The 70,020-nt window shown below is 46.1% G+C and overlaps 5 protein-coding genes across 8 annotated transcripts in view; 2 read left to right on the top strand and 3 right to left on the bottom strand.

The window, feature by feature from the left end:
• Window positions 1–1,739, bottom strand: part of arl4d (ADP-ribosylation factor-like 4D) — a 2,555-nt gene extending 816 nt beyond the window's left edge. The window contains exons 1-2 of the mRNA XM_018741840.1: window positions 1,582–1,739; window positions 1–787 (exon numbers count right to left, since the gene is read on the bottom strand). The exon at window positions 1–787 is cut by the window's left edge and continues 816 nt beyond it. Of these exons, the coding sequence (XP_018597356.1) occupies window positions 80–766 (687 nt within the window). The 5' untranslated portion in view covers window positions 767–787; window positions 1,582–1,739 and the 3' untranslated portion in view covers window positions 1–79. The remainder of the gene's footprint in view (window positions 788–1,581) is intronic.
• Window positions 1,740–15,564: 13,825 nt separating this feature from the next.
• Window positions 15,565–22,799, bottom strand: tmem106a (transmembrane protein 106A). Of its 2 annotated transcripts, none has more exons than XM_018741795.2 (8): window positions 22,639–22,799; window positions 21,608–21,741; window positions 21,373–21,436; window positions 20,389–20,542; window positions 20,132–20,272; window positions 19,705–19,748; window positions 16,885–16,938; window positions 15,565–16,244 (listed from the first exon to the last, which is right to left on the bottom strand). In XM_018741795.2, the coding sequence occupies exons 2-8, from the start codon at window positions 21,660–21,662 to the stop codon at window positions 16,067–16,069; spliced, it is 690 nt and encodes a 229-aa protein (XP_018597311.1). In that variant the 5' UTR covers window positions 21,663–21,741; window positions 22,639–22,799; the 3' UTR covers window positions 15,565–16,066. The 2 variants fall into 2 exon arrangements, with proteins under 2 accessions (XP_018597311.1, XP_018597310.1); XM_018741794.2 differs by having other exon boundaries at window positions 21,608–21,814; window positions 22,639–22,797.
• Window positions 22,800–32,010: 9,211 nt separating this feature from the next.
• LOC108928230 (next to BRCA1 gene 1 protein-like) lies at window positions 32,011–51,211 on the bottom strand. Of its 2 annotated transcripts, XM_018742076.2 has the most exons (22): window positions 50,968–51,211; window positions 49,586–49,648; window positions 49,192–49,210; window positions 49,071–49,093; window positions 48,592–48,783; window positions 46,816–46,893; window positions 45,872–46,053; window positions 45,022–45,144; window positions 44,417–44,620; window positions 41,591–41,750; window positions 40,874–41,101; window positions 40,690–40,779; window positions 40,539–40,614; window positions 40,292–40,402; window positions 40,005–40,175; window positions 39,352–39,453; window positions 38,424–38,805; window positions 38,188–38,252; window positions 37,124–37,205; window positions 36,075–36,174; window positions 35,485–35,642; window positions 32,011–32,249 (listed from the first exon to the last, which is right to left on the bottom strand). In XM_018742076.2, exons 1-22 carry the CDS (start codon window positions 51,067–51,069, stop codon window positions 32,204–32,206), a joined length of 2,757 nt encoding a protein of 918 aa, XP_018597592.1. In that variant the 5' UTR covers window positions 51,070–51,211; the 3' UTR covers window positions 32,011–32,203. The 2 variants fall into 2 exon arrangements, with proteins under 2 accessions (XP_018597592.1, XP_029105021.1); XM_029249188.1 differs by lacking the exon at window positions 32,011–32,249 and having other exon boundaries at window positions 34,020–35,642.
• Window positions 51,212–52,073: 862 nt separating this feature from the next.
• psme3 (proteasome activator subunit 3) lies at window positions 52,074–58,069 on the top strand. Of its 2 annotated transcripts, XM_018741796.2 has the most exons (12): window positions 52,078–52,205; window positions 53,463–53,703; window positions 54,077–54,109; window positions 54,211–54,273; window positions 54,375–54,479; window positions 54,683–54,737; window positions 55,322–55,440; window positions 55,669–55,737; window positions 56,025–56,092; window positions 56,190–56,244; window positions 56,737–56,823; window positions 57,050–58,069. In XM_018741796.2, the coding sequence occupies exons 1-12, from the start codon at window positions 52,189–52,191 to the stop codon at window positions 57,128–57,130; spliced, it is 993 nt and encodes a 330-aa protein (XP_018597312.1). In that variant the 5' UTR covers window positions 52,078–52,188; the 3' UTR covers window positions 57,131–58,069. The 2 variants fall into 2 exon arrangements, with proteins under 2 accessions (XP_018597313.1, XP_018597312.1); XM_018741797.2 differs by lacking the exon at window positions 53,463–53,703 and having other exon boundaries at window positions 52,074–52,205.
• Window positions 58,070–61,002: 2,933 nt separating this feature from the next.
• Window positions 61,003–66,114, top strand: aoc2 (amine oxidase copper containing 2). The gene is made up of 4 exons (XM_018741827.2): window positions 61,003–62,636; window positions 63,319–63,604; window positions 64,069–64,201; window positions 64,732–66,114. The coding sequence occupies exons 1-4, from the start codon at window positions 61,079–61,081 to the stop codon at window positions 65,011–65,013; spliced, it is 2,259 nt and encodes a 752-aa protein (XP_018597343.1). The 5' UTR covers window positions 61,003–61,078; the 3' UTR covers window positions 65,014–66,114.
• The last annotated feature ends 3,906 nt before the right edge of the window (window positions 66,115–70,020 follow it).

The following is a 70,020-nucleotide window of genomic DNA, read 5'->3' as shown; positions in this document are numbered from 1 at the left end:
CCTCCATCCACCTGAAAGTTCAGGCCTCAACCCTGGCTGAGGCTCCTTGTGACGAGGCTCGCATCCGGACACACGTGGTTCATCTTTTTTTTCGGGTCTGTCTCACCGTCTTCTTCCTCTTCAGAATCATTTCGTACAGTTTCTCGAGGCCAGGCTGAAGGCCCTGACCGTCAACCGCGCTACAGCCCTGTGCGTGATGCAGAGTAGAGGCAGAAAGCTCATGAAGGGCAAGAACCTTCTCCACCTCGGCAACAGACATCGCCCCCGCCAAGTCCTGCTTGTTGGCAAGGATGAGCACGGGCACGCCCTGGTTCTCCGAGGTGCGCGAGATCTTGTGGAGCTCCACCTTGGCCTCCTCCATACGCTCGGCCTCAGAGGAGTCCACCACGAAGACTATGCCATCGGTTCGACGCGTGTAGGACTTCCACAGGGGCCGCAGCTTCTCCTGGCCACCCACATCCCACACCTGGAACCATATGGCACGTGAACCCCCCACCAACACCTTGATCTTCTCTGTGTTGAAGCCCTTCGTGGGGATGGTTTCAACAAACTCTCGTAGCTTCAGTCTGTACAGCAGGGAGGTCTTCCCGGCAGCGTCGAGGCCAACCACCACCACATGCAGGGACTGAAAGTTTGGCAGAAATGGCGCACTGGGGGCCATTTCTGTCAGCTGGTTTCCCATGGTGACGGGATTTGCTTCCCTTGCTGGTGAAAAAGCAGTATATTCTTCAAAGGAGGGAACTCTTTTTTTATGGGCACATGGCATTCACCCCCACTTCAAAGGTACCTGCAGAGTGGAGACAGCCAACGGCGACAGAAAGGGCAAGAGCGGTTAGAGCAGCCCGTCTCTCTCATCCTTAAAATGTTCGCATTAACGGCAGGCGGAGAGACGGACGGACACTTCGCCGCCTCCTCGACACAGACACGTAGCGTTTGTGCAAAAGGGATTCCTCGCTAACAAGGAGGCTCGCTATTAAAACGTTCTCACCGCCTTCCTTCGAAGTGTAAATGAGTCAAAATGCATGGAACCAACGGCAGCTCCGCTCACACACTAGTGTGTGTGCGCGCTCCCAATGTACTGCTGCCAGGTCCCCTGCATGTCCTCTCCTCTACTGCTCTACTACTGTATTATTCAGCCCATCCATCGCAGCCCTCAGACTGAGGCTCAATATCTCCGTGGTAAAGGGACAACGAAGCGGCTCGCGGGCTACGCACCATTACCATATCCTGCGTCTGTTTCAGCCGCGCACGTAAGTCAAGTGTAGAGCAGAGGTTTCTGGAATAGGAACCTACGACTCGACTGTATCAGGTGAGAGGGCCAAAATAAACAAAAGCTCGCGTTCATTTGTAAAACACTTGTTCGCTGAGCGAGGAAATGCGTAACTAACTGCAAAGGACGCTTCTCATCGCATGTTACTGTTATGTCATATCGTTCTCTCTCACACACAGAGACACACGCGCATGAGCCGCGAACGTTTACAAAGCGAAATGTTAGTGACGAACTCGCGGACGGGCTCGGAGCGCAATCGTTCACATCACAGCTCGCGCGTCCGCTCCCCACACGACACGAACCGAACGTACCTTCCGCTTCAGGTGCGTGGATGAGAAGGACACATGTCATGTGCACTGTGGTCACTGTAACCGTGCGCCGGATTGCGTCACTCCTACGTCTCGAGCTCGCGCTCCTCATGGCCACGTACTCGCACAGAAATCAACCCTAGAGCGAAGCATTCGGTGCACAAAGGTCCGGGAGGGGTTGGGGAGTGAGCGGGGGTCCTTAAAGGGGACGCGCTTCGTGAGCACGAGCACAGCCTCGGCCCTCGATACACCCGTGCGTTTCTATACAGTTTATATTAAAGAAGAAGAAAACCCACAGTTTATATTTTTGGGAATCCTAAACGAATATACAGGTGCACGAGTCGTATTTTTTTCTAATAATAATAATAATAATAATAATAATGTGCTCTTCAGGTACACGGAACGTCCCCACAAAAGGCGCGCAGAAACAAAGGCCCCGCTGCACGAGGCCCCAACCCACACACACACACACACACATTTTCAGAACCGCTTGTCCCATACGGGGTCACAGGAAACCGGAGCCTACCCGGTAACACAGGGCATAAGGCCGGAGGGGGAGGGGACACACCCAGGACGGGACGCCAGTCCATCACAAGGCACCCCAAGCAGGACTCGAACCGCAGACCCACTGAAGAGCAGGACCCGGTCCAACCCACTGCGCCACCGCGCCCCCTCGAGGCCCCAACCGTATGTTACAAACACGACATCTTTCACCTCTTCACGTTTTCACAAGACGGGGAAAAAAAAGACCCCGTTCGGCTACGTTCCCGTAAACCTCGCATGTGTTTTTGTGCGTGCAGCAGTAGCGCCACCCAGCGCTCTGCCACGGAACCACTCTTTTTGTACCGACACAATCCCTTCTGTGTCCACATACTGAACATCGATGCTCTGCGTTGTTCTGCATTTGCACTAGCAGCTGCTCCATTTGTCCTTACCATAAGGTCCCTGCCACTGTTTTGGTCCCCCCACTACTTCACACGTTGCTACACCACTGGCCAAGGAGATATACATACATATCTTTGTTGTTGTTATAATTACTCTGATTGAAGAGGAACAATGTGGATTCCGTCCTGACCATGGAACAATGGACCAGCTTTTTACCCTCTCACAGATAATTGAGGGGGCATGGGAGTTTGTTAATCTAGTCTACATGTGTTTTTTGGACTTGGAGAAGGCCTATGACCATTTTCCCTGAGAAAATCTGTGGGAGTATGGGGTGCTGGGGAAATTACTGCGAACCATTTGGTCTCTGTACACACAAACCGAGAGCTGTGTCTTCATACTTGGCATTAAGTCAAGCCTGTTCATTGTGGGTGTTGGACTCCGCCAAGATTGTGCCTTGTCTTCACTCCTGTTTGTGGTCTTCATGGACAGGATATCAAGGCGCAGTCAAGGTCAGGAATCGGAAGGTGACGTCTCTGTTTTTTGCTGATGATGTTGTCCTTTTGGCACCGTCACATGGTTGCCTCCAACTCGCACTGGAACGGTTTGCAGCTGAGTGTGAAGCGGTTGGGATGAGGATCAGCACCTCAAAGTCTGAGTCCATGGTTCTCTCACGGAAAAGGATGGCATGCCCCCTCCAGGTAAGGGGAGAGAATTACCCCAGGTGGAGGAGTTTAAGTATCTTGGGGTCTTGTTCATGGGTGAGGGGAGAAGGGAGCGTGAGATCGGCCGCAGACTGGGAGCAGCGGCAGCAGTAATGTGGTCACTGTACCGGACTGTAGTGGTGAAGGGGGAGCTGAGCCATAAGGCAAAGTTCTCCATTTACCAGTCGTTCTACATCCCTACTCTCGCCTATGGTCACGAACTCTCGGTAATGACCGAAAGAATAAGATCGCGGATACAAGCGGCTGAAATGAGTTTTCTCCGCAGGGTGTTAGGACTCGCTCTCCGTGACAGGGTGAGGAGTTCGGACATCCGGGACGAGCTCAGAGTAGAGCTTCTACTTCTTCACATTTAGAGGAGCCAGCTGAGGTGGTTCAGGCATCTGATAAGGATGCCCCCTGGGCGCCTCTCTTTGGAGGTATACCCGGCATGACCAACTAGGACAAGGCCCCGAGGTCGGTCCAGAACCCACTGGAGGGATTATATCTCACAGCTGGCCTGGGAACGGCTGGGGATCCCCTGGGCTGAGCTGGAGGAAGTTTGGGGGGACAGGGACAGCTGGGATGTCTGCTCTCCCTGTTGCCACCGCGACCCTAGTAGGACAAGCAGGAGAGAAAATGGATGGATGGATGGATGGATGGATGGACAGATGAATAGATGGTAGCCAAATTTTCAACTTGGCAATTAAAATTAATAGGTTCTTCTAAAAATAAGAGCTTTTCTGCTAATGCATTGCACTACTATATACTTAGCTAGTATAATTAACTCAAAGCTGTGACACACTTTGAGAAGGTAACTAGAAATTAGCTTTTTGAGAATGTTATCCTTTGTACAGGACTTGTGCTCATTTTTCTTTATTTTTTGAATGTCCTGTTAATTGTTTTTCACCTTTGAAATTGTCAGATCTCCAGGAGAAGTGGTACACTGTCCTCTTATCAATCCAAGTGAAGAAAAGCCTCATATAAAATCCTGCTTGTCAGGTAACTCTGACCAGGCAGTTTCACGTGACTCTTTCTCTGCCCTTCAACCTCTCCCATCAGGTGTTCTACAGGGCTCAGTACATGGTCCTTTACTGTTCTCTATTTAGACTGCTTCCCTTGGCTTGATCATCTCGTGACATAAAGGATGGCAACATGGCGCCAGCCGAGTGGCAGCTTGTTGCAGCAGCTCGTTAGATTTTTTTTTTTTTTTAAAAACTTGTTACTTGTCAAATTGATCGTTGACTTTTTATTACTTTTTATTACTTTTATTACTTTTAATGACCATATCGCTGGTTTTCCTCACTTTTGTAATGGGGGGCCGTGCTGAGCGGAGTGGCGTTGTGTCTATGTACACACGCGATCAGCTGCTAGCGCTCTCGTATACAGGATACCTGCCCGGATCTAGGCCTGTTATCCCGGAGGAGCTCAGGAGGAGACGCCGCGGGTGCAGAGCCGGTGCAAAGAGAAGAGCAAAGAGGAGGAGGTTTAAACCATCTGTCCTGTCGATCATCACCGGGAACGTAAGGTCTTTGGGAAATAAGATGGACGAGTTGTGGGCACTGATTCGGACCCAGAGGGAGTACCGGGACAGCAGCATTTTGTGCTTTACGGAGACATGGCTGCAACCGGACTTCCCAGAACACAGTGCCTCCATACCCGGCTTCAGGACAGTTCGGACGGACAGAGACGTCAGGCTGAGCGGTAAGAAGAAGGGCGGTGGGATTGCAGTGTTTGTGAATGAACGGTGGTGCAATCCCGGACATATTACTGTGAAGGAACGTTTCTGCTCGCCGGACACTGAACTCCTAGCTTTGAGTATGCGTCCATATTATTTACCACGGGAGTTCTCCTCCGTCATACTGGTCGGGGTTTACATTCCACCATCAGCTGATGAGGCATCGGCATGTGACGCGGTACACACCACCATTGCTAGGCTACAGTCTCAGCACCCCGATGCTTTTGTGGCTGTTACTGGAGATTTTAATCATGTTAGATTGGACTCAATTCTTTCAACTTTTCATCAGTTCATTGATTGCACTACGCGGGAGAACAAAACATTGGATCTGTTGTATGCAAATGTTGAGGATGCATATACCGCCACTGCCCTGCCCCCACTTGGTAGATCAGACCACAATCTTATCCTTTTAACACCTCAGTATGTCCCTGCAGTTCAAAGGCAGCTTATTTCCACAAGGAATGTGAGGAGGTGGACTCAGGAGGCCAGTGAGGTCTTGCAGGACTGCTTTGAAACAACAGATTGGGATGTGCTTTGCAGACCACATGGGGACAACATCAATAACATCACGGACTGCATCACGGACTATATTAATTTCTGTGAGGACACTATCATTCCAACCCGGACAGTACGCTGTTTTCCTAATAACAAGCCTTGGATTACCAGTGACCTGAAGGGTTTGCTGAACCAAAAGAAGAGAGCCTTCAGGTCTGGTGACAAGGACGAGATGAGAAAGATACAGCGCCAACTGAAGGTGGCACTGAGGAAGTGTAAAGACTCTTATAGACAAAAGCTGGAGAATAAACTCCAGCTGAACAACATGAGGGATGTGTGGAGGGGCATGAAGCAGATCACAGGATATAACGTCAAAGATCGCCAGCATTACGGCAGCCTGGACAGAGCCAATGAGCTGAATTTGTTCTTTAACAGGTTCAGCACTGGACCCCCTGTTGGCCCTCCCCACATCGGACCAGTCTTCACACCCTCTTTGTCACCCTCTTATGCCTTGCATCGTACCCACTCCCACCCCCCACAGTGTACGTCTGACCACAATCCCCCAACTCCAACCCCCATGAACGTGACCATTGGCCAGGTGAGAAGACAGCTGGAGAGACTCCATCAAGGCAAGGCTGCAGGCCCGGATCACATCAGCCCCCAGGTCCTGAGGTCCTGTGCAACCCAGCTGTCTGGCATCCTGCAACACATCTTCAACCTGAGTCTGTTGCAGGAAAGGATTCCGGTGCTATGGAAGACATCTTGCTTAGTACCGGTGCCAAAGATAGCCATCCCATCTGGCCCCAGTGACTTCAGACCAGTTGCCCTAACGTCACATGTTATGAAGGTACTAGAGAGACTGGTGCTGATGCAGCTGAGACCACAGGTAAAATCTAGTCTGGACCCTCTTCAGTTTGCCTATCGGCCTCATGTGGGTGTGGATGATGCCCTCGCCTATCTGCTGCACCGAGCTCATTCTCATTTGGATGGTAGTGGCAGCACTGTGAGGATCATGTTTTTTGACTTCTCCAGTGCCTTTAATACCATTCAACCTCTTTTGTTGAGAGAGAAGCTGCTGGGGATGGGTGTCAGTGCATCTACGGTCTCCTGGATCTCTGACTATCTGTCAGACAGGCCTCAGTTTGTTCGGCTGGGGAGCTTCCTGTCTGATGTTTTGGTTAGCAACACAGGAGCACCACAGGGAACTGTTCTGTCACCATCCCTGTTCACTCTGTACACCTCTGATTTTCAGTATGATACTGAATCATGCCATTTGCAGAAGTTCTCTGATGACTCTGCAGTGGTGGGGTGTATCAGAGATGGACAGGAGTTGGAGTATAGGCACCTGGTGGATAACTTTGTGGAGTGGTGCAGCAGGAATCATCTACTCCTAAATGTCAGGAAGACCAAGGAGATGGTCGTCGACTTTAGGAAGACAAGAACTGCAGTCAGACCCATAAAGATTCTGGGGGAGGAGGTTGAGACTGTTCAGAAATGCAAGTACTTAGGTGTCCACTTGAACAGCAGTCTGGACTGGAAGGACCACACTGATGCTGTGTACAAGAAGGGAATGAGCAGCCTCTATTTTCTGAGAAAGCTCAGATCTTTCAATGTGTGCAGCAAGATGCTGGAGATCTTCTATCAGTCTGTTGTTGCGAGTGCCATCTACTTTGCCGTGGTCTGCTGGGGGAGCAGCATCAATGCCAGAGATGCAGGCAGGGTGAACAAGCTCATCCGTAAGGCCGGTAATCATCATTGGACAGAACATGGAGACGTTTGAGTCAGTGAGGAATAGGAGGTCACTGAACAAACTGCTTTCCATCATGGACACTCCATCCCACCCACTTCACAGCACACTGCAGAGACAGCGAAGCTCATTTTCTAAAAGACTCATTCAGCTCCGCTGCCGTAAAGAACGGTTCAGGAAATCATTCCTACCATTTGCAATAACTTTGTACAATAGCTCGCCTCTGTGTGACAGATGAACTATTCAGCACTATTGTTAGTTCATTTTGTTAATACTTCATAATGACTATATTACCGTTTTGTACAACTTGCACTTTACTGTTGCACTACATACTGTTTTAATTTATTTATTTAATATACTTTTTATTCTTTTATTCTTCCAACTGTATACATAATTGTACATATTTTTATTTTTATTTTTATCTTGTATTTTTAACTTGAATTTTTCCACGTTTTATATGTTTTTTAATATTGCAAGTATTTATCTGACTTGTGTTCTGCTGCTGTAACATAATAATTTCCCTTGTGGGATCAATAATGTATATCTATCTATCTATCTATCTATCTATCTATCTATCTATCTATCTATCTATCTATCTATCACCTCCCACAGCTTCTCTTATCACTGCTGTTTAGACGGTGCACAGCTCTTCATATCTTTCCCCCAAAGCAACACAGATATATTGTCACACATTGCATCACATCCACCAGGGCAACCGATGACCACCTGCAACTTAACTTCTCCAAGACTGAAATCGCCCACTGGTTCCTCCTGGTCTTCCTCCCCGACAGACTTCTCTGTTTCACTGGACAGCTTGCTCATTGACCTCACTGTTAGTCAAAAACCTGGGATTAACACCTGACTCTGGTTTGGCGTCTCCCAACACATTTCAGCCAAAAGCCACTTTTCGGACATGTCATGTTCAACATGGTCAAACCCACCAGCACCACCAGCACCTCACTTCACACCATACTCCACTGGTCTGCTGACCTGCCACAAGACTTGACAACACTAAGTGGAATTCATCCTCCCTCATGGCACGGAGTATATCCTGCACCAGCGGCTGCCACACAATACCAGACTATAATAGATCCACCCTCATGATAAACAGCAAAATGCTCTTTTCCTGAAATGCTTCTTTTTTCCTCCAAATGTACCTTTGCTGAATGTAGCCAGAGAGTTTTTTTTTTTGTTTGTTTTTAAATTAAAATAGTGGGGAGGTACAGGCAAGTAGCTCTGCTGTCTCACAGTGCCTGGGTGGTGCAAGAGGACATGGGTTTGATCCCCACTGAGTCTGTGTGGAGTTTGCATGTTCTCCCCGTGTTTGCTTGAGTGTCCTCTGGGTGCTCTGCTTTCCTCCCACAGTCCAAAGACATGCTGTTAAGGCTCACCCATAGTGTGTGAGTGACAGAAAGAGAGTGTGTTCCACTGATGTATGGATGAGTGATCCATTGTATGTAGTGTATCTAGCAGTGTAAGTCACCTTGGTGAGTAAGGTGTGTGGGCTGGTAACACTACACAGGGTTCACTGGAAGTCACTTTGGAGAAGATACACACACACTGTCTGAAACTGCTTGTCCCAGGCGGGGTTTCGGCGAGCTGGAGCCTAACCCGGCAACAAAGGACGCAAGGCTGGAGGGGGAGGGGACACACCCAGGATGGGACCAGTCCGTCACAAGGCACCCCAAGCGGGACTCAAACCCCAGATGCGCCACATAGCAGGACCCGGCCAAACCCACTGCACCACCACACCCCCCTTCTGCTAAATAAATAAATGTAAATTAGATCGGCTGCAGGAAGTCTCTGACTTTTCTAAGCATTTTGTTGCATATTTCAGATGTTGAGTTTTGTGATGAGACCAAAAGTAAGGTTTTCTTCCGATGACTCTTCCATGGAGATCATGCACTATGGATTTGTGCACCACTACTCCCATTCCAGCGAATCCTTCCTCCAGTTTGTTTTCTGGTTGAAATATCCTTCTTTCTCTAGTACCATTAATCAAGATACTTAACCTGGACTACTCTAGTAAGAATACTGTGCTGTATAAAAGAATAAATCATTGTAATAGAGTATTGTACAGTGTAAAGTCAGACAAACAGTACTGCTGTCATGAGCAGCACCTCCTTGATGCAGCCTATATAGCTTCTTACATGTGCCTGGTCCCCTGCAGACCTGGTTGCTAGGCAATGCACAAAGCCACAGCAGTACAGCTAAACCGGTTGCTCGATCACTTGTGGCTCTGCAGCGTAGCAAGAGGGGAGAAACTTGCAGTGTTCGGGATCTGGAGTGAGTTGCTTGCAATATTAGAATTACGAATGCAGACCTGTCGGTAGTCAGAGCGCTAGCATCCAAGAGATAATAGGTAGGTTGGGAGACCTTTGGCTACTCTGAATCCTAGTAGCTACCTGAGAGCTGCTAAGAAGGTTGCTTATGTTTTATATCATATTTCCATTTTTCTGCATGTTTCCTACTTTACACAAAAATATTCTAAGTACCCAGTAAATGTAAATATGTGTATCAACCAGAACTGCTGGATCTATTTTGTAATGTCACCCGAAAAGCAATAACACTGATAATATCACTAAAATTAAATATGGTCATCAGACTTTCCAAACTGAGGTTTGTATACACTATCTACCAAGATATTGTTTTCCCTTTAAAAAAAATATATTCTCCCTAGATTAAGCAGTGTTGTCAACAGCACACAATAATTGCTATGTATGCTATTTCATGATAGTTGCTAAGAAATAGTTACAAAGCAACACTGGTTCCACTGTGAGAAGAAATCAGGGCTTCAATGTAGCCAACTGATATGGTGACAAAGAAGGTGCCCTTTGTGGTAATTAATGGGACTGCTGGAAACTGGCACTGGCTCACATTGTTATATCTGCTGAGTGACTCTGGGGGTAATGACAAATTGTACTGCCTGCAGATGGTAGGTTACGATGTCAGCAATGCACTGGGAAGCACGGCGCCGGCAGGCTTTACTGGATCGCAGGCTGTATGCGGCAAAGCAGGTAGAGTCTGTTCCATTATTTATCACTCTGGTGAAAAAGAAGCAGAGCACCTGACACCGGAAAGCACTGGAAACATCAGCTGCCTTCTTACACCTTCATTGCTTTAGACTGCAAAAGGTTCACTGTAATTTTATAGCTGCCATGATTACAGATACCTGGTGCAATAGGGTAACCAAGCTGACCTTTCTTTCAAGACAACTTCTCTTTTAACATGTTCTGCCCTGGCAATATAGTATAGACCTTTAAAATGGACTTTGATTAGTAAATGGATGAGCTGCACTTGTTTCTCCTAGGTTACTGATTTGAATCCAGTCTTTTTGTGTAGACTGCACATGTTCAGTGTATTGACATTGCTTTCCTGTAGGTACTTCCATCTCCCCCCAACATCCAGAACGCAATGTGCAGTATGCCCTTTGGGCATGTTTACATTTACATTTATTCATTGGGCAGATGCTATTCTCCAAAGCGACTTCCAGTGGACACAACGTAGTAGTATCAGCACACACCTTATTCACCCAAGGTCACTTAAAATGAGTCACTGATCCATATATCAGTGAAACACACTTTCTCTCTGTCAGGACAGGTGATTTTAAAGTCGCCAATCCACCTGAAAAGCATGTCTTTGGACTGTGGGAGGGAACCAGAGCACCTGCTAGAAACCCACAGAGACATAAGCGGAACATGCAAATTCCACACAGACTGAGTGGGGATGGAATCCACATTCCCTCACACCACCCAGGTGTTGTGGGGACAGCAATGCTCCTCACTGTGCCATCATGTTTAATGGAGAGTAATGTTTAATGCAGTACCATCCAATCCATGGTGCACCCCACCTTATGGCAGATGTTTCCCGAGGCCCTGAAATGAAAAGTTTGAGAAATTCTGTAATTTCTAATAGGCTGGAGTATGTATGTACTATTACCAAATTTTATTTACCACATTTACCGTAACTGGTAAAGGGGAAAACAACCTGTCCTTCTCAAAAGTCTTCAGGTCAGCTGCTTTTATCATCTTCCCTTTTGACCCTGAAGTGTGTGCAGCTGGCCTTCATCATTCATTTAGGACCAGGGCAGATCCCTTGTTCCAGCTCCTGCCTCCTGCCCTGGGCTGGACCACCTACCAGCTCACAATATAATTTAAATGACTGGGGGGGATGGGGGGGCGCGGTGGCACAGTGGGTTGGACCGGATCCTGCTCTCTGGTGGGTCTGGGGTTCAAGTCCCACTTGGGATACCTTGCGGGGCGGGCTGGCATCCCATCCTGGGTGTGTCCCCTCCCCCTCCGGCCTTATGACCTGAGCTGCCGGGTAGGCTCCAGTTCCCCGTGTGTGTGTGTGTGTGTGTGTGTGTGTGTGTGTGTGTGTGTGTGTGTGTGTGTGTGTGTGTGTGTGTGTGTGTGTGTGTGACTGGGGGGACTGTGGAAAGAGGAGATGCTGCTGATCCTAAACTGAAAATAGGCAGAATATTAGGGTTACATACATGAATTCAATACAAAAAGAAAATCACTTCACTAAACCAAAAATAGAGTATATAATAAATTTGATGTGTTGCGTAGTGGCGTGGCAGGTTCAGCTGGTGCCTGCTGTGTGGCGGGTCTGGGGTTCGAGCCCTGCTTGGAGTCCCTTGCAATGGACTGGGGTCCCATCCAGGGTGTGTCCCCTCCCCCTTTGGCCTTGCATCCTATGTTGCCGGGTGAGGCTCCAGCTCACTGTGATCCTGCTTGGGATAGGTTGTTGACAATGGATGAATAGATGTGAATGCTTTACACAGTAACTGGTAACTAAATAAGGGAATCCTTTCTGAAAACACTTCAAGACAGGTGACAGTAAAAAAACTTAGCAAAGTGTTACCTTGAAATACAGAATTCAAATACAGTACATTAAAGGTGTTTGGAAGGTAATGTGTCTGCTAGGCTGATATCTTTCACTGTCCTTCTTTCAGATGCAGAAAGAGCCACCAAAACAGTCCACAGGAGAACAGAAGCAGCCCAACTTGCCTGAGAAAGCACAAGGTATAAGCAGTGTGCTCAGCGACCATCAGAAGTTCAGCATTTGGTACAAGACATGATAAATACAATGTCTTGTGACTATTTTTGTATATTGGGTGTTTTATATTTTTATATATTTTTTATCCTTCATTCACATATTCTATCTTCTCATCTGTCTTGTCACTGTCATTCTGTCTGTGCTGTGGAAGTTTCTGTCACCAAGTCAAATTCCTTGTATGTGTGAACATACTTGGCAATAAAGCTCGTTCTGATTCTGATTCTGATTCTGAAAACCAGTCAGTGACCATGGAGAGTGTTTGGGTTCTGTATGCCTCCTGACACCAGCAAGTCTTTCACATTTATTTGTTCACTGGGCAGATATACAGCAAATAATTACTGTATCTGGCACCTTTATCCAGTGTGACTTCCCGTGGTGCTCAAAAGTTTGTGAACCCTTTACAATTTTCTCAATTTCTGCATAAATATTTCATAAAACATGATCAGATTTTCGACACTGGTCCTAAAACTACATAAAGAGAACCAAATTAAACAAATGAGGCAAAAACATTTCACTCGTTCATTTATTTGAGGAAAATTATCCAATGTTACACATCTGTGTGTGGCAAAAGTATGTGAACCTTTGCTTTTGAATAACTGCACCCTCCCCCCCCTTTGTGCAGCAATAACTGCAACTAAGTGTTTCCAGAATCTGTTGATCAGTCCTGCACATCGGCTTGGAGGAATTTCAGCCCATTCCTCCTTACAGAGCAACTTCAACTTGGGAATGTTGGTGGGCTTCCTCGCAGGAAGTGCCCACTTCAGGTCCTTCGAAAACATTTGTACAGGATTATGGTCTGGACTTTGACTTGGCCGTTCCAAAAGTTTAACTTTCTTCTGCTTTAACCATTCTTCGGTAGAACAACTTATGTGTTCAGGGTCGTTGTCTTGCTGCATGACCCAGTTTCTCTTGAGTTTTAGTTTATGAATGAATACCCTGACATTTTCCTGTATAATTTGTTGATACAATTCATAATTCATAGTTCCATCAATGATGACGAGCTGTCATGGTCCAGAGGTAACACAGCAGGCCCAAACAATGATACTGCCACCACGTTTCACACATGACATAACATTCTTATTCTGGAATGCAGCGTTTGAATTTTGCCAAACCTAACTGTCACACTGTGTGGGGATCAGGAGAGCAGACTCAAGTGCTGATGTGTCCTCGGAATCTCCTTTGTTTGAGCCCTGACACGCTTCCACAAACCTGTGTTGTGAAGAACAGACTTTGGATAATGAAGCCCCACACTTTTTTTTTTTTTTTTTTTTTTAAAATAAGGCAGAGCCTCTCCCTCTCCCAGCCCATCGTCATTTTATTGATTTAAACACCTGACTCTAATTTCCCCTTTAAATGAACTGATAATCCTAGAGGTTCACATACTTTTGCCACACACAGATATGTAACATTGGATCATTTTCCTCATCAGGAGATGATGCATTGCGTGCTTTCCCTGACACATCCTAATGTCTGCAATTCAGCAGATATGTTTTTCATGCTGTGGTGTCAAACCTTGGAGTAAACCACATGGGAGGTTCCTCATCTAGTCACATCAACCTCCGAATTTGCACCTTTGCTCTTGCTGACCATTTCCTCTTTCTCTCCTACAGCAGTGACTCACTGTGCTCAGTGCAACTGTGAGCTTCACATCACTGGGACTCCAAAGAGATACACTGTGAGTGTGAGTTCAGCACAAAACTACCTGGAATACTCTTTGCATCTTATTTAACCAAGACATGAGACAAGAATTCTGCATCAAAAGGGATTTTGTGCAGTAACTGTATGCATTTATACATATTCATAATCCTTTACATTTGCATTCAGTTGCTGTTCAGGTGTTGATTGTGTGCTAAGTTTAATATTCTGAAACCTGTGAACTGGAAGCTCTGGATAATTTCTCATGAACCCCAAAGATAGATACATCTACTGTAAATAATGACGTGAGGCCATGCCTAAGCAACAGCAGTGCAGCCACAAATGTATAAATGTAACGTAATCCTAACCCTTTTCAGTCCACACAGTACAGGCAGCAGTGGTGAGACATTGAGACCAGAAATCTCCATGACACTCCAGACATCTGGCTGTCCAGGCATCCCAGCAGTGACCTGTGCACCTCCTCACTAGGTACTAAAATGTGTATTAATTTCCAACATCTTTCCATTAAAAGTAACAAAATGGACCCTGGGTGTTTTCTTTACATCATGAAAAACATGTCTGTTCTCTGAAGGACAGCAAGACAATGCGCTATCATTTACCTCACTTTAGTTTTCGTTTCCTTCCTAAGACAGTTTTTGTGTCGTCATATTGCAGCTTGTACACACAGCCAAGTGTGCAGAAAGGGACTGTATTATCAGTGAGGAGAGAGCCTTTAGCTCAGAGGTTGCACTCCTTAGCAGCCACCATGCAAACCAGTACACCTGTTTAGGTAGACAGCCCTCTGTGTGCCCAGTACGTGTCCCTGTCCCCATGCTCAAGAGAAGGACTGAGCACCCGCAGCAGGGTCGATATGATTCAGCATTTACATGGGTTATGCAGTGCTCTTCCAAGCTGCCCTAGGGAGCGGTGCCAAGTGTGTACCGCTTGCAGCGGTGTGACTAGCGGGAATGTCGTGTCATGGTATGGACAGTCTTCTCTCCAGGTGCCAGCAAAAAAGTAACTGTCAGTGGAAAAGTAGTCACAGAACTATGTTCTCAGTTCTGGCTCCACTGTGCTGGAATGAGTTCCCCCTCTCTCTCTCTCAGAACTGCTGAATCTCTCTCAGCATCCAAGAAGGGTCTCACTTCTCCCCTCATCTCAGATGTATTCCATAAGCATACACCATGTTATCTGTTTAATACAAATTCTGAAAGTTTTATGCAGCTACACGTGATGAACATTGGTGCATATGGTGGAAAGAAAAACTACTTAAGAATCACACCTGTAACTATGTCTCTGTACTAATGTAATGCACACATATGTTCTATGAAATGTATGTCACTTTAAAGAAAATCATCTGCTAAATTAATAAATGTAAATGTAATAATGGGGGTTGGGGGGGACTACTCATGTGATCTATACTGGTTCATACTGTGGTATGTGACAAATTGACAATAGCCAAGAATCACATCTGCATCCAGATCGCTTCTGTTGATTTAATGCACTTCATTGTTCTACCCGTGTCACTTTGGCCAAAAGCATCAGATAAATGAATGCATGTGATTATAAAACTGATTTCACAAAAGAGATTTCTATTTTCAAAAAATGCGTATGTAAAAATTGAGCCCATTTTATTTAATTTTACTGTGAGTATGTGCACACCAGCAGATATGGATATAAACCTCCATTCATTGAAAAAGAAAGCTTGCCAGAAAAGTCACTGTGTGTCTGACACAGGAAAACAAGGTATCAGCTTCGTGACAGTTGTTGTGAGGATTCAACAAAATATCCCATGAAGACAGTGAAATTGTGACAGAGGACATACACTATTATATACTTATGAACATACATCATCTAGGTGGATAGCAAAATTCCATGCTAAATTATATATATATGCGCGCGCGCACACACACACACACTGTATATACAGTATATACATACATATACACACAACATGATTTTTAGATCTGTGAATACTAGTGTATTAATCAACATTCATATAGTATCTGTAAGTATTACTGGCAATACGGTGCTAACAGATAACGGCACAGTTATAATGTCAGAATCATTTCACAGTTCACTTTAGGTTATATCCTTTCCAAGAGCCATGCTAAAAAATGGCACAGAAAATACGGGGGGGTGGGACTGAAATGTTTGAGTGGAAATGAAATTCCCTTTTAAACAGCATGTTCAATAGAGAAATGAGCAAAGCAGAAAGCAGGAACATGTCTAAAGAGGTGTCTTACACAGTAGTGACAGTGCTGACCCTTTCTTAGAGCCCCAGCTACAAAGTGAAGTGTCCTGCATGATGTGTGACACAGTGGTGTTGGTCCCACAGTCCACATACTCAAAAGCGTCCATGGACAACTGCTCCGAGTGAGCGAGATAGAACACCCTCATCATGATCCTGTGGGAGACAAGGGGCAGGGGGGATCACATGGATCCAGTCAATGTTCACAGAGGTCTGCTTTCAAAGACTGAACATTCCAATTCATATTTCATAAAAGGAGAATATAGTTGTTCAGAGCTTTTCTAAAGCAGCCAGTCCACATGACAGCCATAACGTGCAATAAAAACAAAGACATGGAGGCAATACAACAGTCCTAAAAGCTGAGGCATGATCATGACTGCACTCTGCTCTCTATAAACTGAAGTTTCTGCACTGGGAGCTTGCTAAATGGCATTTTCAAACATTACTGTCCCTGTTAAAATGCCATTTCACTGTACACCACACTGGCCATTTGGAAGATTTAATATTAACCATAACTTTTACAATGTAAACAGAAAAGGGCTAGGAAGTCCATCATGTGTCCCAATGATCAATAGGCACTGCAGGTCCTCAGAGGAATGTCTGTGGCCCACCAGCAGCCAGTGAACACACGCACGCACACACACACGTGGAGATGGTCACTGATCCATATTAAACTGACACTTTGTTGAGAGGATATTAAAGGGAAAAAAGGAGTACAAAGTAGACAGCAGTAGGGTGGCTCATTTTCCTCCATACAAGTCATCTTACGTATATTTAAAGAAAGTGGAATACTCACTGCAAATGGAAAAACAAGGTTCGAATCTTTATGGAGGTTGATTTGCAGTAAGAGCTGTAAAAGGAGAAGAAAAAAAAAAAATCATTTGAGGAAGTTACTGCCACTAAAACACACAATGACATGACTTCAAAAAAAGCAAAGAAACATTGATTACATTAATACATAAGGCTAAACTGTTAGCTGTTTGAAAACATTCTGCAGAAAAATATTCAACCAAAGTATGTGTACCAATACTAAAATGGCCAGACTTGCCAAATAACCAAGTTCATGTTATTACAATGCATAGTGCTAAAATGTCATCATAAAAGAAAATAGATCACCAAAATTTAGGGTAAACAGTAAATGTTTACATAATTCAAGTCAGTTTGGAAACCATGAAAGACATGTCATGAAGGGCAAATAACTGCTTAACTGCAATACAACTCGCCACTGTTCTGACCAAAGACACTGTCTGTCTGTGTGAGAGAGAGAGCGAAAGGGAGACATACAGCCCGTACACATGAAGAACAGTGTGTCTCACAGCTTCCCTAGTCGTCTGCTGTCAGAGAGCAGTCCTGATCACTTCATGCCGTTTCAGAAGCTTATGTGAAACATACAGAAAGCGGTCCCATGCAGGAGGATTGGTGTTACGAGAAGTGTTTCGCACCAGACTGCAATCGCAGAAACCAAAATCCACCAAGAGCATTGTGCATTCATTTTAAGGCTCTAGCCACAGCACGACAGCTAGTTCTCTTTGTAAAAGTCACTGAAGACACACTGCTGCTTGAAAGTATATGAACACTAGGGATACTCATTATTGTCTGACATATGGAAATTCCCCTATAAATCTTGTACAAAATGAATAAATTACTATTATTCACACACCTGATTCTACTTACCTACTCAAGCTTTACTTTTGCACCTGCACTACTTCATTATTTCTACTACACACAGGCAAACTCGAAAACAACATATGGAATTTGTAATTACCCATTATGTCAGCTGAGAAAGACTGCTTCTCATTAACTATTTTGGGGTAAAACTAAGACACAAGAGCTTCATATACTTTCAAGCAGCACTGTATATGTGAAGTGAAGGTCTACAATGAAAGGAATACACTGAATTACATCAGGATTTACTGCAAAAATCCTCAGTGAGACATAAGCTAATTAAAGCCATGTGCAGGTTCAAGCCCCGTTCTTTCCACTTAGTGGGGTGGCAATAAGCAGCAGGCTACACTGTACGACAGAAACACCGATTCATGGGAAACCTGTTCTAAATCACTTGCAAGGGAAGGAAGGCCCTCTCTGGAGTACATGTCCCAGATGAACATCTGTACAACTTGAAGAACATAATTTACAGAGGCAATAAATTCCACAAAGTACCTACATACATCCTGTACAAATGCAGAGAGCGTTTCCTCTTGATAATGAATTAGTGTTTAAAAAAAAAAAAAAAAAACAAAATTGGAAACCTTAGACCAGATTCACTGCTTAATGTGCATTTAGAAGAACTTCTCTATGCTTTGGAAATTGTACTTGCAACTGCTTGTAACATTTGAGTTCACTTGAAACTATGTTCAAGAAATGCAATGTCTTACACAAGCAGATAAAATTAGTACTTCCATGACTTAAGATGACATGGACTATGGTAAAAGGCTAGTCTGTCACCTGATCAACCTGCAGAATACTACGACCACGCAGGAGCCCACCGACTCTCTCCATAGAAGATATCTCAAGGACAACGTGTAGACCAATGTTTATATCCTCAAAATTATGATGGAAATACTGTATTGTCCTTTCATGCTTATGCTGCTTCATTTGTCAGAAACTTTTCTCCAACGCAACTTTAGACGAACTCTATGCAGTGTTATCAGCCCACACACTTTATTGACCAAGGTGACTTACACTACTAGTAGCAGTGTATCTAACAGTGTAAGTCACCTTGGTGAGTAAGGTGTGTGGACTAGTAACACTACATATCTGTTGTAAGTCGCTTTGGAGAAAAGCGTCTGCTAAGTGAATAAATGTAAATGTAATGTAAATGCTACTACTGTACACTACTTACAAAGGGTCAGTCATCCATACATCAGTGGAACACACTCTGCCACACAGAGTCACCAATCCACCTGAACAGCATGTCTTTGGACTGTAAACCAGAGCACCTGATAGAAACCCATGCAGACATGGGGGGAACATGCAAACTCCACACAAAGTGAGCAGGGACTGAACTCACGTCCTCTTGCACCACCGCTGTCAGACTGTAGCGCTACTTGCTGTGGCACCATGCTTTTACAGTGTTACTTATGGTATTGTACTGTTGTTAGCAAGTCAGCTTCCAAAGAACCCAAAAAAATTTTATTTGTTGTACAAGAGAAAACCCTCAGCACTCACTCAGACACCTCGAAAGTGACAGCATAGTGACCCACACCACATGTGAGACACCTGTGAGCAGCTTAAGCAGTAGGTGATACAGCAGCTCCGAAATGTTGGTAGAGCTTTTCACACCATAAGGCAGGAGAATGTATCCCAAGGTGAGCAAAAACATGAACGACTTTCTCTGACAGCTGGCGGGCCTCTTACAGCTTTCTCAGCATCTGTTTATGGTTTGGTTTACTTTCACCATCTATACTTCTTCATTTTAGACTGTGCCTTCAATATTTGTGCTTGGTACTAACAGAAGGACCATAAGAGGGGTCTGCACGCTTCCTTCTGCTTCCAACACAAGGAAACACGTCACATTCATTCCCAAACCTGTGTCTGGTGTGCCATCTTCCTACCCTCGGTCACTGGGTATGTGACCCACACGCATCTACAGGCGAAAAAACACTTGCGTACTTACCTGAGCCCAGCATCCTCTATGGAAACAGGAATGTCGAAAGTATACTGCAAAAGAAAAAAGGAGAACGGCAGCTCTTTATTGGGGCCTCTACATGGTGTATTGGACTACAACTCAACATTTACAGTCAACCTGTTGTCAGCTCTGCAGTGGCTCCTGAACTTCACTGGACAGCTGCTGCAGTGTCCTACTCCGTGACTCCAGTGTTAACCGTTCACCCACGTTCAGGCTCAGCAGAGCTCAGTTGCTGCTCTGCTAATACAACCATCTACTGAGCTGAGCCACAGTAAGAATGGGTTTCACATCAAAGTTGTATGTGCACTGCTGAGGGGGGTTGAGCACAAACAGAGTGTGCAGTGCCATGTGTTGAGAACCCACAGTGCAGCTCTGGTGTGGAAAGCAGCTACGCGAAGGAGAAACTGGGGCTCACCTCTGTCCGAGACCGTGGCTTCACAATGGTAACGTTGCCAATGCTGGCCTTGCCAACGACGGTGTCAACGATCAGAGCTTGCACGTCAAGATTACGGACCTCCACAGTCACAAAGTTCTCGTTGGAGATGTTCAGGACACTCTGAGAAGCATCACATGCACACAACTGTTTACTCCAGCAGCTCCCAAGCAGTCGCACCGCATTTGCAGCTGAGCCTCTGGGCCATGAATCGCACTCTCGGGACAGTTGGGACTCACCATGATGGTCATGGTGACCGCGTCCGGCGTGAAGAACACCAGGACGGATTTGATGGCAATGGGGGACAGCGACATGCTCCGTGGAAAGAGGAAGAAAAGGACAAGAAAGCAGACCACGAGGCAGAGCACCACAGACAAGCACACGTATTGCTTCCTGAGGAAGTAAAGGCTCAAATTAGATACTGTGAACTCAAACATTGAGCGGAACAAGATGTCTCATGCAGCACAAACACAAAAGAGCATGTCAAGCATGAAACCTACTGAGAATGTTGCGGGAAACACCATTCCCTGTGTGCACTGCTTTAAAGTCAGCTTTGTGGGATACTACTCTACAACTGCTCAATGTCAGTTCTCTCAGAGCACCCACTCAATCATACAAGACTTATTAAAGTTGCATAACAATAGCTAAGGAAGACTTCACGTCCTCCAGGCTGCTAGCGTAGCGGTTACAGCTGCTGCCTTTGGACCTGAAGGTCACAAGGTTGAATCCCACTTCTAGCTATAGTACCCTTAAGCAAGGTTCCTACCCTAAAATGCTCCAGTAAAAATTACGCAGATGTATAAATGGGTAAATAATTGTAAGAAGCTTAACAATTTAAGTCCCTCTGGAGAAAAGTTTTTTTTTTTTTTTTTTTTACAAATGAACAGAAGTAGATTTCACAGATTATTCCTGTACTTTTGACAGCAAAAATCTAGTATGCTCTACAAACATTAAGACTGTTTCAACAAACTAAGCAGCGGGTGGTGTAGCGTTTGGGGGACGCAAGTTGCAATTTGTAGCACCTGTGATCAAGTGATGTACCCAGAACTGACATGGTAATAACAGCTAGCTGTCTAAATGTGACACTGCAAGTTACTTTAAACAAAGGTGTCTGCAAAATAAAGGGAAAGAGAAATGTCACAGCACAGCCCACACTTTCCTACACCCTTTTCGTCCATATGGGAGACAGAAGGATGAAAGGGGGGTCTGCATAGGGCTCTTACGTGTGTCGCGGTTTCAGTCTCTGGTCCGTGCAAGGAATGACTGCCACCAGCTGGTTCTCCTGACCTGCAGGAAGTGGGGAGGAAGGAGAGCAGCGAATAAAATACTGTAGAGCAACCATATGGATGAGGCACGCACTTTCGTTGGTTCCCGAAATTGCTTATTTTGCCTGGTCGTTCACATAAAGGCACGCAGCACTGGCAGTCAATCAGTAAACCGGTAAACCAGTACACCCACCTCGGGGGATGCGCCCGGTCCCTCGACAGGTAGGGCAGTCTAAGGTTTCTGCCATGAACTCCCAGCCAATAGTGCCGTAGTCCTTGTGCGAGTGCTTCCACTCTTCTCCCTCCTTGCCCCTGTGGGGGGTGCTGCTGTGCCCCAGAGAGACCCCCATCAACATGTCGTTCTTGTACACAAAAGTGTCCAGGCAGACAGCCCGCTGGCCTTAGAGAGGAGAGACATTAGGTTCTCTTAGGGGACTGGGGATGAACCACCTTATGTTGCCAAGTGTGTGTTTTGCTTACAGGCACAGTGCAGGAAACACCACACACACAGGAGAGCAACGCACACAAAGAGTCACCTGTGGAGGCAAAGAAGGGGAACTGAACACACACACACAGTCATACATAGAGTCACTGAACCATACCGAAACGGTCTGAACAAACACCATCTGCTCCTTTTACTAAAACCTTTCACAGTAAAATTACCCTGCTGTATAAAAGGGTAAATAAGTGTAAGCAGCTCAACGGTGTAAGTGTCAGGTGCTGCCATGTGATGCTCACAGAGCAACACATGCACAGCTGAGGCTGTTTACAACTTTTACCATGAAGGACAGTTCTGCTCTTACACTTCTGTCATGATCTAGGATTCCTACACATTTCAGTTTCACATTCTCACATCTGGGCTGCAACCACAAGCTCATGGGGCTTATAAAAACTTCACACAAACTGCATACAAAACTGCACACAGATCACATACAAATTGCACATACTGCAAGCAAAGTGTGCACTGCATACAGAGCACATAAAGACTGCATACACTGACTGTGTATTACACACTACACACACACCTGCCTTTTCACAGGAGCACACAGACAGACACAGATTTGCAACAATCCTCGCGATGGCAAGAAGAGAGTTTTCAGACGCGCGGTATGGCGCGCAGGGAAGAGAAAACAACAAGTCGTGGAGCGGTACGAAACTGCGGCCAGTTTTCCCGGAACGCGGTGAATCCAACGGCTGCTGGGCGGCTCACTGACTCCGTCTTACCCGCATCCGTCACACGAGCTCCATGGGCCGCGTCGCTCCCTCGTTCTTCGCCATTTTGCCACTTCGCACTAGCTCGAGCTCCTCTTCAGCACTGCGCGCACTCCCCCTCCCCACACGGTGCTCAGCTGACCGGCACGCGGGCTTGAGACTTTTAGCGCCGCCTCTCGCGGCAGTCTCGTGTGCGGAACGAGCTCCTGGCCCCGTGCGGTTCCGTAGAATGCGCAAAACATGTAGGAATGTGGCGCCCTCTTGCTTGCACCACCGAGTCGCCCATTACTGTACTTTTTCACCAGTGTTAAGTGTACTACTACAGTTCTGTAGTTCAAAGCATTCTTTCTGAAACATAACGAGAAAACTACTCTCCTTTCTTCGACTTCTTTATCGTTGTAATAAGTTTTTATGTTTGTCTATTTTCCGTAGAGTATCATTTATGTTTTTATTATTATTTCTCCTTGTTTATTCACTTTTTATTTTCTCTTTGTTAAGATTTTCCCTCTGCTCTGGCGTTGCTTGCCGGCATATTTACATGACATGTATTCATTAACAGACGTTTTCTCCAAGCGACGTACATCTCGCAGAAAATACAATGTGAGCATTACATTGAGGGGTGCGGTGGCGCAGTGGGTTGGACCACAGTCCTGCTCTCCGGTGGGTCTGGGGTTCGAGTCCCGCTTGGGGTGCCTTGCGACGGACTGGCGTCCCGTCCTGGGTGTGTCCCCTCCCCCTCCGGCCTTACGCCCTGTGTTGCCAGGTAGGCTCCGGTTCCCCGCGACCCCGTATGGGACAAGCGGTTCTGGAAATGTGTGTGTGTGCATTACATTGACAGAGAAAGAGACAAAGCTGCAGATAGTGACTCTTAAGTTAGTTTCCTTCACCATGCAGCAACGTTCATAACACAAGTAGCTGCATAAAACTTTACCAAAAGATCGCCGATTTCTAAGTTGTCCAGTCATATCTAGACCTGGTTCCTTGTTTGATGTGGGATCGAATACATTCCTTCCGCTCACTGGTGTTTCGGTGTCGGTGGTCAGCGCTGCCAGTCTCTGGGATGAATCCGTGGATACCTGGAAAAATGGATTCTTCACAGGTGTTCAGTTACCGTTTAAGTTTTAATGTAGAGCCAAACAGTGAAGATAATTAAATGTACAAGGTGAAGGTAAATAATAGACATTGATTGTGGGGCATATGGGGCAAAAAAGGACACTGTCAGGGACTAACACTAGAGACAGGTAAATGGAGGACCCAAGTACAGGTGAGCTTTATTCAAGCAACCAGGTTCCAGGGACAAGGTGAAATCAAGGTCAGGGACAGGCAAAGGTCTGAGAGGCACAAACATCATAAACCAGGTAATCCAAGTCATGGTTGAGGAGAACAAGCAAGGCACTAATGGCAAGACCACTGAGACTGCAAAACACAAGGCAATTGGAAGAATCCATGCCCAAGTGTGGACGCGGAGCCCTTTTATGCCTGGTCTTCCTGAGTGGACACAGGTGCAGCTGCCTGGCTCGTTCCCTGGGGCGTGACAGACGCAAAGGCAGCGAACTTGATTGGAACACTGACACTCGGAAATAATGCTCAAGGTGGAGGACCCCTTTTCCTTAAGGACCTATACACTTAATTATATTTTTCCCATAATTCAGCTATTTATAATAAACACCTTTTCCCACTCAAACTCACAGTAATGCATGTTACAATATTAATGTTAACATATTTACATGTATTCGTTTAGCAGAGACTTTTGTCCAAAGCAAAGTACCTCTCTCATAGTGTACATTACATTACATACACAGCAAGCGGTAGTGGACCAAGGTATCACAGGTGGATTTTACGGCTTTTGATCTCAGAACGATTATGGCTACGAGCAGCGAGTTGTGTATGGGGGGAACCAGTTTGGATGGTGATGGAAGGCAGTTGCAGATTTGTGTCTGTGGGTGGAGGAAGGTAAGATTGGTGAGAGGCCTGAGGATTAACCAGGGAAGGAGGAGGTGCCTGGATGTAGGAGGGCAGGGGCCCCGCATTGATCACTACTTCTTGAGAAGTAGCTCAAGTCAGTCGGTTGAAGTCCAGCGGCAGGTTTCACACTAAAGTCCGCAGGATATCAGTACCCTTGCCACTGAGGAAGGAGTACTGGGCACTGGGTTGCAGGTTAGTGAAAGGCAGGCAAGTGAGATTGTGCAGACAGGAGGTGTTAAACTGGGGAAAGAAAAGTCACAGGGGCAACAACCAAAGGTTAAGAGGCCAGCAGGTAGAGAAGCTGGGGTATGTGATAATGTAGATAATGATTTGGTTGGTATTTTGAGTAAGTTGAAGGGGTCAGCAGACGAAGAAGTAGGATTAATGGTCAGGAGCCTATGCTACAATAAGGCTCCTGGTCCTGATGGCCTGCTTAATAGAGCGGTAAGAGCCATAAACATTCATAGCCTGTGCCTACTATTTAACGGCGTACTAATGTCAGGGGTAGTTCCAGAAAATTTTAAACTCAGTAGGACAACACTGATTCCGAAAACCTTGACACCAAAAGACGCAACAGAGTTCAGACCCATCTCTGTAGGAAATGGACTGTGCCGACTGTACCATAAAATCCTTGCTAGGCGTATGTCTACATACATACAGCCCAACATGGCACAGAAAGGCTTTCGCAGCATTGATGGCTGCAGTGTGAATATTATGCTCCTCAGCACTATAATAGATGACGCCAAAAAGACATATCAAGATCTGTTTTGTCAACTTGCAAAAAGCATTCGACTCTGTAGCCCATGAGTCGATAATTAGAGGAGCCATAGGTGCAGGAGTACTGGAATACATCTGCTGGTACACACATTTCCAGAACCGCTTGTCCCATACGGGGTCACGGGGAACCGGAGCCTACCCGGCAACACAGGGCGTAAGGCCGGAGGGGGAGGGGACACACCCAGGACGGGATACCAGTCCGTCGCAAGGCACCCCAAGCGGGACTCGAACCCCAGACCCACCAGAGAGCAGGACCCGGTCCAAACCACTGCGCCACCGCACCCCCTATCTGCTGGTACCTACAAGAATATTACTCATCTGAGACAACAGAACTCCTTAGCCAAAGAGTCCGGATGACGACTGAAGTTAGACGAGGCAACCCACTAAGTCCGCTTCTGTTTAACTGCATTCTAGACGAAGCAATTGAGGAGGTCCACCGGCTACAGGTTAAGGGACTATAAGTACAAGTCACTGGCCTTTGCGGAGAACTTGGTGCTCATAGCAAGCACTGAGATGGGACTATGGAGACAGCTGAAGATGCTGCTAGACTGTTTGACACAATCTGGTCTAACACAGAATGCAAAGAAATGCGCTACGCTGAGGATCATCAGAGATCCTAGGAACAAAACTTGGTACTGCAGCCCTATACCATTGCGCTCATAGGACAGGATTGGGTGCCAGCTATAGACACCATAGGCACATACAAATACTTGGGGGTGCACTTTGGCAGACAAACTTCAGATCAAGAGGCCCTGAACAACATGCTTGCAACAACTGAAGAAAGCTCCGTTAAAACCACAACAGAGAATGTTCCTGCTGAGGAATTACGTCATACCAAGAGTCCAGTATCAACTGGTGCTCGGGCGAGTGACTGCAAAGTCACTAAATAAATTGGATAACATCATTCAAGGCTTCACAGGAATGGCACTGAGGCTACCCCATGACACCGCAAAAGGAGTCTTTCGCAGCAACATTATGAATGGGGGATCTTATTCTTTCGGTCATCACCCAGAGTTCATGACCATAGGTGAGGGTAGGGATGTAGATCGACCGGTAAATGGAGAGCTTCGCCTTATGGCTCAGCTCCCCCTTCACCACTACAGACCGGTACAGCGACCGCATTACTGCTGCCGCTGCTTCCAGTCTATGGCCAGTCTCACTCTCCCTTCTTCCCTCACTCGTGAACAAGACCCCAAGATACTTGAACTCCTCCACCTGGGGCAAAAACTCTCCCCTTACCTGGAGGGGGCATACCATCCTTTTCTGTGACAGAACCATGGACTCAGACTTTGAGGTGCTGATCCTCATCCCTACCGCTTCACACTTGGGTGCAAACCATTCCAGTGCGTGCTGGAGGCAGCCATCTGACGGTGCCAAAAGGACAACATCATCTGCAAAAAGCAGAGACGTCACCTTCTGACTCCCACACAGAATGCCCTCCTGACCTTGACTGCGCCTTGATATCCTTTCCATGAAAACCACAAACAGGAGTGGAGACAAGGCACAACCTTGGCGGAGTCCAACACCCACACTGAACAGGCCTGGCTTAATGCCGAGTATGCGGACACAGCTTTTGCTCCGTATGTACAAGGACCGAATGGCCTGCAGTAGTGGCCCCGGTACCCCATACTCCCAAAGCACCTCCCACAGAATTTCCCAGGGAACGCGGTCATGGGCCTTCTCCAAGTCCACAAAACACATGTAGACTGGATTAGCAAATTCCCATGCCCCTTCAATGATCTGTGAGAGGGTAAAAAGCTGGTCCACTGTTCCACGGCCAGGGCGGAATCTGCATTGTTCCTCTTCAATCTGAGGTTCAACTATCGGCCGGAGCCTCCTCTCCAGCACCCCGGCATAGACTTTCCCAGGGAGGTTGAGAAGTGTGATGCCCCGATAATTAGCACACACTCTCCGGTCCCCTTTCTTAAAGATAGGGACCACCACCCCAGTTTGCCCATCCAAGGGCACTGTCCCTGAGGTCCATGCAACATTGCAGAGGTGTGTCAACCATGACAGCCCTGCAACATCCAGGGCCTTAAGCATTTCTGGGCGGATCTCATCCACCCCCGGTGCTTTGCCGCTGTGGAGCTTACAAACTTCCTCAGTGACTTCCATCAGAGAAATGGACTCTGAAAGCCTCTGGCCCTGACTCCTGTAAGGGAGGCATATCACTTGGGTTTAATCCATCCATCCATCCATCTTCCTCCGCTATCCGGGGCCAGGTCGTGGGGGCAGCAGTCCGAGCAGAGTCCTCCAGACTTCCCTCTCCCCGCACACCTCCTCCAGTTCCCCTGGGGAAACCCCAAGGCGTTCCCAGGCCAGCCGGGAGACACAGTCTCTCCAATGTGTCCTGGGTCTGCCCCGAGGTCTCCTCCCAGTGGGATATGCACGGAACACCTCACCAGGGAGACGTCCAGGAGGCATCCGAAACAGGTGCCTGAGCCACCTCAACTGGTTCCTCTCGATGCGGAGGAGCAGCGGCTCTACTCCGAGTTCCTCCCGGGTGACTGAGCTCCTCACCCTATCCCCAAGGGTGCGCCCAGCCACTCTGTGGAGGAAACTCATTTCTGCCGCTTGTATCCGCGATCTCATTCTTTCGGTCATGATCCATAGCTCATGACCATAGGAGAGGGTAGGAACGTAGATCGACCGGTAAATTGAGAGCTTCGCCTTACGACTCAGCTCCTTCTTCACCACAACAGACTGGTACAATGACCGCATTACTGCGGACGCCGCACCGATCCGTCTGTCAACCTGCTGCTCCATTTTTCCCTCACTCGTGAACAAGACCCCGAGATACTTAAACTCCTCCACTTGGAGCCTGAGCTAGTGCAGGAGGTTGAGAGATACCGTCTAGATATAGTCGGGCTCACTTCCGCTCACAGCTTGGGTTCTGGAACCACTCTTCTTGATCAAGGGTGGACTTTCCACTATTCTGGCATTGCTCAGTGTGAGAGGCAGCGGGCGGGTGTGGGCTTATTAATAGCCCCCCAGTTCAGCCGCCATGTGTTGGAGTCTACTCCGGTGAATGAGAGGGTCGTCTCCCTGAGCCTTTGGGTCAGGGAACGGTCTCTCACTGCCGTTTGTGCTTATGCGCCTAGTGGCAGTGCAGAGTACCCAGCCTTTTTAGAGTCCCTGGGGGGGCGTGCTGGAAAGCGCTCCCACTGGGGACTCTGTCGTTCTACTGGGGGACTTTAACGCCCACGTGGGCAGCGACAGTGATACCTGGAGGGGTGTGATTGGGAGGAACAGCCTCCCTGATCTGAACCTGAGTGGTGAGTTGTTATTGGATTTCTGTGCTAGTCACGGTTTGTCCATAACGAACACCATGTTCATGCATAAGGGTGTCCATCAGTGCACTTGGCACCAGGACACCCTAGGTCGGAGGTTGATGATCGACTTTGTAGTCGTTTCTTCTGATATTCGGCCATATGTCTTGGACACTCGGGTGAAGAGAGGGGCTGAGCTGTCAACTGATCACCACCTGGTGGTGAATTGGATTCGATGGCGGGGGAAAAAGCTGGACAGACCTGGCAGGCCCAAACGCATAGTGAGGGTCTGTTGGGAACGTTTGGCGGAGGCCCCTGTCAGAGAGGTCTTCAACTCCCACCTCCGACAGAGCTTCAACTCGGGTTTAAGAGTTCTTCTAAGAGTGCTCCTTCCGCCTCCTGACAATGTCCTCATCAGAAGTCAGAGTTTCTCCACTCCTGTTAAACACAGCCTGAGCAAAACTCCTCTGACCCCTTCTGAGCTGCCGGATGGTTCTCCAGAACCTCTTTGAAGCTGACCGATAGTCATTTTCCATAGCCTCTCCAAACTCCTCCCATGCCCGGGATTTTGCTTCTGTAACCGCAGCCGCTGCTGCCTTTTATGCCTGCCAGTACCTGTCTGCTGAGTCAGAAGTCCCCAGAGCCAACCAGGCCCTAAAGGCTTCCTTCTTCAGCTTGACGGCTTCCCTCACCACCGGTGTCCACCAGCGGGTTCTTGGGTTGCCGCCCTGGCTGGCACCAACAAGCTTTTGGCCATAGCTGTGCCTGGCTGCTTCCACAATGGAGGTTTTGAACAGGGTCCATTCAAACTCCATGTCCCCTACCTCCTCCGGGACATGGGAGAAGCTCTCCCGGAGGTGTGAGTTAAAATCATTCCAGACAAGGTCCTTCGACAGTCGTTCCCAGCACACCCTCATTAAACGCCTGGGCCTACTGGGTCTGTCCATCAGTTTTCCCCGCCATCTGATCCAACTCACCACCAGATGGTGATCAGTTGACATTTCAGCACCTCTCTTCACTTGAGTGTCCAGAACATGTGGCCTCAAGTCAGAGGAAACGACTACAAAGTTGATCATTGACCTTTGGCCCAAGGAACTCTGGTACCAAGTACACTTATCCTTCTGTTCAAATATGGTGTTTGTTATGGACAAACCATGGGTATCACAGAAGTCCAATAACATTTCACCATTCGGGTTCAGATCGGGCAGGCCGTTCTTCCCAATCACCCCCTGCCAGATTTCCCAGTCATTGCCAACGTGAGCAATGAAGTCCTCCAGCAGGACTATGGAGTCTGTAGGTGGGGCCCTGTCCAGAACCCCTCCCACCTTCTCTAAGAAGGCCGAATACTCCAAACTGCTGTTTGGTGCATAAGCACACACAACAGTCAAAGTTTTCCTCTCTGCGACCCTAAGTCGCATTGAGGCGACTCTCTCGTCCACCGGGGCAAACTCCAACTGTATGGCAGCCAGCTGGGATTTGGCAGTATCCCCACACCCGCCCGGCGGCTCTCACCTCATGCAACTCCTGAGTAGGAGAGGGACCACCCCTTATCGAGGAGTTTGGTTCCAGAGCCAACACTGTGAGTGGAGGTGAGCCCAACTGTATCTAGTTGGTATTTCTCAACCTCCCGCACCAGTTCCGGCTCCTTCCCCCAAAGTGAGGTGACATTCCACGTACCAAGAGCCAGTTTTCGTCGAGAGGGGCAGTGACGCCATGCGCCACCCCGCCCCCTCCCGCCGCCAGGTATACATAGCACCGGACTCCCATGCTGGACCTTGCAGGTGGTGGGCCCACATGGCCCCCCCACGATGCCTTTTTGGGCTTCCCGGCCACCAGGCGCTTGCCCAGGAACACTACCCCCAGGCCTGGCTCCAGGGGTAGGTCCTGGTGACCGTATTCCGGGCAGGGTAAACGTTTTTGTGTTTCCATTTTTCATGGAGGTTTTTGGATCGTGTTAGTCTGGATCTTCACTCCAGACCTGTTCGCCTTGGGAGACCCTACCAGGAGCATAATGCTCCCGGCGACATAGCTCTGGAGATCCCAAGATCACGCAAGCCCTTCTGCCACGCCAAGGCCCCAATCCAGGAAGAGAATATGGCTTTAGAAACAGCTGAGTGTGGTTGTGATGTGACAAATAAAACTTGAACATTAGGAGAAAGAGAGACATAGTTGCAGATGTGTGATTCTTAATTACTTTGTTACATTCCACCATATGAACCAATGTTCATCACAGAAGTAGCTACATAAAACTTTATTACAATATCGATGATTCTGATCACCTTCCTACTAATTTTTTTGAGATACATATACACATTTCTGGGGTGCGAAATGGCATAGTGTGGCAGGTCTGGGGTTCGAGTCCTGCTTGTGGTGCCTTGCGACGGACTGGTGTCCCATGCTGGGTGTGTCCCCTTCCCCTTCGGCCTTGCACCCCGTGTTTCCAGGATAGGCTCTGGCTCACCGTGACCCCGCTCGGGACAAGTGGTTGTTGACGATGACTGGATATGGATAAACATTTATGTAGTGCAGGAATAGCAGTGTAAAGGACTGATCCAGACATGATTTTAAAGTTATGGTGCATGAACATTTATTTATACCTTACGTGAACTTAAGAGATCATGGGCAAAGTGAGCATCGAAGATGTGAGTTGAATTGAACTGGAGACTTTATTGTCATTGTATTGTTGTGCAAGACAACAAAATTATGGTTTTACAGAATTTTCAGACCGTTTTTAAATGTGGACACAGCTGAAAGTGACTTTATAAACAAATCAATTGACGAACGGAGTGAACATAGCTGGAACAAACACCTAAGGAAAATTCCAGAAGTCAGTATTTTGTTGTAAAAGCCTTGCTTTAAAGAAGTGCATCAAGCCTGTTCCACTGACATCCCCTGTCGTTCTTCGCTGAAGATGCTTTTCCAGGCTTTACAGACTGCGGTAGTGACACTCTTTGGAAGCTGTGCTCCTTGCTGCTGCTTTCTTTTCACTCGTTTTGAACAAATCATATCTTGTGTGGCCGGCGCGGTGGCACAGCGGCACAGCGAGAAGCACTGTTGTCTCACAGCGCCTGGGTGGTGCGAGAGGACGTGAGTTGAATCCCCACTCTGTGTAGAGTTTGCATGTTTGCCCTGTGTCTGCGTGAGTTTCTTTCCATAGTCCAAAGACTTGCTGTCAGGTCCCCCATAGTGTATGTGAGTGACAGAGAGAGTGTATTTCACTGATGTATGGATGAGTGGACCCAGATTCATTGTAAGTAGTGTATCTAGCAGTGTAAGTCACCTTGGTGAATAAGGTGTGTGGGCTGATACACACAGAGTTCACTGGAAGTTGCTTTGGAGAAAAGCGTCTGCTAAATAAATAAAAATGTAAAATGTAAAGGATTGACTTGGGCAGCTTAAAATGAACAAATGAACTCCTGACAGCAATATAATTAGTAACTTTATTAAATCATATCAGCAATAAAGATGGTTTTTAAACAATTGTCTATTTCTGTAAAGTGCTTATCCACTGCAGTAGAGAAAGTGTAAATGCAGACCCCCACAGATCCCATGCACCGCTCATGCAATCAAGTGTACTGCTGTGCTGCACGAAGCTTCTGTTCAATCCATTCCCTGCACACGAACACAAAGTCTACATCAGCCACTGTCACCCAAAGAGGAATAAGAAAGAAAAGGTAGAACAACAGAGCATTCAAATGAAGAAACACGTAGTCCTAGTCCTGCTGTCATGTTGGAAGAGTCACGTCATTGTGTCATTTTTGTGCTCCACTTGCGTGAAGCTCTTTGCCAACAAACCTAATTCTTGCTAGTGGGCTTTGGGAGTCATTTCCTACCCGCTGCTGCACTTTTGCACACAATAAGGAACCTATTGACCCTATGGTGCAATGAAGCTCCATTGAAATGGAAAAAGAGATTCTCCACAGACAAGGAAGGCTCTTGTTCCCCTGAAAAGAATTAACTTTGTTCAAAGAACACCAACAAACTACTAGAAAACACCCCATAACGTTTCTCTAACAGAAACGGTGACTCTTAAGAAGGTAGCATTTGTCAACAACAAAAAGGATTTTAAAAATTAAATAATAAAGCCAACAGCCCACTATTCAGATGTAAATGCAACCAAAAACTATCTTCATTAAAAAAATCTAACCCATTGATCATCATATACTAAACTTCATTCCCTCCTACCTCTTGTGTAAGAAAGAGCAGTAAAAGCGCCATATTCACCCGCTTCAGGACTTAAAAAACCTTGTTTAAAGCAACAAAATGGACGCAAAACGAGGTGCTTTAGACTTACAGTCTTATACTCAAATGCTGTGAAAACTCCACCCTGAATGTTACACAATGTTACAAAGTATCACGACACTGAAAGAGCTTATCAATAATAGTCCTTTTGTCCACGGTTACACTTTCCACCACTGGTCTATCACACTTTGAATACAATGTCTCACAGTAACTAGAAGGAAAAAATGCTTTCGGTGGTGACGATTCTCATGGCTCACGAAACACAGAGGCGTATTTTTTTCAGTGCACCCATCTGCCTTAATTCGCCTTTCAACATTTTTCAGGTTTCATGGGCAGTAAATTGTAAGACGGCAGACACAACTAACAACTGTTCCAGCTGCTCAGGCCAGTAGGACTGACTGATACATTGCAATATGAATCCATTGTGGTTCACTATAGCACACAAGGATGACAGTGCCAGGTACTTTACTTTTTTACTCAGTAGGTAAGAGGTGGGGCCATTCATACCTCTGCAGTACAGCAAAGGAGAAACACTGTAGCGACATGGTTTGAGTGGAGAGGCTGATGCTCTTCTGTCTTTTCAAAACACAAAACAGTCTCACCATTTCACAGAAATTGATTACTGTGTTCCACAAATCAAAATAAATATAATTCCCAAATAAATTTAAATCTTAAATTCAAAGTATTTCATAGACTCCATACTGAAATACCAGTGTGACATAAAATGGACTGTTAAATTATGTTCTAGATACCTGCCTTTTACCCTGCAATTAATCTAAAACGAGTTAACACTGGCATATAATCAATTTAGTCTGTCAAAATAAAATATAAGAACGTGATGCAGGTACATGAAACATAGCAGGGTGTATGACATTTGGTAGAAGCAAGATACTGTTGGGAACGAGTCAAACAGGTCAATGGAACAACCCGAGAAGATGAGGTAAAGCCCACGTACACTGAACAATCTTTACAATGAGCAGCTCATCAAATGGCCAGTGATGTTTCAACATGTTCTAGTGACAAATGCAGGAATGTTGTCTTTTCTCAACAACTGTATGCTTTGTACAGCGTCTAGCCCAAGACTCATTTTGGCCCTTAATGGATAAGTAACAAAAATATTTCTTAGTACAGAGGTCTCTATGACATTTAAAGTGCAGTTTAATGCTTGATCCCAAGTGTGCCTATAGGTTCACTTTGCTTTATTCTAACTTGCATTTGCCACACAAAAAAGGGGTTTCAGTTCCCACACAGATGGTCATGCATACCATTTTACATAGTATCAACACATAGTTTCTACACATTTGAACAGCTACAACTGCCAGAAGATTACAGAGAAGCCCAGATTAATTCAGCATTATCATACAGTATGTAGCTCTAGCAGATATACAGCAGAAGATCTCTTAGCCAGGAAACAACATCCTTCCCCTGGTTTGTGTACACCGAACCCTTGTGTTACAAAAGTTACAGCTTGTCTACTTTCAAGAATTTGTTTGTCGCAGTAGTTTCTGCATCCAGTGGCAGTTAGCTACTGCGACACCCAAACAGTAAGAATGTTGGACCAGATTAATGCAGCTCCGTTCCAGTGATACAGCTTGTGTTTGGTATTTGCGAGTGTTTGTGATCAATAACTCATGGAATGTCGCACGTCTATGGGATAAATAAATCAACAATCTACATTAAATGCATGAAGACTGCATTTAGGAGACATGCAATTTATGGAGACTGCATGTTTGTAATTTGTCACTTTAGTTTTATTTTTAGTGTAGCTGAATTAATAAAATGTTAAAGTCTTATAGCATTTTTTTAAATTGACTATAGCTATATCCAAGACTTTTACAGAACCTGCCCAGCAGCTAAATCAAGGTACATCTCTATTACTATTTTGATTGTACAGTTAAAAATGAAACAAAATGGTCAGATGCTTGTGAATGTTATGCATGATTATGTAATGAATTGCACTCCACAGGGGGATGTGAAGATGTTGTACTGTTCATTATAGTCATGTGACTAACTGGCTCCCTGGGTAGTGAGCTCTGCCACAGCTACCATCAATAGGATGAGTGACTGATGACAACTGAATGAACTTTAAAAAAGTTTTACAGCAAATTTTTAGTTCATTATTGCTTTTACCAAAGGTTTTTTGGCGAACCCAGCCCTTGAACAAGCTAAGAGATGTGTGTATTATTAAGCTTCTACACATTTTGAAGCAGTGGTTGGATCTACAAACAAACTGAATTACAGTGTGAACTGTCTGAATTGCGTTTGAAGTTGATGACCCAGCGTTACATGTTGATATGTGTTTCCCATTTTCCTATCTTTGTAGCTAATGAAGGCAGTGCTGTTTTTAATGAACCCGGTAGCGACGAGAGAGTACGTTATCTAAGTATAGAGGCTTTCATCTAATGATGTACCATGACATTTTCTGTTTGATAAGAAACCACAGGAGAAACCATGATGTCTCCATAGGCACACACAACCAACAACATGAGGCCAGTATGCCAGAAACTGAACTCCGACCCAAAAGAAGGGAACAGGCTCGTGCTCGGGGGGGGGGGGGGTTGTCTTCATGACAGAAGAGCTCTGCCCTCAATAGCGTGTGGCGTACCACTCGTTGTCAGCCATCTGCACCAGCTCGTTGACAACCTCCAGTAGGTTGTGGTTGTGCTTTCGCAGCAGCCGTTGGTTGAGCTGCCGGTCACCAAAGCCCATCTCCAGAAGCACCGCCATCATGGTGATGTCCTGGTTGGTGCTGTCTGCCGGTGACTGTAGGAGAGGGAGAGATTGCAGAGGTCAAAGTGTAACAAGGTCATTTAGGGGACATTGTCCTGTTAACCCAAACAACTGTAAAAAAGTAGTGCATGCAAGACAATGACAATGAAGATGAAAATATCCTATTCGAAAAGAAACGCACATTTGCTTATTGCTATTTAACACATGTGAAGTTAATTAGGCTAAATCCAGCTCAGGGTGTGTGGAGACTGCAGGTTCTCCCTGTGTTCAAAACTCAAAAGACACCCTTAGCAAGCCAACCGGATAAATGATTACCACGAAACTCCCTCAAATTCGCTGCTGTGGCACTGACCCTTGAGGGTAATAAGGTCAAGTATATTGTGTTACTATGTGTCATTGTAAGAAGAACATGACCAGAAAGAGAGCACTGCTGGGAGATGAAGCGCTTCAGCAGATGTGACTGACCAGCGGAGGCCCTTGCTGTCCAGTGAAGAGGGCTTTGTAGGCTGACGCAGCAACGGACAGTGCTCCCTTGACCAGTCCGCCAGCAATACTCCCATGAGCCCTGGAAGCACAGATAGGGGAGGCGGGGGGGCAGAGCAGTATCGTACAGTGAGTGACCATATTCAGTAAGCTGGATGAATTTATCGAACTGAGAGGTCACCGGTACAACAAAGCAAAAATTGTCATAGTGGTGTAGCCTTTTCCGCTTGTTTCGCTACACAGTTTACTTTTATTGGTTATTTTACAGCGGGGGCGCGGTGGCGTGGTGGTGTAGTGGCGCAGCAGGCTTGGCCGGGTCCTGCTCTCTGGTGCGTCTGGGGTTCTAGTCCCGTCCTGGGTGTGTCCCCTCCCCCTCCGGCCTTACGCCTGTGCTTCTGGGTTAGGCTCCGGCTCGCCACGACTGTGTTTGAGACAAGCGGCTTTAGCAAGTGCGTGCGTGCGTGCGTGTGCGTGTATGTATGTGTATGTGTATGTGTGTGTTATTCTACAATACTGGCTACATGTGCACCTGCACTCCTTTGGCTCTTCACAGCTGTTGTGTATTGCACACCAACAAAACATACATACGCATGACGCTCACTGTTAACGTTCAGTGGAAAAACAAAGAGGAGAGGGAAGTGTAAGGAAAGAGGAAAACAGAGCCAATGAATTCATATACAACAGACACTGTGCGGGCACGTGAACCGCAAACAAGGGGCAAGGAAAACGGCAAAGCAGAGGGTATGGCAGTTCTGCTCTCATGCCACTCCCATGTTGGGAGGCAGACAAAATCCAAATTCGCTCCTCATGAAAGCAAAGCAATGGCACGTTGACCGAAGCAGCACCATTAAACGAAACTCCTAGGAAAGTTGAATTGTTGGAACCCGAGGGGTGCATCTCCAGGTACGACTGTACAAAATAATCCCTGCGTGCCCCAAGAACCATCCAACAGGTAAAGCGCAACCATGCCATTCAATAACCGACTTGAGACAAGCGCCCTGCTGCATGAAAAGTTAAAGCCCGTTTCTCACCTGAGATCTGGCGACTTTGGTGTCTCAGATGGACCAGATGGACCTTGGGAGGGAGCCGGACCGTTGAACACTGGCCTTGGCCCTGGGATGGGAAGGGTAAAGTCATGGTGAAAGGCTGGATGGAACGGACATCGGAGCATGGTGAAACACAGAAACCAGGAAGTAAGAGGACTGGGACTGAAGCTCACAAATATTAAAGTATAGAACATCATGTACAGAGTCAAAAAGCATACTGTAGTCAAGAAGTTCAACTGTGAAATGATCACAGCAGAACGAGAAATAGTGTGTGTGTGGTTTCCTGTTGGTCTGTGGTCAGTACTTTCACCATCAGCTTTCCTTTTTTTTTAGAACAAAGTGTTTCAATGATGACATTCTTCCTGTAAACATTAAACACGATTAAATGTAACTAAAATGTAAACGGGGTAACAGCTAGTGTAGTAGTTAAAGCTAACAACTTCACCCAGGAGGAGTCTGGTTCAAATCCAGCTCCGGGTGTAGTGCTGCTGAACAAGGTACTTACTGCGAACCGTTCAAGTAAAACAACCCAGCCACCTGTGTAAGTGGGTAAATCACAGTAAGGCGCTTTGGAGGAAAGTGCCAAATAAAGAGAGGCGACAACGACGCTGTGTATCATTTAGTGGACACCTTGACCCTAAGGGACCTACAGCACTAGAAGTGAACGCCTACACCACAGTGAACTCCCAACAGGCCTTCACCCTTTCACACAGCAGGTGCACTTGTTCACCGAGTCACAAGTTCATCTGAGAAACACACATTGGTGGAGTGTGGAGGGAAACCAGAGCACCTGGAGAAAACCCACACAAACACAAGGGGAACAAGCAAAGCCCTCCACGCAGACTGAGCAGGGATTGGACATATGTGCAATGGCAGAGCCCAGCAGCTGCCCAAGGTAACATACACTGGACAGGGGGAGTGCCTGGACAGGCATGACGGCGACCTGTGAAGCGGTCAGGAAACTCAAAACACCAGTAATACATGGCGGCAGAAGAAGCTTTGCCAAAAGGCTCTTGCTGGGTTACAAGAGCAATCAGAGTGGTACTCACTGTCCTGAGGGTCACGACCCTGGTGCAGCACGTCAGGTGCAGTACCCTCTCCCGCCGCTTCAGACCTGGAGACAGAGCACAGCGAGAGCGTAAGAGAATGCTCGCAGGTGACCCATACACCTGGCGCAGTATGGCGAAAGAGCGACATTAGCCGAAGGGCCTCGGGTCACACAGACACACTATCCTCGGAGTGATAACGAGGTGACGGGCATGTGAACCCTACATGCCCTACATACCTGTTGCCGAGGGCTGCACTGCTGGGCACCTTGGGGCCGGCTGTGCGCAGCGGGACCACAGCAAGGGGTGTGACGTCCGGAGCGAGCGAAGCATTCCTGGGCACGAGCGCTGTGTCCTCCGGTTGGCCTTCGGGTGTGCTGCGCCCTGACAGCCCACCTGCCATGTGTCCTGGGCCGTCGCTCTCGCGAGCGGGCTGCGACATGGCCGAACTGTACATGGACTCGCCCAGCGGGCGGCTCGTGTCAAAGCAGTCGGGCAGGATGACGACGTAGTCCTCGGAGGAAGCCGAGGAGGCCTGGCTGCGCACTTCATCCCTCTCGCCCTCATCCTCATCTTCGTCCTCTGCCTCGGACTGGCTGCCACCACGGGGGGCGCTCACCTCTGCGCAGAGCGAGAAGGTCAGTGAGCACACATTACGTTACAGCCAAATTTAAACTTCTTCCCCCTCCTCCCTCACTGCTGACCCTTCTGTCTCGTGCAAATGACACAAAGTCACTTCCATCCCTGCAGAGTTCTCAGAGTCCAAAAGAAGGTCACTCTTAAGCCCTCTGCTCTCACACAAAGACACATTTCACACCCTCCACCCGAACCCTTCTCTTAAATTACAGGCCACTCCCTGCAACTATCACTAATTCCTTGCCTTTTGTGTATGTGTGTGTGTGTGTGTGTGTGTGGGGCTACCCTGCAGTGGACTGGTGTCCCATTCAGACCACAACATCCTGCAATAAGTTCTTTTCTAAGTACTTCCTGCTATGGACAAGACAAAATATACCAAGATTAACTTTTTTTACTCGAACAACTGAGGTAAGTACCCTGCTCAAGGGCACTGCAGGGCTACGCCTCTAATCAGAGCAGTCCTCGCATCTCAAAGTCAGTCTCAGGCTCTTGTAGCGCCAAAGCAAGCGTGGACATGTTGCTGTCTCTCACCTGGAGAGGCAGGGCGGTGCAGCAGGAACTTGAGCTCGCTATGGAGCAGGGCATCGCTTAGTTTCTGTGGCACCTCCACGCTGCAGGGACGCTGCTCTGGGGCTGTGGGAAGAGGCACTTGAATGTTTTCTTGACAAACTTTAAACTGAGAGCCTTGTTCTTCCTGCCAAGCGTGGTACAAAACATGGTACTCGGCCTGTAATGGATCTGGCCTCTGTCTCTGTCTAACTGACACCTAACCATATTTACTATATACAGTAAGTGGGCATCTCCCCAAAAGTATCGGGGTGGCACTGGGCAGTGGAGAGTAACCCTGCTGTCTCACGGTACTTGGGTTGAAATCCCACTCAGCGTGTGCCGAGTTTGCACAGTATTCCCCAGGGTCACACAGAGTTACCTTCTGGTGCTCCTTTTTCTTCCCACACTGCAAAAACGTGTCAGTTGGACTGGTGGTTCTAAATGGCCTGTAGTGAGTGTGTGTGTCTGTCTGTGTGTGAGGGGGGCTACCAGCGATAGACTACTTCCCTATCCTGCTTGAGCCCTTTCTAGCCTAGCACCCTCTGCTTCTGAGACAGGCTCCAGATAAGCGTAAAAGTTCAACAGTATAAAAGTGGTGTTTGCCCACAGTGAACGCAGACGCATTCTCAACTCACCCTTGGTGCTGCCAGTGAGTGTGCGACGCAGCGGCTTGTGATCTGGCGCTTCCTCCAAGGTCAGAGAGCGGATCACAGTTTCGCACACAAACTGCGTCCCACTGATGTCATCCTCACCCTCCTCCTGGGCATGAAGGCCTGTCTGGTGCTTCGGTGGCTCCACAGTGACCCCTAGCAGAGGAACGGGGCCAAAACCAGCACGGCAGGAGCACATGCATCACACACTCCACCAATTTCCCCAGAGCAACCAGCACATAAGCTGTGTCAACACGAGACCATTATCCTACCCAGGCTGCTCCTCTCCTCCGGCACCTCCGACTCCTCCTGGATTAGGGACAAGTTCCGTCTCTCCAGCACAGAGCAGTCTTGGGGAAGTGGGGACGTGCAGGGAGTCGTGTCTAGGGGTGACACATCCAACAGCTCATAAAGGTCACATTCTGAAACAAACACACAAATGTGCCACACAGCGCAGTGCGTGGAGAACATGTCAGACGCAGTGTCAGTATCTCGAGTGGCGCAGCTCGGCAGTCTCACCAGCTGGGCTGTTGTGGGGCACCTTCTCCAACTCCTGCACGATGTTGATGTCCAACAGCTCGAAAGAAAGGAGGTCCTGAAACGCAGAGATGAAACCTTAGGAGGACTGTCAGGTGCATATGAGTGTTGTGTGCGTGCGCAGCAGCTGTACCTGAGCTGTGAGCAGGTCCACGGAGGGTATCAAATACTCTCTTTCGGGACTATCAGGCATTGGCACACAGTTCCCTCCATGCACTTTCTCCTGGAAGCATACCAAAGCATGTACGGTGTGCACTATACACTCTGTACAATGTCCCACGTCTCAGCCTGCCAGACAAAGCGGACGAGAACCTTACTTGACTCTGGCCAGTGTCGGGATCCACCACCATGCTGCACCACACACGTGGGCCAAACTGCTCCCCGCGGTGTGCCAGGCGCCAGTGTGACGTGTATGTGCCCTCCATGATGGGTGCCACGAACGTGACGCTGACCACGCCCACCTGGCCGGGCTGCAGGAAGGGTACAGCCACCTCCTTCTGCTTCTCTCGGGATGCCAGGGGCAGGTTGCCCCACATGAACTTAAGCTGTATGGCGACAGCAGTACCTCAACTACTGTGGACGAAGGGTGCGGCAACGTTCACTCGTTGAGCTGAGCTACAGCATTAAGGTACCTACAATTACCATTCATACAGCCAGGCAACCTGGGCTAAGTACCTCGCTGAAGCGTACTAAAGCTGGAGGTGGGACGCAAACCTGCGACCTCTCGTTCCAAAAGCAGCAGCTCCAACCGCTACAATACCAGAATGAGATGCTGCGAAGACTCTTCTCACCTCCAGCTCCAGATGTTTCCGTACTGGAGCACTTAAGAAATTACCCTGCTCGCATGGTTATACCAATGTGTTTGAAAGAACCAGTCCTGGTCCAGACTGAGCAACACAGGCTAGCCAACGAAGCCAGAATGTAAAGTAGCTGATACAGCAGGAGTAAGAGTAAAAGTAAATTCTGTTCCTCAGTATAAAACCCAAGGAACAGCGCTCTCTGCGCTGAAACAATGACCTGGCTTTCTCTCATACCCTGGTCTCGGTTGTCCAGCAGACTGTGCCGGTGTTCCTCATCTTCCAGTACTTAACGAACTGGGTTCCAGGCTGCATTCGGGTCCCGTCCGGCAGGTTTTCATCAAGAAAAAGGGCAGTCATGGTGGGCACCCCCGTAGGACAGGTCGTCTTGGGCCCCCTGATGAAAGCAAAGCACAGGCATAAATACCTGAACCTCCAGGTGTGCACTTTTGGCAAAAGGAAGCCCAAAAAAACAAGAGCAAAAATCAAGAAGTTCTGCTGAGAGCAGAGAAACGCATACGAACCTCACGCTCAGTGAGAGCACTTTGTTCTGGAACATCGACTTGTGTAGAAAGAGATACTGCTATCCAGTCGTTCAAAGAGAAACACTGACTGTGCTCTTGAGCAACACTGGATGCCTCTGAAATTAGTGTGTGTGTGTGTGTGTGTGTGTGTGTGTGTGTGCGCCAACATGAGCATGTTTCTAGAAGGACCCTGAACGCAAAAAGCATGCATACATCACTGGTGTAGTCTGTCTTTTAAAAGTCCAGTGTCAATAGGGTGCTGGTGCCTCATAATCCTGGGCTGTGGGTTAGGACTAGGATTCGATACTGACCCCCTCTGTCTGTGGCATTTCCCTCTAGTGCTCCAGCTCCTCCCACAGTCCAAAGACACATCAACCGGTGACTAGTGTGTCTGGAGCAGGAGGCACCTAGTAGCGTAGTGGTTAAGCGCTGCTCCCTTTGGTTCTGAAGGCTGCCACTTCGAATCTCACTTACTGCTTTAATACCAAAATTACGCAGGTGTATAAATGGGTAAAAAATTTAAGTACATTAACACTGTATGTCCCTCAGGTGTCAGCTACATGAATACATGTAAATGTATGCGTGTGTCATGGCCCTGCAATAGACTGGCATACCTGTGCAGAGCACCAGCTCTGGAGCACTGTGACCCTCAACTAGACAGTGCTAATAACAGAACAAAAGATATGAATGCATGAAATAATAACTATTTCATAACACCTACAACAAAAATTATTACTAGCTAGACTGTTAATGTGAAGCATGTGTTCATTTGCTCATGAACCTTTCCTTTTTTATTTAGGAAAATGATCCAATGTTACATATCTGTGTGTGGCAAAAGTATGCGAATCTCTAGGATTATTAGTTCATTTGAAGGGGAAATTAGAGTCAGGTATCTGAATCAATAAAACGACGATGGGGTGTGAGTGGGAGAGGCTCTGCCTTATTTAAAGAACAGAAGTGTGGGGCTTCACTATCAAAGTCTGATCTTAACAACACAGGTTTGTGGAAGTATGTCATGGCAAACAAAGGAAATTCTTTGGACCGCAAATAAAGAGTTGTTGATGCTCACCACACTGGAAAAGGTTACAAAACCATTGATAAAGAATTTGGACTCCACCAGTCCACTGTCAATCAGTTAGTGTACAAATGGAGGAAATTCAGCACCATTGCTACCCTCCCCAGGAGTGGTTGACCAAGAAAGATCAGACTAAGAGCAAGGCATGTAATAGTCTAAGAGGTTACAAAGAAACCCAGGTAACATTTAAGGAACTAAAGGCCTCTCTTGCATTGGCTAATGTCAGTGTTCATGAGTCCACCATCAAGAGAATACTGAACAACAATGGTGTGCATGGCAGGGTTGCAAGGAGAAAGTTACTCTCTGCCCGTCTAATTTGCTGAGGACCACATGGATAAGCCAGAAGGCTATACGAAGAATGTTCTGTGGACAGATGAGATCAAAATAGAGATTTCTGGCTTGAATGAGAAGTGCTATGTTTGGCAAAAGACAAACGCTGCATACCAGAATAAGAATGTTATCCCATGTGTGAAACATAGCGATGGCAGTATCATGGTTTGGGCCTGCTTTGTTGTCTCTGGTCCATGACTGCTTGCCATCAGTGATGGAATTATGAATTCTGAATTGTACCAGACAATTCTACAGGAAATTGTCAGGGTTTCCTTTTGTAAACTGAAATTCAAGAGAAAGTGGGTCATGCAGCAAGACAATAACCCTAAACACATAAGTCGTTCTACCAAAGAATGGTTAAAGCAGAAGAAAGTTAAAGTTTTGGAATGGCTAAGTCAAAGTCCTGACCTTAATCCTGTAGAAATGCTTTTGAGGGACTTGAAGTGGGCAGTTCGTGCGAGGAAGCCCACCAACATTCCCAAGTTGTAGCTGCTCTATAAGGAGGAATGGGCTGAAATTCCTCCAAGCCCATCGGCTTGGACTGATCAACAAATTCCGGAAACACTTAGCTGCAGTTATTGCTGCACACGGGTGTCGCGCAGTTATTGAAAGCAAAGGTTCACATACTTTTGCCACACACAGATATGTAAATAAAGATAAACGAACAAGTGTAATGTTTTTTTATCTCTTTTGTTTAATTGGGTTCTCTAGTTTATTGACTTGTGTGAAAATCTGATCATGTTTTAGGTCATATTTATGCAGAAATAGAGAAAATTCTAAAGGGTCCCCAGACTTTTCAAGCACCACTGTATCTGCATTGAGCTCTACGAAGAGTCTTGGAGTTGCACTTGGGTCACAGCTCACCATGGTTACCGTTATTTACCACGTAGTGCACATAATGATACGATACAATAATGATCATGTTCTGTTAGGGTATGTATGGTACAGATCTTCGGCCTTATTTGGCTGGTACTTGAACTAGGAACTTTGTAACACAGCATTGCCGAGAAGCTGAAGCTGTGCAATGGAAGAAATATAGAATTAAAAAAATTAACCGTTCGCCAAAGCTAGGATTCAGTGTGGTGCAAAAACCTATGTGTCCCAAAGAGTCACCCTTGCAGGAGGTGCTCTTACTTGAGGCTGGGCGACTGGGCACTTCGAGGGACAAGCAGCACCGCCGGGGGGGTCCTGTCCAGCATGGCACTCTGCTGCATGCCCCTCTTCTCCATCCTTAACTGCTTCCGAATCTCCTTAACCTCTGCCTTGAGCTGGCGTTTCTCAGCCTTCAACTTGTGCTTGTCGGCCTTGCGGGAGCCGCGCTCGCCCTGCTTCTGGAACCTGGGGGTGCCAAGGAGGGCCTCTTAAACATGACATCAACAAGAGTTTGCTACAAAAAGTGCTCGATGGATACCGCGTTTCCGTTTGTGGTCATGACTTGCCTTAAGACATCAGTGCTGACACGCAGCGGTTAAAGCAGGCAAACCTTTGTTTTAAAGGACTAAGTGTGCGGAGCAGTACGGAACACACGAAATACACACATGGCTATAGGAAGAACTACTGTACCTGATGTAGTAAACACCCTGTACCGTCAAAGGACCTTCAGACAGAATCCATATGTCATTGTGCATAAGTGACAGTTACTGATGCATCGCATTCCCCACCTGCCCGATCCACGCAGCCCAGGAATGACACTGCTGCCCCCCCACGACATCCAGGTGACCTATAATGCAGACTCTCACCTGTGGCGCTCGCCCGGTACTCCGTACTCTGGGATGGAGAGGGGAGTCATGGCTCGAGGCAGGCTGTGGCCCGGGTCATGTGCCAAGCTGCACTTCTCACATAGGCTGTAGCACGTACATATGCTGCAATGGAAACAAAAACAAAAATGAAAACCCAACCGGGAGATGAGCACGCTCCTCCAGTATCCCAGACACAGATACAGGAAAAAGAAACAAAAGACACAAAGGAGACACAATAGGCTCCGAACATGGTAGGGAGGTTCTAAGGAATGACAACAAGGAGCCTTTGGTCATCACCTCTACCAAGTGTGTATGCCAAGCTGTGGTGTGTAGACATTTTGGCTATTTCACGGTCCACTATGTGTGATGTAATGTTTTTTAAAAAACTATTTTGCTGAATTCGCTTCCTATTTAGGTCTGCTCGTCAAGTAAAGGTAGTGCATCATATTGCGGTGCGCTGTCCTCATTCATGATGCTTCACAAAAGCATTCTTTGGCTCAGAAGAGGTGGGAAGCCAAGATCCCAAGAGGGATACCTTTACTCTCCCGCTTCATTCTGGTACCTTCTCCATGTCTGCCCTCCTTCCCCAATTCTTCTTTGTTAAGAGTGGATCACTGTGTTCGATTCTAATGCTACGCTTTGTAGAAATCAACCCAATTAATTCCAGTGTGTTTCACCGAGGGTGCCGCACAGAGCAGGGCAAGTGGTGCAGGAAAGGCTTTTTCCCTCATCTGGGGGCAATTCACTGCTGCACTGCTCCTTCCTGTCACAAGTGGATCCCGGCATTGGAGCTGGATGTAGCAGAAGGGCTGAAAAGGGATGGTACATGGGGAAGAACGCAGGTACCAACCTGCACTGGTATCCACCACCCGTCACCTGACATTGGCACCTGCTGCAGGTTGGTGAGGAGGTGACAGCCCCGGGCCAGGGAGGGGCTGAGGAGGACAGGTGGGGTAGCTGGTGGACGCAGCACTGGCCAGAAAACTCCCGGCAGATCATTTCAACTGCCTCCTTTACCACCTGGTCCTTGAACTAGAAAAGTCCATCAAAAGGTGTGCTACACTAGTATGTCTATATTGCTTTGCATTACTTCACATCACATTAAATTACACTACACTATATTACATTATACTATATCACACTGCATTACAGTATATTATATTACATGACACTATATTATACAGGGTTACATTACTTTGCACAACCTCTGGTCTCTAATCTGTAACAAGCCTGTTTTGGTTTACGTACCTAGTTTTATAACAAATTGTAACCTTGATTTACTCTACAAACTTTTTTCTTTCTCAGCTCATCGTGCTGCGTGCAAAGGTAACGACAGTCCATCCTGGTAATACTGCATTGACAACAAAAGGGAAGATGACGTGTACACAGTATATATAAACTGTGCTTCACTGGGAAAGTTTGTGGGGCAATGGAGCAGCGCCAGCACCACAGCAAACCTGTACACAGTCAACCCTTTCAATCCAAAACATCTGCTCTTGCACACTATTTCTCATTAAGTGTTTCACGCAAGACTTTTTCATAAATGACTAAAGCTGGAAAACAAAACTGACCGTCCATCCAAGCAATAAGTACTATACCACAAATTGTACTTAGGGATGTGTTTCGCAAGGTCAGTGTCAATGAAGACACTCGTACGCCGATGAGAGAATTTACTTCCACATGTAGCACTGCTACCGAGTCGTCGTGACACAATGTGGCGGAGATGTGGTGGACACACATCAGAAGAGGCCCTTACCACCCCTAGCACTACACAGTATCTTCCCACTCCAATACCTTTTCCATGTAGGATGTGAACCAACTTGGCGGACTCTTCTCATCCTCTTTGCTCACTTGTGTCTCCTTGGAAGGCACCTTGAGGACAGAAACAGCTATGTTCATATCATGAGCTCTGTGGAAGTACTCACACCTTCAATATCGCCACGTCTTCACCATGCGCATGAACCCAGGACCCAGTAAGCCCATGCAAGCAACCGTCAAGTGGACAAGTGCAATATGTCACACTGCCGTCACTCGCAGCTTTGTCTGAAACGTGTTCATGAAACCATTACGAGCCACTGTGGGGACACAGTTCAGTGATGCGTACTGCCAACACTCCATGCTTAGACTTTGACAAAGGTTCCACGTAGTTATGGAACACTGCTTACTGGATGCACAGACCTGAAATTTGCATTATTAATAGATGTGGTCAGTGTGTTCACTCCTTGTACATGCTTTCATTTCTGAGGGTGTCCTGCCTGACACTGTATTTTCCAGTGGACCACCTGCCACCATGTGGTGGCCAAGCAAACTGATGTCATTCTTATGACCCTGCCACATTCGGAATGTTCCAGGGAAACTCTTTTCACTGTAGTATTCAAAAATACGGGAGGAAACCCTTGAGGCGGTTCTCGCAGGGTGCAGGATAGACGTCCCATGAGAACGAGATGCTGCAATTTAACGAGTTTGCTCCTTTGGTCTCCATGGCAACAGTACACATTTCCTCAGCGGCGCTTTTAAAATCAGCAGCACTCATGTGAACGTAAGCGGAACTGAAGGGAGTAAGTCTAAGGTCCAGTAGTGTGTGGACACACCTTACTGCCACAGCTCCATGAAGTTGCCCCCCTACAAACTGCACTAATGAAAAAATGTTATGATTCCTTAGTGCAACATTTGTGCCATGAAAATTAGAATTTTGTGCCATTGTTTCTGAGATATTCACATTTATTCTTTCCAGTACGTGATATCACTCAGCCCCCCTGCAACACCACAGAGAATCGAATTCAGGCTCTTGTTTTTGCTACGTTTCTGGTGATATCACATGAAATACAATCCTTTACATTTAAAAAATTAAAGCTGGGGATCCAAGATGCCATTTAGTAACATAATCATTATTACTTGTTACACACTGGCTTACAATTGTTACTTTCTAGAATGCCCAGGCAACCACTGGCCCGTGGACCCACAGAGGTTTTTTCTCCCTCAACCTTCAGTTGGGAGTTTTTATTCCTTTCCCCAGTGGCCAGTAGGCATACTTATAGCTCTATAAAAAGTACTTCATTATGGTAGCCATTAGTTGACTGTCTTCCTTGTTTGTATCTGTTTTTCTTGCCTTATACCTGTGTTAAAGCGTTCTGTGTCATTGCGTGAGAAGAGCACTCTATAAAAATAAGCTGAATTGAATAAAAAAGTCAAAAAATTGGAACCGCGGTTTGAACAGTACAAACTGGCACAAACAAAAGAGCCCGAATTGGAGTGTCTCTGGCTTTGTAGGGGAGGCTGAGTGACATCACTTCCTGGAAAAAATCTATTTTAATGTCTTATAAACAATAATGACACAAATTCTAATTTTCACAGCACAAATGTAGCACTAAGTAATCATGATATTTTTTCACTGGTGCTGCTTGTAGGGGGGACAGCTTCACAGAGCTTACCGCCAGTTATTGCCTTGATAAGCAAGCAGTAAAAGTACATTTCAAAGAAACGGAAGATATATGGACAACAGGAGTAATGTTCCGATCTTTATCAAAAACGTGTCACTCAAGGAGCTGGGTCATGAATGAGAAGTCTTACCCCATCCTGCTCAAGGTTCGGAGCCTGCGTCTCACGGTCCACCGTCTTCACCATGGAGGGCAGGGCATGGTAAGGTGGGGCTGTCCGCAGCCCACTCCTCACATCCTTGCCCTTTGCTTTCAGGGGCCTGTCAGCAGCGCCCTTCGCCTTATACACGTTCATGGTGAGCTGGTGGCCCTGTTTCACTGCACACTGTAAAGGGTTCAGGGTCAGTGGGTTATCCTGGTGCTCACGTCTCGTTTTTTTCTCCACACCAGTGACCAACGAGGGACCGATGTAGCCGTATCTTTACTGGAAACGATGCTATTGTGCAAGCACATGAAAACTGTGCAGCTTTCAAGTTACGCTCATAGCCGTACAAACAAAAAGAGCTGGAGAGTAACCTTTGAAGAATGATGTGTGTTTATGGGGCAACACAATGCAACACAACTTGTTTGAAACATCCACACAGAAATGTTTGCAGTACACAGCCAGTTTACCTTAAGAGCTTCCAGGAATTCCTCTGAAATGGAAGAGGAAAAATATTTTCATATCGCAGAAGCCCTTTCCAGGGATGTAAAACAATGTCTTTGAGTCCGAGAAACAGAAAACAACACTCACCTTGACTGTTTATGGAAACCTACAATGGGGGGAACAAAACAAGCAAAGATGTAACCACTTGTCCATACCAAGTGACCACGAAAAAGGCAAAATACACCATATTTTGGTAAAGCATGATAAATAGAAGATAATGTGACTATGAAAACAGAAACAAGATAAAGGGCATTTTTATGTACAGAGCAAATTGTGTACAGAAAAAGAACGGCTATGAGACCTGCATGCAAAGTGTCCACAACACACAGCTGTTACTGCTGGAACACATCAGAGCAGCAGACAGTGTGTGAGAGCAAAGCATTATTGGAAGGTTCTCTTTTACTCTGCAAATGTCCTACTTATAACACTCAAAAGTGGTGTCCTGTCCAAAGTGCTGAAACTTGCAAACAGTTGAACAAACCTCCTCCTTCTCTTCATCCAGGTACTTCAGCTGCAAGCTGCTCAAACTGAAGGCCATTTTGATCTGGGAAGGGAGGGGAGGTGCAGGAAGAGGAGCAGAGGGAAGAGGCAGGGAGGGGAGGGGTGCGGAGAGGAGGGGAGAAAGGACAAGACAAAGCTCCATTACTCATGTTCCCCCAGCACATTGACACTTCTAGACAACAGGCCACGACGAGCACAGCAAAGGTAGGGGAAGAGACTTTAAAGAAGGAAAACATGTAACACTTACTCACACGCACGTGTGCACACACACACACGTGACCACTGTGACAGTGGAACTGCAATAAACTCCCATGGTCCAACACAACTTTCATATAACTCAGTCATTACTTAATATCACTTCTTTCCATTAAAAAGGGAAACTGAAAGTGCATAACATTACACTACATTTACTCCTTGGTTTATGGCGTAGGGTCTGTTCCTATAGCCGCAATGTAACTTGTTTTTGTGAGTCCAAAATATTACGTAAATGGAAATGTATTAAAATTTATCAGTCTCTCAGAAATCACTGCTATAACTGAAAATGTGAAAAACCTAAAAGTGTCACCAATTTGTGAACAAAGGTTTTGCACGTTATGTACAAACCCCCCTGCCACTCTGTCCCCATTGCCCCTGTTCTGTCCCCTCTGGTCCCTTCACTCTGTCCCTCGTTGTCCTTCCGTTCTGTTCCATTGTCCCCGAATCTGTCCCCGCATTGCCCCCCACTCTGTCCCTCATTGTCCTTCCATTCTGTCCCACTGTCCCCCATTCTGTCCATCGTTGTCAGCCCCAACTCTGTCCCCCGTTGTTCCCTCTGCTCTGTCCCCTGATGTCCTTCAAATCAGTCCTGTTGTCCCCCATTCTGTCCCCCAATGCCTCATGCTGTCATCCCACTCAGTCCCTTGTTGTCCTTCTGTTCTGTTCCCTATTGTCCCCGCCCTGTCCCCTGATGTCCTTCAACTCCATCCTGTTGTTCCGCATTCTGTCCCCTATTGCCGTCTCCTCTGTCCCTTCTGGTCCTCTCATTGTTCTTCCATTCTGTCCCCTGTTGTCCTCCCCTGCTCTATTTTCTGTTGTCCTTCCATTCAGTCCCATGTTGTCCTTTCATTCTGTCCCCTCTGGTCCACTCACTCTGCACCTCGTTGTCCTTCCATTCTTTCCTGTTGTCCTCCATTCTGTCCCCAGCTGTCCTTCCACTTTGTCCCTCATTGCCCCCCACTGTTCCCTGTTGTTCCCTGCTCCGCCCCCTCTGGTGCCCCTACTTTGTCCTCTGCAATCCTTCCACTCTGTCCCATGTCGTTCTTCCATTGTTCTGTCCCCTTGGCCCCCTCACTCTGTCCCTCTGTTCGCCCGCTCCTCGCTCACCGTGGCCTCCATGGACTCCCAACTCCATCTCTTCCAGTCGGACACCAGGAAACTCTCCGCGTTCCCTCTGAAATTCACCTTCACGTTCACAGGAAGCTCCATGGCTGCTGCTGCTGCTCGCCGTCACAGTGTCATCGAACGCGTGCGTCTGCATAAACAAACTGACTCGTGTTGATCGAATCCCGAGTTATGGAGGAAGCTTTCCTCGTCTGTTTACATGTACAACGCGTCCCCCCTCCGTCGTCCCTTCACACGTGACCGGACACGTACCGCGCGCGATGACGTCAAAGGGCGGGTGGGAACGGTATGTCGCTGCTCCATCAATTAAACGTACCCAAGTACAGTACTATAGTAACAGAGCTGCTCGTTCTCTGTTTCACAGTGATGTTGCCACCGTGTGCTTATTGGAACACGGGAGAAAGTTTGGCTGCTCAGTCACAAATACTTCTTTACAAACAAGGTTAAGGAAATGACCCTAGGCTAAAGCATGAATTTCTAGAAGACTCGGGAGATAGATCATGTGTTCTTCTGCAACCTGTACTGAGAGACTGTGCCTTCTGGCACTGTTGTTACACCAAAAAGCTATGGAGATATGTCTCTAAATTTATTATTGATAAACTGTGTTTGCACTATGACTATGTACTGTTTGGATTCTTTCATTTTGATATAAGTACAGAGAAACAGACACATCGTTAATTAATCACTTTACCAGATATCATATACACAGGTCCAAATTTGCTAATGAAAAACCTATATTTTCTGTTTTTCTTAAAGAATTTAAAGGGTTTATAAGGACTATTGAGGAGTGTAATAATAAGGACTGTACATTGTAATTTTTTAAGGTTTTTATCATATCTTTAGTTATAGGAGTGTTTCGTAATTTTTTGTTTTTATTGTTCTGGATTAATGTTCTTGTATTGTGAGTGTTTGAATTGTTTAATAAAAAATAAAATTAAAAATGTAAAGAGAAATTACATTACTGCTCGCTTTCGTCCGAAAGTAAAACGTCCACGAAAGGGTTATCGGACAATCGGCTCTGCGCGAATTTCCGACTCCGTTGCACGCATGCGCCACACGTAATTTCCGGTCTTTTTAGCAGTATCCTGTGGCTGATAGGAGCGGTATATACCGGCCACACGTTAGGTTTCTAGCCTCCTATACTACTTCTTCGTTTTGTTCATTTGCATCGCAATAGAATGTCTTCTCTTCTGAAAGTGGACAATGAAATTAAGACTAAGGTAACGACAGAGTCGCTCAGAGAGCATGTGTAGACGCTCTGTGCAGGTGAAAGTGAAGAGGTGAAGACAGGCCGCGGTGTCGTGATCGGTGTGCTAGCTGTGCTAAGTGTGCTCGGTGTGCTAGCTAAGCTAACCACGCGCCCTTTCCCGCCCGCAGCAGCAGCGGGTTTTTTTTTTTTTTTTTTAATTTTTTTTATTTTTATTTATTAAAGCAGAGTAAGTAGGATCAATGTGTCCCTACAGCCGCCGTTTCCTTCTTTCCACGTGAGGACAGAAAGAAAGTGAAGGACAATTTTTCGAAGGTCTGTCCGCGGTGCAGTGCAATTTCGCTCTGGCAGCTTTCAATCGCCGGCCCTCCTTCCCTCCTTGGCCGAGAAAAGTGTCACTTCATGTTTTCCGCTGTCCGGGTTACAGTGTCCACGTGTCCCCCCTTGTAGGATTAATTCAAGCAATGTGTCCACTCGTGTGCAGGTCACTGGGCGTTGTACGTGCTGTGTGCAGTGAGTGAAGGCTGGACAGATACACACACGACACGTGTACCCAGTGGGCCCGACTTTGTTTTTTATGTCCCTGGGGTCCGTCAGAACATTACAGATTAAATTTATCATCTAACGAATGGGATGAGATGCGTCTCCTTCCTTCTTTGTTGACTGTTTACACACACACTGCAGTTTGCACTTGTGACATTTCTTTTCCTGGCCTTGCTTTCAGTAACGTGGTAAAATCACCACTTCAGCTGTGTGTCATCCCTGCATAAGAACATAGTGGAAATAAACAGGCCAATTGGTGCTCCAAGGTGACTTGGACGTGTTGGACATTGCAGTGTGTGACAAATGGTGTATGACTTGAAGATAAGGCTTTGGTGAGGGACACGAGAGCAGGAACCTTGCCCTTGCGTTGGAGGGGGACGTTGCTGACTAGTATGCTGCACACACACACACACAAGTGCGCTTATTTTACGTGTGTGTAACTGCATTAGGCACCAATTGCGTGTTTCCAAGCACACACTGCTAAAGCTTCATGATAACTGTTTACTTTTATTCCTTTTGCACACACTGTTTTCCAAGGTGATGCACAGCTCTGTGGAAACGCAACGGTATAAGTAGCTGTATATCCAACACTTGGGTCTGTTCAGACAGATGTTTCAATGTGTTTTGTGGTGGCGCTCATCTTTTCTTCCGACAAGCCCTGGATAAACGAGCTTTTCTGACGTGTCAAAAGGCACATACTGAGCCTTTGTTTGTCTTTGTTTTGTAGGAAGATCGTAGTCAAACACTTAGGTGCTGTAGGTCCACTTGAGTGTTGCTGCCCCTCTCTGAGGAAGTACAAGCCTGCAGCTGTGTCTGTGCTCCAGTGTTCTGATAGACATAAAAGTAAGATGTTTGTGGAGCAGGGTTCATGCAGCTGTCCAAAAAGCCTTGAAGAAAAATGTGATTTCTCTCAATTCGTACATCTCATGTTAAATAACAAGCCACACTCCTTTCTTGATGATGTCATGGTATGTAGACAATCTCCTCCTACGTTCATGTGTCATGAAATGTACTTTAATTTTGTGGTCTGCACCGAGGTGACTTGGATGTGTTGGACACACGTGTAAACACATGGATGAGTGAGGTGTTAACATTTTTTGGACATTTGATTTACAATGCCTGTGAATTGTGGAGAGTGTGGATACCCTTCTGGACATTAATAAAGTGCTATGTGATCACACCTGTGCCGCGTGGTAACCTTCTGACTGTGAGCCATCGCTTTACGTACGTGGACATATTCGCAGTTTCTCTGTGAGCTTTGTGGCCTTTCTTTGTCAAATGCCCTTATTCTGTGCTCAGTGCTGTACATGTCTGACCTCACACTACTATCTTTGGATACAGGTTGATGCATTCAGGGAACGAATCACTGGTGAGGTGAGTACATCTGAACGAATGGAATGGTTTTATTCCATGTCTTGTATTATTACATCAGTGTTTCTGATTTATTCTTTTCTCTTTTTTAATTGGCTTTTTAGGCAGAAGACTTAGTTGCAAATTTTTTTCCAAAAAAGTTGTTAGAACTTGACCACTTCCTCAAGGTAAGCAGGTTTTTTGCACACTTGTTTGGGAGCATGTCAGAGTTTTTGGTCCACTTGTCCCAAGGTTACACATGTCATTGGTTGTGGCGCAACTCTTCCAGGATCCAATCCTCAACATCCAGGAGCTGAAAGATATACACTGTGAAATCAATCTGAAGGTGCCTGACCCCATACTACTTACAAACAGTCATGACGGTCTTGATGCGGTCAGTACCCTACTACCTATACTTTTCTTTTGCTGTCAGTTGAAGTGCTTTAAATCATACTGTGGAGTTGTTCCACTGCAGTTTATAGTGCTGATCGACCAAACGACCTTAATTTAGATTCGACTGATGAAGTACTGCACTGCACCTGTAAGAGTAATGTACTTGGCACATCTAAAGCACATCATCTTGGGCTTTTTTTATAGCCTAATGCTAAAAGGAGGAAAATGGAATCGGAAGCTGAGGATGACAGCTGTCAAGGTAATTTTATTTGTGGCCCCTAGAAAAGTACTGCACATCTGGATTTCAGCACTGTTCTTTGCTGTCAGTATGCTATAACCGCTTGTCACTAAGTCATGGCTATCATGAAGCTGGTGTGTCACTGACTAATAGAGTACAAAACACATCAGGGACGCAAGTGAGCTTCTAGTTCTACGTGATTTGCTGCCTTGGCTGGAAAGGGTGTCAATAGTAAGCATTTTGACTGTTATAGAGTGATGATAATGTAAGAGGGGCTTGCTCCACACACTTATTCTACTTGCTCTCAAGTCTTGTTTCACAACTTTGTCCTTTCTCCCTGTGGTAAATCGAGATCTCCCCCTCCCGGGAATGGGTATGAAGCTTAAATAGCACACTTGGTACTTTTGAACAGTTGATTTTCAGCTGGAGGAGGTAGTGTAAATAATTTAATGATCAGTTTAGAACTGTACATCTTTCCCATGGTAAATGCAGTGTAAACATGGCTGCGCAACAGTGCTTAATAATGGCTGGAAAAGCGCAGTTGGAGTAATAACTTGAGTTTGGGTACTCCTTGACCAGGCATGTTGTGTGGTTGCTCTTAACAGTGGCCGGAACGAAAGTGTTTGTCATCCCCGGAGGAATGATGAAGAGCAACAATAAGCTGGTAGACTTGATTGAGAAAGTGAAGCCGGAAATCAGAACGTTGATAGAGAAATGCAACACGGTAAGTGACCACTGTAATGAAAAAGCTGCAGAGGCGATTGCAGTTACGGCTATTGTGTCGTGCCCTAGAACAACCCAGTTCCCTCTTATTTAGTGACATTGTCTTGCTTGGTTATCAGTAAGTTTGGCCACAAAATTGTTTCAAAACTTTTCCAGCTTAAACCAACTTAAATACTGTGAAATTCAGCCTTGCTCCAGAGCACCTACTGACCTCTGCTTTGTACTTCAGGTGAAAATGTGGGTTCAGTTGTTAATCCCACGAATAGAAGATGGCAACAACTTTGGTGTCTCAATCCAGGTAACAATTTCTGTTTTGTGGAATTAATGCAAAACGCCTTTTCACTAGCAGGCAGCACAGTGGCACAGCGAGTTGTGCTGCTGTATCACAGTGCCTGGGTTTGTCTGAGTCCAGTCTGTGTGGAATTTGTGTTCTTTTGTGTCTGCGGGGGTTTCCTCCCCTAGGTAGCGATGGCGTGTGTCTGAACTGGTGACTCTGAGTCAGTAGACTTCTTGTGTGTAACAGAGGTGTTATTTGTGAAGCTCCAGTGATGGCGCTTGCACAGTCTGACACTGTGTCTCTTCTAGGAGGAGACGGTAGCTGAGCTCAGGACAGTTGAAGGAGAAGCGGCTTCTTACCTGGACCAGATCTCGAGGTCTATTCACCACCTCATAATTATAATTCACAGTTAGACAACTACGTACAATAATGTTGCAGCATCTAACTGCTCTTCCTGTCTCCCTCATCCCTAGGTACTACATCACAAGGGCAAAGCTGGTTTCGAAAATTGCAAAGTACCCTCATGTGGTGAGTGTGAGAGCTACCTGCTGGGTCTAACGCTAAGTCACCTTGGACACAGATAAATGAAGCTAAATAAACACAACTTGCTGGGCAAAAAGTAAGGCATCACTCAGTGTAGCTAGTTAGTAGTACTGAGAGCTGCCTCCTTGCACCCAAGAAGACCCAGGTTTGAGTCCCACCTTAAGCACATTATTCATCTTCAGTTGCTACAGTAAGAATTCCCAGCTCTCTCAATGGCCAGTACTAATTAACTTAGTACACAAACTTAACATGGTAAAGTGCTTTGGAGGAAAGTCTCACCTAAAGGAGTACGCATTTGATGATTTATTAACATGCAGACCAGTACTGTGGGAATGCAGTGCTTATGGGGGGTTGCATAGGGCTTTGCACATGGCACAGGATATATATATGTGTGTGTGTGTGTGTGTGTGTGTGTGTGTGTGTGTGTGTGGGCTCATCTACGCTTCCTCTCCTCCTGATGGCATGCTGTGATTACAGGAAGACTATCGGCGCACAGTGACAGAGATTGATGAAAAGGAGTACATTAGCCTCAAGATCATCGTGTCAGAGTTGAGGAATCAATATGTAAGTCTTTCTCGTCTGTCATTCATGGATTCGCTGTCAAAGTTTTCTCACTGCTATTATATAGATTTCTCTGAGACATCCCAAGTCCATAAGAAGTTGGATGTAAATGAATTCTGATATTTGGACACGGATACATGGTATGGTAGGACTAGAACCATACACAGAGTGCCGAAGACAGATGGTAATTTGGAAATAAAGGCTGGTGTGAACAAACTGTCTCTTGTAGGTCACATTACATGACATGATTCTGAAGAATATTGAGAAGATTAAGAGGCCGCGCAGCAGCAACACTGACGCACTATACTAAATCCTACTGGAACTCTCCTCCTGGGGCCCCTTTTGAACCCTTCACCTTCGTCCATAGTGCTGTTAACACCGTTGGCAACTTGGTCTCAGTTCTGATGGAGTGGACTGTTAAAACTGGGCTGAGATGGACCTGTAGGTGTTGCAAAGCACAGATGAGCTTTTTGTTTTAGGTTTATCAATGTTTGCCCTTTTAAACATAATGAAGAATGGGCTGCTAAATGTCCAGTGGTCACAATACATCTTACTTGCCCCATGCAAATCAGGGTTTAAGTGCATCCATGAAAAACGCTCTCAAAAATGGAGCTTTGGTATTTCTCCGTTGTCAGTTCGCAGATGTATCTTAATGCTGGAATGCCATTTACAGTTTGTCAAAGCCTGAATCGGACTCAGTTTCAGCGTAGCTCTGTAGCTGTGTTCCGTAAGTCGGAGGCATTTGCTACTGCTTCTCAAGTGGCATATTGTCAGACTGCTGAAATTGACCACTCTTTGTGTGCTTTGGTCTTTGGACCACAAATTGTCAAGTAAATGATACCTTTTTCATTTGTGAGATTTTTTTTTTTTTTTTTTTGAAATGTAAGATGACATTCAATGACCCTATTTGTTCTCCATTGTTCTGTGTTCTGCAGTTTGTCTGTAGCCTTTTTTTTCCCCCCCAAGTAGGAAACTTAAAGGAGACAAACCATGGTTTTCGGCATCCTTTGTGTTGAGTGTGTGAAGTTTTGTAACTGCATTCTCAATATGTGTTAATGCAGAAAAATCAGTTACAGTGGCATATAATGGATGTATCTGAGTTGCCAACCAAACTGACTCTTGGGGATTTTTTTTTTTTCATTGGTTCCACAACAGCATCCAATCCTTTGAAGCAACATTTTACTTAAAAAGGTTCTTGAAAGTGTTTGTTTTAAAGTTATTTTACTTAATAAAATGTAAAATAAGTTAATGTTTCATCCTGTTGCTGTTTTTGATACCTGTTTGTGGTCAAAGTTGCTGACTTATGTTCTGCTGTGCAGCATCCTCTTAAGCACACCGCCTGCCTCGTTACCCAGGAATCTCAATACAGCCGGTGTCGCACAGCTTGTTCATGATTGTTTCTAGAGCACTCAGCCCTGTCCTGGCCTCTTTTGCGGATTACGTCTGTCCCACGTATTACATTTCCCCGCTGGGCTGCTGCACAGATGAAAGAAAGGAGCAGTTGGTTCCAGGCTATACTGGACCTTCTGTGGGTGGGTAGGTATGGAGTCAGCTTCCTGCCACCTTCTGAGACTCTTCAGATGTCAGCCTTTCGGTCAGAAATTTCATAAAATTCCGCCTTTTCCAAAAAATGTTGTCGTATTTAACACTCTCCTTGTTTGAAGATGTTAAGAAATGCCCGGGGATCCCAAACAGGCTTTCATTGTGGGCTCATGTTGATCTCCCCCCAAGCATTTGCCAAATTGGGCTCTCAAAATGGCTGTCTAAAGGGGCGCCGAGTACTTTATTTTTATTCACACATCAATATAATTGATGAGTTTTGTTCTCCTCAGAAATAACTTGAACCCCTGATCTGGGGGGGGGGACTTTTACAAACACCTCCCACTACAACACTTTACTGCAGCCCTGGAAAAGAAGAGGAGACTGGACAGAATTTGCTAAAGCTGAGAAAGAGCTCATTACATCAAGCAACTGTAGGGCCCTAATCTCTGTAGGATACACCATTTTACCAAATGTCAGCAGTGACTCTTAAATAGACGTGGGAACAGTTATTAATGAATTTGACTATGAGTGGTTGTCTATACCTACTGCTCATCCTTCCTCAGCACACAGCAACAAACGTTGACGCTCATTCACAGAAGTTCTCTCGCTGCAATGTGCGTTTACAGGATTTGTTGTAAATGCAGATCCTCTCCAGGGATCTGGGTCTTTTCTGAAGATGATGTGGTACATAGGCTAATTATTCTTAGATGCTTGGCAAGGAAATATATTTTAGTGCTTTGGTCTTCAGCAGAAATTCCCTCTGTAAATATGTGGATGGCCAAAGCTTTGTCCCCCACTTCCAAAACTGACATTTGACTTTTGTAAGAATGCCAATGGTTTCTGGAATATTTGGACACCCTCCCTGAGGTTATTAGAATATGCTACATAATTACACCTGTGTTAAACTAACTTTTTGACCTTGACCCCAGCTCTGCATATGTGGACATATTTGCAGTCCCTCAGTGTGCTGTTTCCACCTGCATGTTGTCACCCTGTGCTGTCTGTAGAAAAAAAGACGTCCATGGACTTTGCTGCAGTGGGAAGTTCTCGTAACATGGGTCTCTGTACCGCTTTTCCAGAAGTACGTCTGTTTTGAACTGCGCTGGGGCTAGTCAAGAGGACCTTCTTAAAAGTAAAGTGTAATCGAACCAACTACAGGCGCCGCGGCTGTTGCACCAGGTCACGCCCGGAGCAGAGGGGTTCCATTAAAATGTTTGACACGACTGTTGTCTTTGCCCTCTGGAAAGTTGTTAGACATGTAACAATAGGAGGAAACTATCTGTTACACAGTAAGGAAGCAGCTCATCTAATAGAGCAATGTGGGACCTGACCTCTACCGGACGGTGGACACACAGAACATGTAAGTGCGGACTTCTCCACGTGACGCTAAGCAGGCTGGAAAGGCTGGCTTGAGGTGCAGGACCTGGAGGAAACGGGGTCCGCGGACTGAGAACATCATTTTCCTGTGTGCTGATGTTCATTAAAAAGTTTGAGATGAATGCTGCGTCTGTGTCCTTCGCCCTATCCAAACCCATGATGCTGTGCACCACAGTAACATTTGTCCCCATGTAATGTGTTAAATGGATAAACCATCACATAGCTACTTCTGTAATGTAACCTAAACATTTGTATATAAAAATATACATATTACTAGGAAGGGGATCAGCAATTGTTGATATTTGGATAAAGTTTTATGCAATACATAAATACGTAAATGTAAAATAAACGTATATAATTCGGCAACAACAATTTAAAATTTTCTTAAAATTTGCTCTTAGGCTATCAATTGGATTTCTTTTTATACTTCCAAAGAACTTCTCAAAAGCATAGTTAATAAGTGTGAAATATTTTACTATGCTCTTTTAGTATGGTCTAGTGTGTCTCAGGGGACTAGAGAGGAACTAAAAATTATAGTGGAGTCGTGGCGCATCTGGCAACCATTACATAGCACTTCAGGAAACGGCGGTCAAGAAAACAAGTGTGATCCCACGGGGGTGGGGGTATGAGTTGGGATTTGCACCATAATAAAACCGTGATGCTGTGAACAAGTAAAAATGTACTTACCCTGGGTAAAGGTAAACTTTTGGAGCTCCAGAGAGGACGTGAGGATGAAAAGGAGCCGTTTTTTTCAAACAATGTTTCAAGTCCTGTTGAATAAATAACATGAATACAAGGGTTAGGGGTAACCTGTGATCCCATTGCCAGGCATGAACTGAGAGAAAAGTCTGGATTTTCGCCAAAAACGAAGGCGGTTGCCATTTGGGGTAACGGGGCAGAAGCCAGGGCTTGTGCGTTTCCGCGCGCAAAGCAAGACCTGACGTTTGCGCTCCAACTTAGACGGTTTGAGACTGAGCTGCAGTGTGTGTGAGGTGGAGCGTGTGGTCAAGTTGTGTGAGGTGGAGGGCTGTTCAGGGTAACAGGACTCATTGTGGGCAAACACTCGGTGGAAAGGTGAGGAGAAAAGGCTCCGACGGTAAACAGCCGCAATGAGCAACGCAGAAACTTAGCGGACGTGTGAAACTGCCGAACAACTTGTGAGGAAGTGCTGGTGGCGGGTGGCCAGGGGTTCGAGTGGAGTCGCTAAGGGGAGTGCGTGCGTGGCTTGGTGGGTCTGGGGGGGTCGGTGGGTGGGTGCGGTTTATCTCCGTGCGGGCTTCCCTTTCCCTCCATTCTCTTGAAGAGACTCTTCCCTTCTCCTCCGGCGCCGTGCAGCACAATGAACTCGTGCGCCAAGTACCTGTTACTCTTCCTGGGTCTCGTGTCGGTCCTGGTCAACGTAGTTCTGATCAGCCTGAGCTTCCAGAAGACGCCCAGATGCGCTCCTCGCGCCGGGGGGTGGGGGTGGGGGGCACCCGGCAGGCGCAGCCTGGTCTTCTCGGACCTCACGGAGCATGAGTACACACAAGTGAGGAACTATATGTGGAGACAGAGCAACCTGAAGATTTCTCATAACAAATTTGCAGTGCCTGCAGAGAACTTCATTTTCCTGATCGACCTTCTCCTGCCCAACAAGAGCGACGTCCTGCAGTACCTGGATGCTGGTGGCAAAGAGCCGCCCAGACAAGCCTCAGTGGTGGTCTTCTACGGCACTCAGGGTGTCATCAAGGAGTATGTGGTGGGACCTCTCCCGGAGCCCACCTTCCATACAGATGTCACTCAGAAGAAGTACGGCGGTGACCTACACATCAACAGCAGACCTGTTACCATGGGCGAGTACCTGCTTCTCTTTGTATTCATTCACAAAAACATTTTCTCAAAGCTCTCCATCCTTCTGGAGGAGAGCTTTGGCGTGTCCGGTAACAAAACACTCAAGCCCTTCGAAAGCATGCCCAGGGGTGCCCGTTCCGGAGACAGACACACCTGGATCTCGTTCTTCCGCGACTACAGCGGCATGTACATCCACCCCGTGGGCTTGGAAGTGCTCATCAATCACGCGAGCCGCAATGATTCGCAGTGGACCGTGGACAAGCTTTTCTACAGTGGACACTACTATGATAGCGTGGAAGAGCTCTCTAAGAAATATGAAGCGGGAGATATTGATAAAATTGTCTATAAACCTATGCTGAATTATGCATCTTTGAAGCCTAGAACCAAAGCTCTGCAGGTTGGCCCTCAGCAGTATTACACACAAGGTCCAAGATTCATTGTAGAAAACAATCGGGTGTCTTACTTGGACTGGAGCTTCGCCTTCGGCCTCAGCTCCTTGACAGGCATGCGAGTGTTTGACGTACGCTTTAAAGGCCAGAGGATCATCTATGAGCTCAGTGTGCAGGAGGCCATGTCTGTGTATGGCTCTGTAACGCCCGGGATGATGCTCACCAAGTTTCTGGACTCCAGCATTGGGATTGGTAGATTTGCACACGAGCTGGTTCGAGGTGTGGACTGTCCATACGCTGCGGAATACGTGGACACATTCCGTTACATTGACACAAGTGCTCCTCAGAGGTTTCGAAACTCTATCTGCATTTTTGAGCATGACGCAGGCCGTCCCCTTAGGCGACACTTCTCCGACTTTTTCCACAATTCTTATGGTGGAGTGGCAAACAGTGTTTTGGTGTTCAGAAGCATCACATCCATAGGCAACTACGATTACATGTGGGACTTCATCTTCTACCAGAGCGGCTCAGTGGAGGCAAAAGTTCATGCCACAGGCTTCATATCTTCTTCTTTCAAAGTTGCTGGGAGCATGCTTTTTGGTCACCAGGTGGCAGAAAATACTATCGGGAACATTCACACTCACTTCATCAGCTTCAAGGTGGACCTGGATGTGTTAGGTAAGGATTTCCATTTTATTTCAGTAAATGATCATATTTTCTTTAACTGAATTCATGATGTTGCCGAAGGTACTAATTCGTTCCTGTTCATTCTACGACAAATAAATGTCTAAGAGGTACAGCTTATTAACACAAATTGAGGTAACACTCAATTTTTTACTAGTTAATACATTAATATAATTATTAATGTTACTCTGTATTATATTAAAAGTACTCTGTCTGACTGAAATATTAAACTAGGGAGTAACTGAACACAGTTATAGTTACAGTATTAAAAACACACACACTGGCTGAAGCCGCTTGTCCCAAGCGGGATCGCGACGAGCCAGAGCCTAATCCATCAACAGAGGGCGCAAGGCTGAAGGGGGAGGGGACACACTCAGGGCAGGACACCAGCCCCTCGCAAGGCACCCCAAGCGAGACTCAAACCCCAGACCCACCAGAGAGCAGGCACAGGCCAAACCCGCTGCACCACTGTGCCACCGCACCCCTGAACCCAAATCTATGAAATATTTCTTGAGACCAAGGAAAGCCATGTATCATTAAACTGGTTTTCAGGGCTGATCTTTTGCTTTCTGGAACTGGCTTCAGAATCAGTAAGTGGATCACTGTTTTGTAACAATGTGTGGGCAGCTACATGACTTGACTGATGTGCCTATTTCATGTTATGTAATTTTCCAAGGGGTGAACAATATTTTCCTCACCAAAGACATGGAGTACAAAGAAGTGGAGGTGCCGTGGTTACAGAAAACGAGGGCAAAAATTCCCCATTTGGTGGAGAGGCAATTAGCGACAGAACAGCAGGCAGCGTTGCACTATGGCACCAAAATTCCACGCTACTTGCACATCGCTAGCAACCAGACTAACCGTTGGGGCCACCAGCGCTCATACAGGCTCCAGGTGTTCAGCTTCACTGGAGACCATCTCCCAGAATCAGAACCTGTGGAGAAGTCTATGTCCTGGGCACGGTGAGTGTGATATGCGAATCTTGGACAGTACAAAATACAGTACATGTGTCACCCTCGGTCAGACACACACACACACACACACACACACCCTTCATCACCGAACATCAGTATGAACAATTCTTTGAAAGCCAGTGTGAAAAAACTGATGAGGAAACATCTGGAAACTCTGCTTAATCTGCTTAAGAGGAACAATCCTTTGCAATGTGAAAAGTGTTTACATCTTGAAAATGTATATTCTAATAATGCCTTTGTGGAAGACCAAAAATGGAAATGTATTCAAAAGGCACTCATTTTCTCCTCAAATTTTTCAGAACACAAGTATTGCGATTATAATTCAGACCGTGTTGTTTATTGCACTGAAAGTGGGCTGTAAACGGCACGCCTTAGTCTGTTGCCTTAGTTTGGGTCTTCGGAGACAGATGCCATGTGCTGAGAAATTTTTCACACAGTACACTTCTGTACAGATACAAAGTGGCCATCACAAAGCACAAAGATGAGGAACGGACCAGTAGCAGCCTGTACAGCCAGAACAACATGTGGTCCCCAGCTGTGGACTTCAGTAGATTCATTGAGGACAATGAGAACATCGAGAACCAGGTGACAGTTCATGACTTTTAGGAGCGATATGGGAAAGTGCCTCGGTGGGATTTACTGTCTTTAACGTTGTGACATCCTGAATATTTTTGGAGCTCCTGGGACTGATTTCTTTGAGGGTGTCTGATCTGGCACACTGTGCCAGCAGGGAACTGATGACACTATCTCCACTGGCGCCTGGCATCTTGACATCATCACTCCTGTGGCACAGCCAAGATACAGTGTATTTATGAAGGAGAATTCACTCTATACCGAGTCACATAGCAGAGGAATTTGTCGAAAGCATTACACGGTTTTACACTTTCTGTACACCTCCTGAAGAAATTCAGACAGGCTGTCCTATTTGGTGAACTCAGTGACAGTTGTGGCATTTAAAACTTCAACAAGTCATACAAATGTTTCATTAATTTTAACTCCTGCTACTTCGGTTTGTACGACTTTATGCACACAGAAAGTGTGTAACTGGTTAGTGCAGCTATTGAAAACCATAATTTATTCTTGGATGACTGGTATGCTGTTTTATTCTCTAACAGGACCTTGTTGCCTGGATTACGACTGGATTCCTCCACATCCCTCATGCGGAAGACATACCCAACACGGTAACCGTGGGAAATGGGGGAGGATTCCTCTTAAGGCCCCACAACTACTTTGATGAGGATCCATCTATCAATTCTCCCGACTCGGTGTACATTAGTCCAGACACACTGCAGAGTTGTGAGACCAACAAGATTGCTTGCCTTGACCAAGAAAATTGTGTCCCCTTCCTCCCTCCATTTACTTACAATGGCTTTGAGGAGGTCATGGAATTTGAGTGATTTATTGTTGCAATTCCATTGATATCATGTATTAACTACTACTAGACTTTCGCTAACGCATGGATGTTTACTAGCTGAGGTTGCTAAAAGATCAAGTTGCTATACAAACAGTTTCAGTTCAAATGAGTTCTTCAGGAACATTTTGACTGGAATTTCATATGATCACTTTGCAGCCACACACAAACACGTAATGTTTACAACTGCCTGTCCCACTTTGCAGCCATGTTTTGTGTTAATCCAGATTTCTCAGTTTGGAAAAAATGTGATCTATTTAATTAAATTTATGGATTAATTGATTTTTCCCTTATGTATAATGAGTTAGTCATAAATAAACACGTCCTCGCCATTACATTATATCTATATTAATACTGCAAACAATTGTTTAATCACTTTGATGTGTGTAGACATGTCTGAGTATTTGAGTCACATTAACGCATTTAAAATTACATTTATTCAATTACATGCTTTGTTTTAAACAGACAATACAGCTGAGAGACAACAAAAGTCAATTTTGCCAACAAATGGAAAGATATCAATGCAGAGAGGCAACTCTCGAAATATAGTCAGTCAGTGTAATACCACTGTTTAACCAGCCTACATTTCACTAGCAGCTGCCACTACAATTGGCAGAGAATACCTTTTTTCAACAGATAATGTAGTGCAAGTTTATGGAGAACATTGGAGATCAGGAGAGGAGTGATTCTGAAATAGATATTTTTTGACACCCTTCCTGAAGAGATTCAGCAGTTCTGCGTGAGAGTGGTAGGTCATTCCAGCACATCAGAGCCAGAAATGAAAACCTTTGTGCTTCTGATCTTGAACCTTTTGTGTTCCAGGCCACTGAGCAGGCCAAGGTCAAGGAGCATAGCAGTCTGGTTGGGGTGTAGTGGAAGATCAGGTCTTGTCTGCTCTTGTTGAGCAGATCCACTGATGATTTTGTAGACCATAAGGAGACTGTTGAATTTGATCTGGACAGTTATAGGAAGCCAATGCAGAGAGACAAGGAGGGGTGATACATGCCAATGCTCTGGTTGGTCAAACACGACTCGTACCGCAGTATTCCGTATCAGCTGTAGAGATTTGATGGCAGTAGTTGGGAGGCCAGACAGGTGAGAGTTGCAGTAGTTCAGGCAGGCCATGGCCTGGACAAGTAGTTCGGCAGAACCAGTTGTGAGGTAAGGATGGATCCTGCGGATGTTATGCAGGATGTATCTCCAGGTCTGGGTTGTGGCTTCAATATGTTGAGAGACAGACGAACTTTAGTCAATCGTTAGTCCCAGACTCTTAGCTGAGGAGGTAGGCAATATGAGTGAGTTGTCCAGTTTAATAGACATTTTTGTTACATGTTATGTACATTTGGTAGACATGAAAGATTAAAAATAGGGTGCAGGATCAAGAGTATAAATGTACATTTTTTAAAGAATGTGCTAAATGTACGCTTGTAAGCTGCAGGCAGTCCCCATTTTTATTTATGAGATAGTGATATTTACAAACAGAAAACAGTGCAAAAATTAGGATCACATTAACACATGCACTGTCAGCACTTGATTCTTCAAAGGAGTTTACATTTAAACGTGTACAAGTGAAAAGGCGGTTAAGTATTCTTCAATAGTTTGTCCAATGTACTATTATTTCAATTCTAGATACAGTATTCCAAATATTCCTAGCTCCAGGATACTATACCAAAGGAACTGAAGTACATGCTTTATATACCATAATTAAAATGTTTATGAGAATTTCACAGTAAGCTGTCATTAACCTCACGTGACACTGGAAAATATTTTGTCACTTTGCAAATGTTATATATAGCCTAAATTTTTAAAAAATATATAGGCTTTTGTGTCCTCCACGGGTGAATTAGAGCGACGTTCTCTGAAGTGGCTCTTCCTGCTAATATTCATTCACTGTGGGGTTTGCTCATTATTGCCATGTGAATATATTTTGTTCTGTTGCCAGTACTGTACTCCTACAACATGCTAAATGTCAATCCACTCCCTGGAACATGTCCAGACAGCTAAATTTAGCAGTTACTTGACAATAAATGCACATATTCTTACACACCTTTGTTTTACATTGTTCTCTTTGTGCTTTGTGTTGATTTGGTTAACTTGTGCTAAATGTCATTCATACACTCCAGATGTGTGTGTACTGCCTGCCTACCAGTGGATGTTTTTTTAACCTTTCTGAGAAAAAAAAAAGAAAAAAAGAGTTCAAAATACTGTGACACACTGTAGCAGCAGTGTGATGATGATGACGATGACAACGGCGATGATGATAATAGTACAGTACTAATGATTTCCAACCTGTCACTCAATTTAGATACAACAACTCAACTCAGATTAACAACATCAATGGTGTGCGTCACAAATTTGTCTCCATCATACATCCAGCTATATAAAAGTGGATTTCCCCTCTCCATTTAAGAGGGTTAACTTGTTTCCTGAAATCACCTTGTTATAGAAATTCCAGAAATTTGAGAGAGAATCAAATGAACTTCACATACAGTATGTACCTCAACCTACAAAATGAACTGGGACCAAAAGTTCATTCGCAGCATTACTACTGAATGTTTTGTAAGTACATCTGCTACACTGTAAATGTTTTTCTTAAAGTTTGCTATGAGTGTTTATTGGAGATATATTGTGGTTCACAGCACTCTATGTTCTGATGGGGTGAAGAAGAACACACAGACAGCATTCATTGCAAACGTTTTATTGGAACACTGGCACATAAGGACATAATGATCTTGGTCCAAGGACCCCATATGCTCAAGAACCTGCATCTCAAGCCAGCCTTCCTAGCCTGCTTAGCACTCCTAGGCTTTTTCTCTTTCTTACGGGCAAACACAGTTACCCCTTTATTTTCCCCGAAAATGCCCCCAGCGGTTGAACACTTTATTAAAAATTTTGCCATAATGCAACTATGTATAATAGACCCGTTTCCCGCCCAAACTCTCAGTAACGCAGGTCGTTAAAATATAGTATACTGTATAGTGTTGAGTGTATGTGGTCCAGGTGTACGTTTTTATCTGATGACTGAGGATCACACAAAGTTTTTGTGGAAGATGAATGACCATAAAATAGCCACAAATTTCAACATACTGAATTTATGAGCCTGTTGTGTGAGTGAAAGACATACACACACACACACACACACACACACACACACACACACACACACACACACATTTTCAGAACCGCTCATCCCATACGGGGTCACGGGGGAACCGGAGCCTACCCGGTAACACAGGGCGTAAGGCCGGAGGGGCAGGGGACACACCCAGGACGGGACGCCAGTCTGTCACAAGGCACCCCAAGCGGGACTCGAACCCCAGACCCACTGGAGAGCAAGACTGCGGTCCAACCCACTGCGCCACTGCACCCCCCGTGAAAGACATATATATTTTCAAAAGCCTTTACAGTGATCTTTTAGTGTTTGGGACACAGTTATGCAAGGGATGGGCATATTAATGATAACACAAAATACTTTTGCTTGACATTAAAAGCAGTTGTTTTTACTTTCTCAGACACCCATTTCCTTAGTGTACAGAGAGCACTGGAACTGAAAAAATGTCCCCAGTGTCTCTGTGAATGACGTTCAGAATAGATGGCCATTACACTTCAGTGTGTCTGCAGCACTGGGAGTGCCACTGAATGGTCTTAACATGCTAGCGTTCTCTCGCTGCCAACAAGGCCCTTCAGCAGAAGTGTGGGAAGAGAAGCAGAGAAACAACTGACAAAACAGGAAACAGCTGCAGCACAAAGACGTGGGAAAGCAATGAAAACAGCAAATCTCAGGTTACAATAACGATAACGAAAAATGCAACCCTGCCCTGTTGCAGTAGCTGTGCATACACTCTTCTATTTCATCTCTGACTATTAAAGGACTCATAAAAGTGTGTCTTGGCTTGCTGTTTGCCGTTTCTCCCCTATTTTTTTTCTACGGATCAGAATGGACCACCAGCCCACGAAGGACGTCTGGTTCCACACACTGTCCAACTTGACAAGTAAAAATTTCTCCATTCGTCATTTCTAATAATGAATCTTTATTCAATGAATAAATGAATCGTAACAACCATCCCCTCAAGACTTTGTTGTACGTCAAAACCATTTGTGGATCGATCTTCCTGCACAGGCGAGTCACCAAACGGCAGACCTCCTGCACCTGTCCGCAGTCCCAAAAGGCATGTGCAAGAGTTTTGCCCTCGCTGCACTGGAGTCGCGGACAGAGTGGGTGGCTGGTCAATTTGTGCTTGTACAGGACTACTTTGACTGGCAACTTACTTTGTAGACAATGCCAGTTCAAATCTTGCAGATGGTGGTCGAGCTTCTTTGGCTGAATCCTGGCCCAAGTGCCCTCCTCGAGCCCCGGAAGAACATGAGTTCCTCTCCTCTCGACCATGTCCTTATACAAGTCTCTGTGCTTAAGGAGGGTCTCTGCCTCAATCCTGGCCGCCATGGTCTTACTCCACTTTACAGCGTGGCTGTAATAAGTGGGCCGTGTCTTGGCATTCGGCCCAGTGTTGGACCAGGACTTCACCAACTGGTGCATTGGAAGGGCCAACCAAAGACGCACAAAGTACTGGTGGGAATGCTCAATTGGATCTGCCAGTCAGTTACATAACTGGGAGAGGAAGAGACAATCCAGTTTATGAGGAATGTAGGGCACATCCTTCCCTCCCTCTTCCTTCGGAAGGTGCATGACTTCCCTCCTCACATACTTATACCTGCTCCCCCAGACGAGATTGAAAACGTCCTTCATAGTGCCTTTCCGCATCATGCAGGGAAAGGGGTACACCTGTGCAAGGTAGAGCAACATGGGGAGGATGTCCACCTTCAGCGCCAACGTTTTTCCTATTAAGGAGAGGGACCTTGTCCTCCACAAACCCATTTTCTGTCTGGCTTTGTTCAAGCATTCTTCCCAATTGGCCCTGACGGCACCTTCCCTAATAAAGTTGACCCTCAGCACCTTGAGAGGACTGTCACATCGGGAAAAAACACCAATGCA

Source organism: Scleropages formosus, chromosome 25 (assembly GCF_900964775.1).
Source record: "Scleropages formosus chromosome 25, fSclFor1.1, whole genome shotgun sequence".
NCBI classification, from domain to species: Eukaryota; Metazoa; Chordata; class Actinopteri; order Osteoglossiformes; family Osteoglossidae; genus Scleropages; species Scleropages formosus.
This window is presented reverse-complemented; position numbering and strand designations above follow the sequence as displayed.

Excerpts from the sequence above, each read along its gene's own strand:
- tmem106a (XM_018741794.2), bottom strand. The coding sequence starts at position 21,770 with ATGTTGATGGGGGTCTCTCTGGGGCACAGCAGCACCCCCCACAGGGGC. Across the intron at positions 20,273-20,388 it reads CGGTCACCATGACCATCATG|AGTGTCCTGAACATCTCCAA; the intron begins GTGAGTCCCAAC and ends GATGCTTCTCAG. Across the intron at positions 19,749-20,131 it reads AGCCACGGTCTCGGACAGAG|TATACTTTCGACATTCCTGT; the intron begins GTGAGCCCCAGT and ends TTTCTTTTGCAG.
- LOC108928230 (XM_018742076.2), bottom strand. The coding sequence starts at position 51,069 with ATGGAGCTTCCTGTGAACGTGAAGGTGAATTTCAGAGGGAACGCGGAG. Across the intron at positions 40,780-40,873 it reads CCGACACTGGCCAGAGTCAA|GAGAAAGTGCATGGAGGGAA; the intron begins GTAAGGTTCTCG and ends GTATGCTTCCAG. Across the intron at positions 39,454-40,004 it reads ACTCACTGGCAGCACCAAGG|CCCCAGAGCAGCGTCCCTGC; the intron begins GTGAGTTGAGAA and ends CTCTTCCCACAG.
- psme3 (XM_018741796.2), top strand. Across the intron at positions 54,738-55,321 it reads TGAGGATGACAGCTGTCAAG|TGGCCGGAACGAAAGTGTTT; the intron begins GTAATTTTATTT and ends TGCTCTTAACAG. Across the intron at positions 56,824-57,049 it reads CAGAGTTGAGGAATCAATAT|GTCACATTACATGACATGAT; the intron begins GTAAGTCTTTCT and ends TGTCTCTTGTAG.
- aoc2 (XM_018741827.2), top strand. The coding sequence starts at position 61,079 with ATGAACTCGTGCGCCAAGTACCTGTTACTCTTCCTGGGTCTCGTGTCG. Across the intron at positions 62,637-63,318 it reads GGTGGACCTGGATGTGTTAG|GGGTGAACAATATTTTCCTC; the intron begins GTAAGGATTTCC and ends TAATTTTCCAAG. Across the intron at positions 63,605-64,068 it reads AAGTCTATGTCCTGGGCACG|ATACAAAGTGGCCATCACAA; the intron begins GTGAGTGTGATA and ends ACTTCTGTACAG.